The sequence below is a fragment of the Tachyglossus aculeatus genome, chromosome 21 (assembly GCF_015852505.1).
Source record: "Tachyglossus aculeatus isolate mTacAcu1 chromosome 21, mTacAcu1.pri, whole genome shotgun sequence".
Lineage (NCBI taxonomy): Eukaryota > Metazoa > Chordata > Mammalia > Monotremata > Tachyglossidae > Tachyglossus > Tachyglossus aculeatus.
The window spans coordinates 7,818,836-7,876,134 of record NC_052086.1 but is presented as its reverse complement, the minus strand read 5'-3'; the positions used below and the strand labels follow the sequence as shown (position 1 = coordinate 7,876,134).

General features: G+C 43.5%; 1 protein-coding gene across 1 annotated transcript; it reads left to right on the top strand.

Annotated features, from left to right (window-relative positions):
* The first annotated feature begins 7,992 nt into the window (after nucleotides 1-7,992).
* On the top strand, nucleotides 7,993-50,802 carry MYO1H (myosin IH). Its single transcript, XM_038763831.1, has 32 exons — nucleotides 7,993-8,027; nucleotides 10,577-10,738; nucleotides 12,728-12,843; nucleotides 14,268-14,466; nucleotides 15,835-15,915; nucleotides 18,571-18,750; nucleotides 19,446-19,544; nucleotides 19,850-19,963; nucleotides 20,346-20,417; nucleotides 20,986-21,105; nucleotides 23,742-23,809; nucleotides 24,762-24,867; nucleotides 27,659-27,739; nucleotides 29,655-29,746; nucleotides 31,987-32,081; nucleotides 33,377-33,423; nucleotides 34,421-34,501; nucleotides 36,019-36,124; nucleotides 36,860-36,977; nucleotides 38,874-38,987; nucleotides 40,687-40,763; nucleotides 41,722-41,790; nucleotides 42,033-42,117; nucleotides 42,374-42,533; nucleotides 43,216-43,299; nucleotides 43,985-44,078; nucleotides 44,786-44,841; nucleotides 45,716-45,851; nucleotides 47,324-47,391; nucleotides 47,763-47,860; nucleotides 48,859-48,958; nucleotides 50,377-50,802. Exons 2-32 carry the CDS (start codon nucleotides 10,613-10,615, stop codon nucleotides 50,398-50,400), a joined length of 3,066 nt encoding a protein of 1,021 aa, XP_038619759.1. The 5' UTR covers nucleotides 7,993-8,027; nucleotides 10,577-10,612; the 3' UTR covers nucleotides 50,401-50,802.
* Nucleotides 50,803-57,299: the final 6,497 nt, after the last annotated feature.

Below are 57,299 nucleotides of genomic sequence, written 5' to 3'. Positions count from 1 at the left end.
TCTATTGTTCCCTGTCATCTTTAAATGAGTGTCAGAGTAGGCAGGGGGGCTTTGACCGTTAACCGCACAATTTAGCCGGGCTGTTGTGTCCTGCAGGCCCCACCTCCTTGGAGTTTCTCAGCTTAGAAAAGAAGGCCCCGGTCCCTTATAAATGGGCCAACTCTTCTCCTTTGTGTGCAGACTGCCCAGTGTGAAATCTGCAGTGACGTTAAATGTTTTCTAATGAATAATTACTGAAAGGAAATGTAGGACTATATGTGTAATGGATTGTAGCGCATTAAAATGTTTTATTTTGCGCACAAAAATGTTGTCCTTCACAAGCACCATGATTGTTTCAAAAAGTCTTTTGTCCAGATCCGATTCAATGGATTATCTGCGAGCGCTTCCATTCCAAATGGAAATCAAAGGGAGCCTTTGGCAAACTAATGTTTTTCAAAATGGCAGCCATGAAACACATTTAGTATTTAAAGTTTCAGTTTTAAAGGAATGTTTGAACTCTGGAGATTTTCTCACTTTTTTCTTTCTCCCTCCCCATTGATTGGAGAAAGTGAAGCCTTTCACCCTGACCTCTGTCCTGTTCAGAAGGACGGACTGTCAGCCTTTTACAAGGCTATTGGAGACGATTCCCTAGAAACAGATATGCGATTCTGAAAATAGTTGGGACTTCCCATAGGCTCTTGATTAAATTTCCTTATTCTGGAATTTCTTAGAGAAATATTAGACTTTGATGTCTTCCTCTCTCATCCCTGTAATAATTATCACCTGTAAAAGCATTAGAGATGAGCTGGGGTCCCTGCTCCACAACTGAACCCATAATATAATGGTTGTGTTCATGTCTTTACCTGTGCATTGGACCATGTTCTACTACAAATTGCAAGAGAGAAGAATGTGTTGTGAGAAGCCTATGTGTATAATTCAGAGTTTCAAGCCTGCTACCAAAACCAATAGTAATACCGAACATATCTTATCAAAGTTGGCACTTCTAGAGGGAGGGAGTGAAATTACCAGTCATTTGATAGCAATTATCAAACGTCTTCCACCATAAATATTTGGGAGAACACAGTAGATTCTGCCCCAACAGGGAGTTTAATATCCAGTGGGACAACAGGTACTAAAATAAATGAGTGGTAGGGGGAAGCGATGAAGTATCTAAAAGATGAGCATAAACGTAAACGGTCAATGTATTGAGTGCTTACTCTGTGCTGACAAGAGACTTAATACTGTCGACCACCCCCTTCTCTCGGAAACATTATCCAAACTCAGCTTCTCTGACACTGTCCTCTCTTAGTTTTCCTTCTATCTCTCTGGCTGCTCATTCTCAGTCTCCTTCGCCGGCTCTTCCTCTGCCTCCTACCCCCTCACTGTGGATGTCCCTCAAGGTTCAATTCTGGGTCCCCTTTTCTTCTCCATCTATACCCATTCCCTTGGACTCATTCACTCCATGGCTTCAACTACTTACCCCCTTGCAGATCATTCCCAGACAACGTCTCCAGCCCTGATCTCTTTCCCTCTCTGAAGTCTCACATTTCCTCCTGCCTTGAAGATATCTCTTCTTGGATGTACCGCCAACACCTCAAACTTAACACTTCCAAATCAGAACTCCTTATCTTCCCACCCAAACCCTGTCCTCCCACTGATTTTCCCATCACTGTAGACAGTCCCTCCATCCTTCCTGTCTCACAAGCCCATAACTTGCACGTGATCCTTCACTTGTCTCTCTCATTAACCTTCACAACATTGCTAAAATCCATCCTTTCCTCTCTATCCAAACTGCTACAAATTAATCCAAGCACTTAATAATAATAATAATAATAATGATGTTGGTATTTGTTAAGTACTTACTATGTGCAAAGCACTGTTCTAAGTGCTGGGGAGGGTATAAGGTGATCAGGTTGGCCCACATAGGGCTCACAGTCTTCATCCCCATTTCACAGATGAGGGAACTGAGGCACAGAGAAGTTAAGTGGCTTGCCCAAGGTCACACAGCTGACAAGTGGCTGAGCAGGGAATGGTGTTGTCAACTGTGATGGAAAAGTTTAAGTGGAGGAGAGGATTTGGAAAGGAAGATGAGTGGTTACATACGAAGACTGAAAGCATATAGATATACATTTAATTTCATATAAATAGAGATAAAGATCTTGATGAACCTCATGCTAAGAAAGCTTGTTGTTATAATACATGTGCCTACTCTGGGCTAAATCCTGGGGCAGATACAAGATTAGCAGCTCAGACGCGATCTCCGTCTCACCCGGGGCTCACAATCTAAGTGGTCGGGGAACAGATAAGCATATGAGTAGCATTAAAATGAAACTAAGTTACAGATTAAAGCAACAATTGTAGCAGTAAATAGTTTCCGAGAAGAGGACTTCACACTGTCCTGCACAACCACCTGCAGCCCTGGGATTCTAAAAGGTCTAAAAGGCAGAGGATGGGGCTGCCGCAGCATGGTCTAGTGGATAGAGCACAGGCCTAGGACTCAGAGGGGTGGGTTCTGATCCCAGCTGGGCAAGTCACTTCACTGCTCTGTGGCTCGGTTACCTCATCTGTGAAATGGGGATTAAGACTGGCAGCCCCATGTGGGACAGGGACTGTGTCCAATCTGGTGATCTTGTATCCACCCCAGGGCTTAGTACAGTGTCTGGCACATAGTAAATGCTTAACAAATACCACAATAATTATCATTATTATTATTATCTGTGGTGGAGTAGTTGGCTGGCCTAGGCTTGGGGAGTCCTTGGCGAGAGTTCTAATTGCTTGCTACTAATGTCAGGGTGCTCAGAGAGGCTTTTTCTTTGTGGGGGTGGATAGAGAACAGATGGGATTTCTCTTGCAAATAGTCAACTTTTATTGACATGTTTCTATTACTAGCTCCCTGATCCACTGTCTGCCTCAACCATAAATTAAATGGGGGTAATTATATATGGGAAGTCTTTGAATTCAGCCTTTCTAAGAAAAAGGTGATAAGCCTCATTGTGCAAAAAAAAACAACCCAAAAACCTTTTTTACTGAAAGAGATAAGTACATAAAGAAGGGATGGGTATAAAACTTAGAGAGTTCATTCATCCCTAGTGATCGGTGACTCCCAAATATCAAATATTTTTATTTGTCCAATCGTAACCAAGACATTTAGAACTTGTGAATTAGGACACCGCAGAGTTCAGTCCACACCATAGTTAAGACTAATGTGAGGAAACTTGGGGAATTTTAAAACTCATTAGGTTATGGTGTTTATCCTTTAGGGCATGAGGGGAATTTCAGATTAGAATGTGACTTTCCTACCCCAATACCAAAGCGCTTTTCTCCAGTGGTGAAAGAGGAATTTTGGCATATAGCTCCACAGCCTAGTCTTTGCCAAAGCATCTGCTGAGAACGTAAGATGAAGTTTCGTGTCTCCTGAAAGAGTAAGATGAAGTTTCTCAGAGAGCACTTAGCTTAGGGTTACCGCTATCAGGTTGGAACACCATCTTGTACAAAAAAGATGGAGAAACTGTATGGTCTAGTGGATAGAGCACAGGCTTGGGAGTCAGAAGGACCTTGGTTCTAATCCCAGTTCCACCACTTGTCTTTTCGGTGACTTTGGGCAAGTTACTACACTTTTCTGTGCCTCAGTTACCTCATCTGTAAAATGGGGGTTAAGACTGTGAGCCCCTTATGGAAAGTGGACTGTGACCAACCTGATTAACTTGTACATGCAATGCCCAGAACATAGTAGGTGCCTAACAAATACCCTTTTAAAACCCTGTATTTGTGCATGACTGTTAGGATGCTGCAATTTTGCAACTGTTGACTGGCATAAAATTTTACCCTAAGCAATTTAGAGTGCTTTGCTTTAAAAACAAAAAAAGCACCAAACAAGTAGGGGAGTAAGGTTATTTCTGGGCACCCAGGCTGGCCATCAGATGGTCAACTCTCTGAAGGAAGCGAATAGGCCTTCCCCTTGTCTTGTGTGTCTGTTGGTACCCAGAGCCCAATGCTGAGCACCCAGTAAGCACTCAAGTATTGATGGTGGTGATGATGATGAGATCAAGTCCTAATGAATTAGGGCTAACAACTTCCTGTCATTAAATTATCGAATGGGAGAGCCACAGCATTCTCATCCATCAGTGTGGTTCATTCTGCCTGATTTGGCTTCCGGTCTGAAACTTTTCCCTAATTTCACATCCCAGACCAGCCCAGGAAAGCTGTCTTTTCTCATCCATCACCCTCTCCCACTGTCATAGAACAGAATTCCAAAGCCACTCCTCTCCATGACTTTCCCATTTCGGGGGGGTTGAATTGCTGCTGCTTGTCGGCCCAATAGGGTTTATGACCATTAATACAGACCATTTTCAAATGGAATTATTCGGTTAAAATTGCCGAAAAGCTATAGAATCCCAAGTATCTCCTAGGCTCCCTGATCATTCATTCATGTTGGTGCCCTCAGAAGCTGAGCAGAAATTGAGAATTGGAAGGGATATTTTGAGGGAATTGGAGCTCCATTAGCCGGTTACTGTGGGTGAGAGGCCATCAGTTAATCCATCCGTGGTTTTTGTGGAGCACTTTACTGTGTGCGGAACACTGAATTAAGTGTCTGGAAAGGCCAATACTCCAAGAAGCCTTCTCTGACTAAGCCCTCCTGTCTTCTTCTCCCACTCCCTTCGTGCATCACCCTGACTTGTTCCCTTCACTCATCCTCCCTCCCATCCCCACAGCACATCTGTAATTTATTTATTTATGTATATTAATGTCTGTCTCCCCCTCTAGACTGCAAGCTCATTGTGGGCAGAGAATGTGTCTGTGCTTAGTAAAGTGCTGTGCACAAAGTAAATGCTCAATAAATACGATGGAATGAATGAATGAATACAATACGATAGAGTTGGTAGACATGATCCCTTGCCTACAAGGAGCTTACAGTGTAAAGGGAGATGAGAAAAGAAATGTCATCAAAGGAAGGGAACTTGGTATTATGGGGCTAGTGGAGAGTATAAACTTGTGTAAAACTTGCAAATTTGTATGGCATTTTGTCCAGAAGTCCTAAACAAAAGAGTTTTGAGGAATTCTTATGGGAGAGAAATTGATACTCCCTTCCTCTATTAAAGAATATTGAGGCTAAAACATTGCATCTTGAATTTATAGAGCATTTTTTTTGTTAGGAACAGGAAGTATTTTTCCGTAAGTCATATCACTTTATCTGGAGATTTTACAGATAATGGCTAGTTATATTGCCAGGTTAATGTGGCAGATAGGCACTAGCAGAGCCAAGATCAGAAATCAAGTCCCCCAACTCCTTGTCTAAACCTTCCTGTCCCCACCGGATTAAGCCAACTGGGCTTAAACTTGTATTTTGAGGACATGGTGAGCATTGGGGTTTGTGGATAGTTTTGGAATCTTGAAGGATGGGGGAAGATGATATTCTTTAGAGCAATTATATGTTAGTATGTGAAATTAACAGTGCTTTAAAATAAGTTTAATGCAGTTTACTTTTAGCAGATTTCACTTGGAATCTGCCGTTTGCATGAGCATCAACTGATGCCTTTGTATTCGTCTTTTTTCTCCTTGTGTTTTTACCAAATCTTTATAATTGGGGGAAGTATTCCGTTTTGGAAAGAGGTCAAGGATAAATCTCGAGGTGAAAGTTACGGCCGAGTTCTTTTATCAGAGGCCAGCGGGCACTCCCAGCTCCGCCACTTGTCAGCTGTGTGACTTTGGGCAAGTCACTTAACTTCTCTGCACCTCAGTTACCTCATCTGTAAAATGGGGATTAAGACTGTGAGCCCCCCGTGGGACAACCTGATCACCTTGTAACCTCCTCAGCGCTTAGAACAGTGCTTTGCACATAGTAAGCGCTTAATAAATGCTATTATTATTATTATTATTATTTGCAGTTATATAGCGTCCTCTGGCGGACAAACTGGGGCAACGGCTTGGTCAAACTCCCAAAGACCCGGCCCCGCCACCGTCTCCTAAACCTCAGGCCCTCATCATATTGTTCCGTCTTCAAAATAACTTATTGGAGCAAAAATGCCCTCCATCGTGGACTCCCCTTCCCCTCTTTTCTCATGGAAACTTTTGCCTCTTGTAAGAGGAAGAGAATTGCGCTGGCCTCCAACTTCCTGGGGCTTTCCACCCTACCGTTTTCCCTTTTTTTTCCGCCTTTTTTTTTCTTTCTGGGGTATTTGTTAAGTGCTTATTTGTGTGTCAAAACCCGTTCTCAGCGCCGGGATAGATACAAGTGTATCACGTTGGACCCAGGCCCCGTGTTTAGAACGGTGCACAAAGTAAGGGTCGTAATCATTGGGATATTAGGCGCCTACTATGTGCCAGGTACTGGATTAAGCGCCGGGACGGATACAAGCAAATTCAAGCATTCATTCAATCGTATTTATTGAGCGCTTACTGTGTGCAGAGCACTGGACTAAGCGCTTGGGGGAGTACAAATCGATGGGGTTGGACACGGTCCCTGTCCCACGTGGGGCTGACAGTCTCCATCCCCATTTGACAGATGAGCGCATAGAACAGTGCTCAGCGGTTAGAACAGTGCTTGGCACATAGTAAGCGCTTAACAAGTGCCATTATTATTATCATTACTTTGAGGTCACTGAGGCCCAGAAAGGTGATAATAATAATAATAATAATGACAGCATTTATTAAGTGCTTACTATGTGCCAAGCACTGTTCTAAACGCTGGGGAGGTTACAAGGTGATCAGGTTGTCCCACGGGGGCTCAGTCTTCATCCCTATTTGCCAGATGAGGTAACTGAGGCCCAGAGAATAATAATAATATTAATGGCATTTATTAAGTGCCATTATTATTAATTTGTACATATTTATTACCCTATTTATTTTACTTGTCCATATCTATTCTATTTATTTTATTTTGTTAATATGTTTGGTTTTGTTCTCTGTCTCCCCCTTCTAGACTGTGAGCCCACTGTTGGGTAGGGACTGTCTCTATATGTTGCCAACTTGTACTTCCCAAGCGCTTAGTACAGTGCTCTGCACACAGTAAGCGCTCAATAAATACGATTGATTGATTGATTGATTAAGTGCTTACTATGTGCCAAGCACTGTTCTAAGCGCTGGGGAGGTTACAAGGTGATCAGGTTGTCCCACGGGGGGCTCACAGTCTTAACCCCCATTTTACAGATGACGTAACTGAGGCCTAGAGAATAATAATAATAATATTAATTGCATTTATTAAGTGCCATTATTATTAATTTGTACATATTTATTACCCTATTTATTTATTTATTTTACTTGTACATATCTATTCTATTTATTTTATTTTGTTAATATGTTTGGTTTTGTTCTCTGTCTCCCCCTTCTAGACTGTGAGCCCACTGTTGGGTAGGGACTATCTCTATATGTTGCCAACTTGTATTTCCCAAGCGCCTAGTACAGTGTTCTTCACGCAGTAAGCGCTCAATAAATACGATTGATTGATTGATTGATTGATTAAGTGCTTACTATGTGCCAAGCACTGTTCTAAGCGCTGGCGAGGTTACAAGGTGATCAGGTTGTCCCACGGGGGCCTCACAGTCTTAACCCCCACTTTACAGATGAGGGAACTGAGGCACAGAGAAGTGAAGTGACTTGCCCCAAGTCACACAGCTGGCAATTGGCGGAGCCGGGATTTGAACCCATGACCTCGGACTCCAAAACCCGGGCTCTTTTCCACTGAGCCACGCTGCTTCTCCAAGGCCACACAGCAGCAGGCGGAGTGGGGTTGTGCGGGGGCGGGGGGGCCTGTCCCGCGTCACCGCCCCCCACTCCGAACAAGCGCTTAGTCCAGTGCTCTGCACAGTGTAAGCGCTCAAAAAATACGATTGAATGAATGAATGAATGAATGAATGAATGAACAGCTGGATTGGCAGGCGAAGGCGGGCCTCCGGGCCAATCAGAGTCGGGCGGGGGCCGGGGGGCGGGCGGGGATTGGCTGAGCGGCCGCGGCCCACCCCCCTGGGCCCGCACCCTCCGCTGCACGCTCGGCCCCCGACCAGCCCGGAGCCCCCCGACAACGCCCCCGCCGCACCACGGGCCAACAGACCGTAAGTAGGAATCAGCATCATCATAACCATGGCATTTGGGAAGCGCTTACTCTGTGCCGAGCACTGTTCTAAGCGCTGGGGGAGATACAGAGTCGCCAGGTTGTCCCACGTGGGGCTCACAGGCTTCATCCCCATTGTAATAATAATAACAATGGCATTTATTAAGCGCTTACCATGTGCCAAGCACTGTTCTAAGCGCTAGGGAGGTTACAAGGTGATCAGGTTGTCCCACGTGGGGCTCCCAGCCCTCATCCCCATTTTACAGATGAAGGAACTGAGGCCCAGTGAAGTGACTCGCCCAGAGTCACCCAGCTGACAAGTAGCGGAGGCGGGATTTGAACCCACGACCTCTGACTCCAAAGCCCGGGCTCTTTCCACTGAGCCACGCTGCTGATGCTGCTGATGGCATTAATTAGGCGATTATTATGTGCAAAGCACTGTTCCACGCTGCTTCTCAGATGAGGTCACTGAGGCCCGGAGAAGCGAAGGACTCGCCCAGAGTCACCCAGCTGACAAGTGGCGGAGCCGGAATTAGAACCCACGACCTCGGACTCCCAAACACGGGTTCTTTACACTAAGCCACGCTGCTTCTCCCGGGGGTGGGAGGCGGCTGGTTCCTCGCCGGTGGGTAACGGAGAAGGGGGTGGTATTTTGGCGGCAGGTGATGGGGGGGCGGGAGGTCCCCATCGTCCCCGTCTCCCCACGTGCGAACCCAGCGCGCTTGAATTTCCCCTGGGAGGCCCCGTGGGGCGGGTCGCCACGCACCACGAGTATATCCCTCCCGATAGGGAAGCTCCAAAGCCATTAAATAATCCCATTCCTCCCGAAAGGGACCTTCAACTGGCCGCGTCCAAAATAATCAAGTAATTCAATTTGCCTAGCGGAATGCATTTTGTAATCGTAATAATGGTATCTGTTCAGCGCTTACCATGTGCCAAGCACTGTTCTCAGCTCTGTGGTAAGTGCAAAGTAATGAGGTCCCACGTGGGGCTCACAATCTTAATCCCCATTTTACAGATGAGGTCACTGAGACACAGAGAAGTGAAGTGATTTACCCAAAGTCACCCAGCTGACAAGTGGTGGAGCCGGGATTAGAACCCACGACCTCTGACTCCCAAGCCCGGGCTCTTGCCCCTAAACCAGGCTGCTTCTCCTCAGGCCTTTCCATCCCCAGTCTGTCTCTCATTCACCGTGCCAATTCCCAAACGGACCTGTTCTCGGGCGACAGGTGACACCCACACAGTGCCATCATTGGGTTGATTGATACATTTAAATATTTATGACTGTACCCATCTTTCCATTCTCCTTAATAGCGATCAATAAATACTTTCTACCTGAAATTAAGTGGGTTTTACCTCCTCCCTGCTAGATTAAGCACTTCTTGACGGCAGTGCCCAAGTCTTGAAAATATAATATACTCTCCCAAGGACCTAGTGCTGGATGCTGTGTTCATTAAATATTACTGAGTGATTTGTAGTACGACGTAGTGGATAGAGCAGAAGCCTTAGGACTCAGAAGGTCATGGGTTCTAAACCCGGCTCTGCCACTTGTCTGCTGGGTGGCCTCGGACACGTCACTTGTCAGTGAGAAGCAGCATGGCTCAGTGGAAAGAGCAAGGGCTTTGGAGTCAGAGGTCATGGGTTTGAATCCCGGCTCTGCCAATTGTCAGCTGTATGACTTTGGGCAAGTCACTTAATTTCTCTGTGCCTCAGTTACCTCACCTGTAAAATGGGGATCAAGACTGTGAGCCCCCTGTGGGACAACCTGATCACCTTTTAACCTCCCCAGCGCTTAGAACAGTGCTTTGCACATAGTAAGCGCTTAATAAATGCCATCATTATTGTTATTATTATTATTCTCTGTGCCTCAGTTTCCTCATCTGTAAAATGGTATTAAGACTCTGAGCCCCATATGGGACCAGGACTGTGTCCAACCCGAGTTGCTTGTCCCCACCCCAGTGCTTAGTACAGTGCCTTGCACAGAGTAAGCGCTTAATAAATACTAGAATTATTATTATTATTATTGTACCTCGAGCCAGTTCCTTTCCTGATCACAGGGTACACCATCTTTTTCTACTGCTGCTGTAAATATAGTCAAGTCCTAGATCACGCTAGCAAGGCCAGAATACCTTGGGAGTTGGAGGACCTGGTTTCTAATACTGGCTCTGCCACTCACCTGCTGTGAGACCTTGGGCAAGACACTTAGCATTTCTAGCCCTCAGTTTCTTCATCTGTGAAATGGGGGTTCAGTACCCATTCTACCTCCTGGTTAGATTGTGTGGGTCAGCGGCTGTGTCAGATTTGATCATCTTATTCTACCCCAGTGCTTAGTACAGTTCTCGGCACATAGTAAACCAAGGACTAGATTGTGAAACAGCTCGTTGTGGGCAGGGAGCATGTCTGCCAACTCTGTTGTAGTGTACTCTCCCAAGTGCTTAGTCCAGTGTTCTGCACACAGTAAGCACTCAATAAATACCTTTGAATGATTGATAGTAAGCGCTTCACAAATACCACAATAACTATTACTTCTGGGTTTTTTTGGCCCCTTAGGAGGAAGCAGTGAGACGCCGGCACATCCAGCTGCACATGGAGGGGGCCCTTACAGCCCGGGACAAGGTCGGAGTTCAAGATTTCGTGCTGTTGGACTCCTACACCAGCGAGGCTGCTTTTGTAGATAACCTCAGCAAGCGTTTTCGAGAGAACCTCATATATGTAAATCAACTCATTTCTCTACTGTTTCCTAGAAATGTCCCCTTCCCCTCCTTACCTGGCAGGCAGAAGGTGAAGTTGGTGGTTCACTCACTCAACCAGTGATATTTATTGAGCGCTTACCATGTGCAGAGCACTGGGCTAAGCACTTGGAAGAGTACAGTAATCCGTGAACACCGTCATGTTCCTAGGAAGTTGAAAAACTTTAACTGGGAAAGATTCTAGTAAACTTCAACCTGGTTTAGTCTTGCCAGCTAGCTTGAGCCGATTCAGGATTTGTCACTTAATTCTTCACAAGTACTTTTGGTTAAATGAAAAGATCGAATTCAGTTTAATGCAGGAAATGATCAGTTGACCCCCTCCAGCGTCTTGCCTACTTTGAAGAGGCTGCCCAAAAAGACTTCACATCTTCACATGAGCTTGAACCTCCTGTATTCAGAAGGACTTGTAAATTCAACTCTGTAGAGATATATGGTACAAAGATGTTATAAGCACCCAGAGGTATACACTCCACTTCAGTTGAATTTATTTACCTCTCACCAACCCATCTAAGTAAACTTAGTCTGCAAAATATGAAGAGTTCAGGTCAAACTTTGTTGGTCACGTAGGCCTCCAAAGGCAAATCAACCTAAGTACCATTAGACCCATGAGTTCTACCAAAATAATCGTAATAATTTTTTTAAATCCTAGTTGTATAGGTAGGATGAAGTCATACGGACCAGGGTGAGGCAAATTGAGAAACTGAGGACAATGTCTTAATTTGCCCAAAACATAGGAGTGATGCGTTTCATTTCGAGGAGCTTAAACATTAATCAGTCATTAAGACACAGAAAGGACATTTTCCACTTAAAGTCCCAATCTTTACTGATCATAAATTACTTGGATGATTCAGGCTTGTTAGATTTTGTTGTTGTTGTTCAGGTTAATGTTTCTGTATCCTATAAATAGATTGAGTGAATAGCAACTGCCTCACTTTTCCACTTTCCTCCTGAAGACTTGTATAGATATTATGTTCTAGAGTAATTGAAGGTTGGGACACCCCTGGCCCCTGCCAGAGCTGACCACTCTAGGATATTCTCTGGGCAAATGGTCAAGCTTTATAATGAACAAAACTGAAGCTATCTGCTTCCAGCCCAAACCCCTTCCTCTCAGGATGTTTATGCCACTTTGAAAGCCCCCTTCTGGCCCTAAACTATCCTCCCTTCCTCCCTCAGTGTTGCACAGGTAGCTTCAGTACTTCCCAAGCGCTTAGTACAGTGCTCTGCACACGGTAAGCGCTCAATAAATATGATTGATTGATTGATTCAGTGTGCCCTCTCCAGCTGTGACTTCTCCCTCCTTCCCCCTCCCTGATTAGTCACACTGTGCCTTTTATTTCTGTGGAAGGGTTGCTGTGAGCCCTCAGCGAGAGTCCAAAAAGGGGGACATGGAAACCTTAAGACACTGCTATAGAAGAATAACTGCCTTTGGAATAAGAGAGGAAATTAAAGATTCCAATCTGGCCAAACCAGGCCTTTTTATTGTAGGGGAATAGTGTTCCCACACCTCTTCAGGGAGGCCTCGGGCCAGTCCGGAGTCCACCCAGCTCTGAGCAGAGAGATGCTGAGGGGAGGAAACAGAGTTTGGCATAGAGAGAGGCAGCTTAGCCTAGTGGATAGAGCCCAGGCGTGGGAGTCAGGAGGACCTGGGTTCTAATCCCAGCTCTACGACTTGTCTGCCGTGTGACCTTGGGCAAGGCTCTTCACTTCTCTGTGCCTCAGTTCCCTCACCTGTAAAATGGGGATTAAAACTGTGAGCCGCAGGTGGGACAGGGACTGTGTCCAACCTGATTTGGTATATACCCCAGCACTTAGTCCAGTGCTTGACACATAGTAAGCACCTAACAAATACCACAATTATCATTATTATTATTCACCTGCAATTTAGTCTCTTTTAGGAGGTTGGCATTTCAATGATCCAGTTTCCGTGTGTTCCTGTTTTTTGTCTCTCCAGACCTATATTGGAACTCTCCTTGTGTCAGTGAATCCTTACAAGGAGTTGGACATCTACACAGTTAAGCAGATGGAGATTTACCAAGGGGTCAACTTCTTTGAACTGCCACCACATGTGTAAGTAGCGCATCCTTTTTGTGCGGGTGAGTGGATTTTCGCTCACATAGTGGAACTACGGCTCTATCAGAGAAGTGCATTTTAAACATAATTAGATATTAGTTTCTTGCGTCCTTGGCATTTAAAGCCTTTAGAAGGGTTTCAATCAATCAATCGTATTTATTGAGCGCTTACTGTGTGCAGAGCACTGTACTAAGCGCTTGGGAAGTACAAGTTTCCTATCATTAAAATGGACCCGTGCAGAGCAGCATGACCTAGTGGAAAGAACATGGGCCCTGGGAGTCACAGGGCATGGGTACTAATCCTGGCAGCCTGCTCTGCAATGTTGAGCAAGTCACTTAATTCATTTGTGCCTCAGTTGCCTCATCTGTGAATTGGGGATTCAGTGCCTGCTGTCCGGCTTACTTAGATTGTGAGTACCAGAGGGACTGTGCCCTGCTCAGGATTGCACCTGGTGAGTTTCCAGTACTCTACCGGTCTCGGCTATGGTAGAGTCAAGCAGAGGCATAACCCTTCCATACCTAGCATGGGCAGTGGCTAGTGAGTGGAAGGCAGTCTGCCACAAGGCAAAACTCACCTGCTCTGAGCAGCAGCGGCATAGGAGAAAGTCGAGGGTGGAGACTCAAGTGTACTGCACGGAGGGAGGCAATGGTATTTTTATCAAGAAAACTATGGTTATGCTACCGGAACGATTGCAAATGGTGGGGAGGGCGCGTTCTGAGAGAGATGTGTCCATGGAGTCACAGTGTATTGGAGACAACTCGACAACATAAGACAAGAGGGACTGTGTCCAGTCCAATTAGCTTGTGTCTGCCCCAGCGCATAGAACAGTGCCTAACCCATAGGAAGCACCTCATAAATACCATTCTTAGTAATGGCTGTTGATTGATATTTCTAGGAATATTAACTCGACACTCAATCCACCATGGTTAGTTTGGAGTGACTTGGGGGACCAAGGTCCCTAGTGACCTTTAGTTCAACTTGGTATCGGAAGTGGCCCCAAATGCCCTGTGGCTGTTTTACCACGCTAATTATTGTGAGGACTCGAGGCTGACTCTCACCCAGAGCTTAGTTCAGTGCTTGGCATGTAAAAAGTGCCGCCACTTTGATTATTTTATTTCTTAAGTGTTTCTGGTATTAAGTGCTCTACTTTGTGCCAGGCACCAGACTAAGCATTGGGGTAGATACAAGACAATTAGGTTGGACACTGTCATAGGTTTCCAAATGCTTAGAACAATGCTCTGTTAACAGTAGCCATCAGATGATCATGATGATGGTAGTATTACTGGAGTCAGGTGTAGAATGTTTTGTGTCATTTGTTGTAAGACCGTGATGGAGTACTCCGACATTGTACTACAGCAGCATTTCAGGTCTGAGGGAACTTGCGTTAAAATCTAACTTCCTTGTATCTCCTCTTTAACTAGTTATGCCGTAGCCGATAATGCCTACCGCATGATGTGTGCGGAGTTCAACAATCACTTTATCCTCATCTCCGGAGAGAGCGGAGCCGGAAAAACAGAGGCCTCCAAGAAAATTCTCCAGTATTATGCAGCGACCTGCCCCATGACAGAACCACTGCAAGTAGCCCGTGATAGACTGCTTCTCTCAAATCCAGTTTTGGAGGTAAGGAATTCCTATTCGTGCCCCATGTCTCCTGAAAAAGAGAAGGTGGTAGTAATCAGTCAGTGATATTTATTGAGTGCTTACTGTGTGCAGAGCATTGTGCTAAGCATTTGGGAAAGTACAATATAATAGAGTTGGGAGATATGACCGCTGCCTACAAGGAGATTAAGTCTACAGGGAAAGACAGACACCTAGATAAATTATTAGCATTCCATATTTGAGAGGAGATGCTTAGCTGAGGGCAGTGTCAGCAGAAGCAGTGTTGCTTAGTGGATAGAGTACGGGCCTGAGAGTCTGAAGGATCTGACTCCTAATCCTGGCTCCACCACTTGTCTTCCATGTGACCTTGGGCAAATCACTTCATTCATTCAGTCGTATTTGAGAGCTTACTGTGTGCCAAGCACTGTATTAAGCACTTGGGAGAGTACAATAAGACAATAAACAGACATGTTCCCTGTCCAAAATGAGCTTACAGTCTAGAGGAGGGTAGACAGCCATTAATATAAATAATGAGAGATATGCACATAAGTACTGTGGGGCTGGGAGGGGGGTTGGACAAAGGGAGCATAAGTCAGGGCGATGCAGAATTGAGTTGGAGAAGAGGAAAGAGGGGTTAAGTCAGGGAAGGTCTCTTGTGCTCTCAGTAGAGCTTTGAAGAGAATAATTGTAGGATTTGAGGAGGGAGGGCCTTCCAGGCCAGAGGCGGGACATGGGCGAGGGTCATCGGCAAGATAGACGAGATCGAGATACTGTGAGAAGTTTGGCATAGAGGAGCAAAGTGTGTGTACTGGGTTGGAGGAGAGAGTAGCAAAGTGAGGCAAGGTGATTGAGTGCATTAAAGCCAATGGACTGTGAGCCCACTCTTCTAGACTGTGAGCCCACTGTTGGGTAGGGACTGTCTCTATATGTTGCCAACTTGTACTTCCCAAGCGCTTAGTACAGTGCTCTGCACACAGTAAGCTCTCAATAAATACGATTGATTGATTGATTGATTGAGTTTTTGTTTGACATGGAGGTGGATGGGCAACCACTAGAGTTTCTTGAGGAGAGGGAAACCATGTCCCGAGCGTTACCTTACCTGTAAAATGGAGCTTGAGACAGGGACTGTGTCCATCCTGATTATCTTGTATCTACCCCAGCTCGTAGTACAGTGTCTAGCACCTAGTAAGTGCTTTACAAATACCACAGAATGAAATCAGAAGCCTCGCTTGCCGAGCACCGTGTTAAACTCTTAATGCAAGGTCTCACCTGACTCTTCTGAGCAGCAGTCACTACAGCTTTATATAAATTTCTTTTGGTGGGGAGGGCAGAAGCCTAAGAAATAAGTGTTTGCTGAAATGAGGGCTAAGTTCGTTTTCCATCTTTTAGGCTTTTGGAAATGCAAAGACTGCCCGGAATGACAACTCCAGTAGATTTGGAAAGTACATGGATATCCAGTTTGATTTTAAGGTAATTCAGGTTTTCTCTGGGGAGTCTTTTAAAGATAAATCTTTAGTGGTCATTTTAGTATTTTCAGGGAAAACTTATCTTTTTTTTCTTAATTTTCTACTCTTAAGTCAAATAACTATGTTGCACTTAGAAGTTTTGGCATGATTGGAATAACCACTGTGCATATAATACTTTCACTTTCTGGTTTTATAAAGAAAGTGCTGTGCCTAAAGAACATACAGCACTCATCAGTAAGGGTTGCAGTGATAATCAGGATCTTGTTTAATTTCCTCCTTGGACACCAGAAGTCTTTTTGAAAGGGCAGCTCATGTTTGGGGGTAAAGTCAAAACGATTGACCTTTCTTTGTGGCGTTTGTTAAACACTTACTATGTGTCTGGCACTGTACTAAGCGCTGGAGTAGATACAAGCTAATCGGGTTGTACACAGCCTGTGTCCCAGGTGAGGCTCACAGCCTTAATCCCCATTTTACAGATGAGGGAATTGAGTCCCAGAGAAGTGAAGTGACTTGCCCAGGGTCACACAGCAGACAAGTGGCAGAATCACGATTAGAACCCAGGACCTTCCGAATCCCGGGCCAGTGCTCTTTCCGCTTGGCCATGCCGCCTCTCTGAAGAACCTCTGCAGAACATTTCATTGAAATAAAAAGATAGAACTTATGTGCCCTCTGGTAGTTCAATGGGTAAGGAGTTAATTTTTTCAAAACACTAGAGGTTCATGTTAGTCAATATTAATTATTGTGGATTAAAATATAATATGTTTAAATATTTAGCTCAGTACTCTGCATACAGTAAGCCCTCGATAACATTGATTTATGTTGAGCACTACAAAATGTACAAAATATCAGTCAGTGCTGTTTATTGAGTGCTTCCTGTGTGCTGAGCACTGTATTAAGCGCTTGGGAGAATGCAGTAGAATCAAGTTGGTAGGCAAGTTCTCTGCCCACAGTGAGCTTACGGTCTAGAGGGGAGATGAGCCCGGAACCCCAGGGACCTGTTGCTGCCTTCCAGGGCCTGGGTAATTTTGGTCATGACTCTGGAGACCCCTGGACTGCCAACCCCCTCACCCCGAGGTGAGCCTACCTCCCCCCAAAAAGGAGAGCAGCAGCAGCAGAGAAGCAGGGTGGCATAATGGATAGAGCTCAGGCCTGGGAGTCAGAAGGACCTGACTTCTCCTGGCTTTGCCACTTGTCTGCTGTGCAACCCTAGGCAAGTCACTTCACTTCTCTGGGCTTCCGTTACCTCATCTGTAAAATGGGGATTAAGACTATGAGCCCCAAGTGGGACAGGGACCGTGTCCAACCTGATTAATTTGTATCTACCCCAGGGCCTAGCACAGTGCCTGGCACACAGTAAGTGCTTTGCAAATACTACAAACAAACAGCAAATAAGACAAAGTGAGGAAGACACTCAGTTCAGTAGCACGGATCGCCAAGCGTTGCCCCAATCTGGAAATGGCACAATGGACCTGAAAGCGTGGCCACAACCAGGAAGTGGGCAACTGCCTCGGGTGCATCAAGAGTGCCCACCTGCCCTCTCCGGTGTAAGCTAGATCAAGGGATGGCAGGCACGTTGGGCAGAAGAGCCACACAAAATGAAAGCCTTGGGCAGCTGGTGTGCAAAGAGCGATACAATTTAGGGCCCGTCTTCCCCCGTGACCGTATTACATGGTGTCGTGCCTGGCGCCATGTAGTTATGCCATTGTGCCCCACTGGTGCTGAGCAGCAGTTCATTCAGTAACTCAGCTGTGTTTATGGAGCACTTACTGTGTGCCAAGCACTATACTAGGTGCTTAGGAGAGTACAGTACAATGGTAAACAGACACATTCCCTGCCCACAACAAACTCACAGTCTAGAGGGGGAGACTGGCATTAATATAAGGATCAATAGTTGCTGCTGGCCATGGGGCTAAGATAGAAGAATGGACAGGGAGAGCCCCCTCAAGAGCCCCACGGAGCTCCAACATTTGACTCTGGAACTTTAGGTTGCTCATCCCCCAAGTAGGAGGCACTCTAGGCCCTTGACAAATTTGACGACCCTCCTAAGGGCCCACCTGATTTACAAGAAGCAGAATAATAATAATAATAATAATAGCATTTGTTAAGCACTGACTACATGCAAAGCACTGTTCCAAGCTCTGGGGAGGATACAAGGTGAAAAACCTTGGAAGGAATGGTTTCAGAGAAGTAATGTGGCTCTGTCCCGGGCCCTGGAGTCAGAAGCACCTGGGTTCTCATCCCAGCTCCGCCACTTGTCTGCTGGGTGACCTCGGGCATATCACATCACTTCTTCGTGCCTCGGTTACCTCATTTGTAAAATGAGGGTTAAGGCTGCGAGCCCCATGTGGGACAGGGACTTTATCCAATCTAATTAGCTTGTATCTATGCCAACTATTAGTACAGTGCCTGGCAGATAGTAAGCACTTAACCAAATATCATTGGAAAAAGAAAGAAAAAGGGAATCTAGAATCTATCTGAAGGGACAATACATTCTTCTGTCGTACTCTCTCAAGCACTTAGAACAGGGCTTGGCCCACAGTAAGCGTTCAATAAATACAATTGACTGACTGAGTGGGAGAAGAAATGTTTTTGCATCAAATCCTGTGAATTAGCTAGGTGAAGACAGACTTGTTTAAACCCTTCCTGTTTCTCGTTGTAGGGCACTCCGGTAGGCGGGCATGTCATCAGTTACTTGATAGAGAAATCTCGAGTCGTGTATCAAAACCTGGGAGAGCGGAATTTTCACATCTTCTATCAGCTGCTGGAGGGGGCCGAAGAGGACCTTCTATCCTCCCTGGGCCTGGAACGGAATCCGATGCAGTATACATACCTTACACAGGTGGGAAAAATAAGAATCCCAGGGTTTAGTGTCTCAGAGAAGAGCCTCTGGAACTCAAATGCATCATTATTATTTTCCTCAGTTTTACTAGCAATAAGGATAAAGATCAGTGGCATTTGAATGCTTACTGTATGCAGAGCACTGTATTAAGCACTTGGAAGAGTACACTAACAGAGTTGGTAGCCATGTTTCTTGCCCACAAGGAGCTTACAGTCTTGAGGGGGAGAAAAAACACTAATGGAAATAAATTAATTGGTTAATTATTAAAAGAATAAATTAAGGGTAGTGTTACTGGTGGCAATTGTGGTATTGGTTAAGCTTCCTATGTGCCAAGAACTGGATACTAAGTTCTGAAGTGGATACAAGATCATCAGGTCAGACACAGTCTCTGTCCCCTATGGGGTTCACAGTCTAAGGAGGAGGGCAAACAGGTATCAAATACGCATTTTGCAGATAAGGAAACTGAGGCCCAGAGGAGTACCGTGACTTGTCCGAGGTCCCACAGCAGACAAGAGGCAGAGTCAGGATTAGAACCCAGGTCCTTTTGACTCCCAGGTCCCTTCTCTGTTCACTAGACCGTGATGCTTCTCAACTTTAACAACAAAGTGTTGTGGTTCAGTATTGGGCAAATATTGTTGCCATTTCTAGGGGGCAATGATGCTGACAAGAGTTTTAATTTTGTTTTTTCTCTACAGGGTCAGTGTGCCAAAGCGACTGCTATTAATGACAAGAATGATTGGCAGACCGTTTGCAAAGCCTTCCCTGTCATTGACTTTTCGGAAGCAGATATTGAGGTAAGCGGCCAAAGGGTTCAGCTGCCAAGTTCCTCTTCAAGTTGAGAGGTGAAGAGGGAGACCCTCCATATTTAGGCGGCTTTGTGGTTTCTTAAAAGGTTTTGGAAAACAATTGGAAGGCTTAACGACAGTAGGAAAGAAACCAAGTCTAGGCAAAAAATTCACTTGGATTTAGGTCGTACTGGAGTCAGGGACAGCTGATGTTTTCAGACTGTTTTGAGTGGGTTGTATGATATTTTGAAGCATTTGCCTCCTGTCTGAACCTTTTTCTCCGCTTCCAATTCCCTATGCTTACCTATTTCCAGTATCTCTTGGAAATTATTGCCAGTGTACTACACCTGGGGAACATTGAATATGAAAAGAATGACGATGGGTTAGCCACTATCTGTGATACCCTTCACATCAAATGGATAGCAAAGGTATCTTTTTTTATTTCCCTCAAAAAATAAAATCCAATTCCTCAGTGAAGAGACTCGAAACACCGAGTGCTGTGGAAATTATTTGTATTTTCATAAAAAAATTCTCAAGTGCTTAGTACAGTGCTCTGCACACAGTAAGCGCTCAGTAAATACAATTGAATAAATGAACAAATTAATGATATTAGTCGAAGAACGTTTACCTCTCCTTTGAGACATTGACTCCAAATCTTCTAGACTGTGAGCCCACTGTTGGGTAGGGACCGTCTCTATATGTTGCCAACTTGTACTTCCCAAGCAATTAGTACAGTGCTCTGCACACAGTAAATGCTCAATAAATACGATTGAATGAATGAATTAATTAATTCTTGTTTTGCTCTTTTAGCTTCTAGGTATCCACTCCTCGGTTCTTCAAGAAGCTCTGACACATAGAAAGATTGAAGCTAGAGATGAAGAGGTAGATACTTGACTCTTAATGGAATTGTTTTTATTTCTTTTGAAGAAGCTCTCATGAGCCTTAAAAGTTTCACTCTTCTATGTCCAATTTCTCTAAGGTTATGATCAAAAGTAAAGAGAAACTTAAGAATTTTCAACTTACGAGGGTTTAATGTTATCACGTGAATATCAGTTGACAGCGTAATTGCACATATCCATATTAGAAAATAGCATTTCTGAGGGGACTTTATCAAGTGTAATTGTGATTGTTACAATCCAACCATCCCTTCGACACTGTGCAAATATATATATGCTTATATATATTTATATATTAATATATACTATATTATTATATTTATATTATATATGATTATATTATAATTTAGAATGCATTGTATTATATTATATATACTAGTATTGAATATATAAATATATATCTATATATATATCTATATATCTATATCTATCTCTCTCTCTCTCTCTCTCTCTCTCTCTCTATATATATATATATATATACACGGACACACACAGGTGTATAAAGTTTATCCTTTTCTGAACAACTAAGCGGTGAACACCTGTTTGTTTCCTAGGTTTTAAGTCCCCTGAATGTCGATTTGTCTGTCTCTGCCAGAGACGCGATGGCTAAGGCTATTTATGGACGTACCTTCACTTGGCTGGTCAACAAAATCAACACATCCTTAGCTAATAAGGTTAGTCAAATGCCACAGTAAGAGTCAAATGACTAATAAAAAGACGACAATCCCAAGAACTTTATAGCGCATGCAATTTCTCAAAGGTTTTTTTCAATCAATAATATTAATGATGTTTCTTAAGCTCTTGCTCTGTTCCATTCACTGTACTAAGCGCTGGGGTGGATACAAGCCAATCGGATTGGACACAATCCCTGTCCCATGTGGGGCTCACAATCTCAATATTTCACTCCTCCCATCCTTGTGAGGTTGGGATTTAGTGTCACTTCCTACTTGGGACATGGCAGTTCAGTTTCCTTCACTTGAACAGCTCAGCACCTCTTAACTAGCACCATTGGTTTAAACACCTTGAAGGACACATGTGGAACACAGCCTACGTAAGTCAGTTATGTGCTGAGATGCAGTGTGGTGTAATGGAAAGAGTATAGGCTTGTGAGTCAGAGGATCCTGGGTTCTAATCTTGGCTCTGCCAGTTGCCTGCTATATGACCTTGGACAAGTCACTTAACTTCTCTGTGCCTCAGTTCCCCTGTTCTCCCTCTTAGTTAGACCGTGATCCCCATGTGGGACAGGGATTGTGTCCAACCTAATTAACTTGTATTTTCACCAGTGCTTAGAATAGTGTTTGACACATAGTAAGTGCTTAAAAAATGCCATAAAAAAGATTTGGTTTTATCATGTTCTGTTATTAAAGTGAGGCTGCCTTTGAAAAAGTTTACATGATCGTTTTCTGTATTCTTCTGTTCCGAGTCATAAATATCAGCATTAGAAAGCTGAGCCTTAAATGTTTAAAAGCCCCCCGCCCCTCCATTTGAGGTAAGACATTTCCCTGACTGCCCATTTTCACTTCTTTTTGCTTTCAGCCTTCCATCAATTAATTGATAGTATTTATTGAGTACATACTGCGTACAACACACTACCAAGCACTTGGGAGAGCACAGTAGAGTCAGTAGAGACACAGTCCCTGCCCTCAAGTTTTCAGTCTATGGAGGGAAACAGACATTTAAAAAACGCACATGTAGGAAAAGTAGTGGGAAGCAGCTATCTCAGAGAGGGTAGGGGTGGGTTTCCCGAATTATTTTATCCCACAGACCCGGGGGCAAATAGTAGAAGAGTTGGGGTGGGAGGGTACTAAAGCCCCAAAAGCAATGTCATTAGTGAGCGCCTTTTGGGTACAGAGCACTGTCCTAAGCACTTGAGATAATATCTATTTATTCTTCCTAGTTCTTTCATTCATTCGTTCATACATTCAATCATATTTATTAAGCGCTTACTGTGTGCAGAGTTTAAACACTGTACTAAGTGCTTGGGAAGTACAAGTTGGCAACATATAGAGATGGTCCCTACCCAACAAGGGGCTCACAGTCTAGAAGGGGGAGACAGACAACAAAACAAAACATGTGGACAGGTGTCAAGTCATCAGAATAAATAGAAGTAAAGCTAGATGCACATCATTAACAAAATAAATAGAATAGTGAATATGTACAAGTAAAATAAATAGAGTAATAAATCTGTACAAACATATATGCAGATGCTGTGGGAAGGGGAAGGAGGTAGGGCCGGGGGGATGGGGAGGAGGAGAGGAAAAAGGGGGCTCCATCTGGGAAGACCTCCTGGAGGAGGTGAACTCTCGGGCTTTGAAGGGGGGAAGAGAGCTAGCCTGGCGGATGTGCGGAGGGAGGGCATTCCAGGCCCGGGGGTAGGATGTGGGCCGGGGGTCGAAAGCGGGACAGACGAGAATGAGGTACATCAAGGAGGTTAGCGGCTTGGGAGCGGAGGGTGCAGGCTGGGCTGGAGAAGGAGAGAAGTGAGGTGAGGTAGGAGGGGTCGAGGTGATGGACAGCCTTGAAGCCGAGAGTGAGGAGTTTTTGCTTGTTGCATAGATTGACTGGTAGCCACTGGAGATTTTTGAGGAGGGGAGTAATATGCCCAGAGCGTTTCCTCAGAGATGATCCGGGCAGCAGCGTGAAGTATAGACTGAAGTGGAGGGAGACAGGAGGATGGGAGATCACAGAGGAGGCAGATGCAGTAATCCAGTCGGGATAGGATGAGAGATTGAACCAGTTACAGAAGACATCACTCGTAGTGACGTTTACCTGTGAGTGTGGGTGTAGCTGAGAAGGCCAATGCAGGACCCACAGTCTTGGCCAAGCTATATAGAACATTGTTTAATGTTCGATGTGTTTAATGTTTGCGGTGCGTGGCGCTGTTTTTGTGGGTGTCTCTTGTTCCTTATGAAGCTTTTGCTCGAAGAGGTTACTCCTTCATCGATAACTTGAGAGAATGCACCAGAAATAAAAGATGTTTGATTTTACAGGACTAGCTTGTAGTGCTTTTAAAAGTAAAGGCAATTATCAATCATTGGTATTCATTGAGTGCGCTGTGTGCCTGGCACTGTACTAAGCGTTGGGTAGGTACCTGCTAATCAGTCTTAATCCCCATTTTACAGAAGCAATAACTGAGGCCCAGAGAAGTGAAGTGACTTGCTCAAAGTCACACAACAGACAGGTGGCGGAGCCAGGATTAGAACCCTTGTCCTCTGACTCACTGGCCCCTGCTTTATTCACTAGATTACATTACTTCTGCACTTACTTTGGGCAAAGCACTGGACTAATAGTGTTATGTTTCTTTGACTAGGACCTCACCAGAAAAACCGTGATTGGGCTGCTTGATATCTATGGGTTTGAAGTGTTTGATAAAAACGGGTGAGTACCATTATTTCTTCTTTGTTTTAAGGTCCACTGGGTAACTGAGATGGTGGTTTAGGAACTTTTCTGTTGCCCATTGAATTGATCTCCCACCCTTGGTAAATACTCAGATTATCACTTGGGTTTATCCAATAACTAAACCAAACACAAAAGTATGTCTTATTCAGACAAGAGTCACCTGAATGGAAGACAATTGTCTGCATCTCTCCACTGTTAACTATATGTGCCTGAGGTAAATTTGGTGGGGGAAAGAAAATACTGCATCAATTCTGAGCCAGCTAATGGTGGTAAAAATTGATACCGTTCCCGAAATGAAGACGCAGAATCAGGTGGAATTATCAGAAAACATGTACCTGCAGGCACCTCCTCCCCGCCTCTCCCTCCTTATCTCTGCTTTAAGGCCTCTCCTCCTGCAGTAGTAGTGAGGGGGAAGATTCCCTGGACTCTCTTCTTACTGGCTTGGGCTAGGGATATTCATTTAATCACATTTATCGAGCATTTACTGTATGCAGAGCACTGTATTAAGCGCTTGGGAGAGTACAGTAGAACAATAAGCAGACTCATTGCCTACCCACAATGAGCGTACAGTCTAGCGGGGGAGACAGACATTATTCCGCCTCTGCACGGGCCTAGCATATTTGGGTGTGAGTCAAAAATCTGAGTCCTTCTGGATCTCAAGGTTTCCTGCTTTTGCTGTCTTAGCAAGGTGTTGTCTTCTCCCGTAGCATTAAGCTGTGCTTAATAATGGGCATTTCCCCATGCAGATTTGGCCAAAATAATGAAGTTTCCTAAAGAAAATTACGTTCAAAAAATATGATTGGCTGAGGCAGGCATGACCAGATTGCTTATTGACCAACAAGAATTTTTCCCAACTGGAAACTATTTTCAGGTTGAACAAGGGAGTAAGACAATGTTAATGTTAATGCAATTTAACCTTTTTGTTATTTAGTTTTGAACAGTTCTGTATAAATTACTGCAATGAAAAACTCCAGCAGCTATTAATAGAGATGACTCTAAAGGCAGAGCAGGAAGAATATGAGATGGAAGGCATAGAGGTAAGAGGATCTTTATAGTTTTTCTTCATTTTGATTTGGAATTATTATTACTAGTAATAATATTAATTGGGGTATTTGTTAAGCGTTTATTATGTGCCAGGCACCAAACTAAGTGCTGGGAAGGATACAAGCAGATCAGGTTGGACACAGTCCCTTGTCCCACGTGGGGCTCACAATCTCAATCCCCATTTTACAGATGAAGTAACTGAGGCACAGAGAAGTTAAGTGACTTGTCCAAGAGCACACAGCAGACAAGTGGTGGAGTGGGATTAGAACCCATGACCTTCTGTACATACTATTCTATTTATTTTATTTTGTTAATATGTTTTGTTGTCTGTCTCCCCCTTCTAGACTGTGAGCCTGCTGTTGGGTAGGGACTGTCTCTATATGTTGCCAACTTCTACCTCCCAAGCGCTTAGTACAGTGCTCTGCACACAGTAAGCGCTCAATAAATACGATTGATTGATTGTGACTCCCAGACCCGTGTTCTATCCACTATGCCATGCGCTTCTCATAATAGCAACATATTCATGTGTTTGGCCCATACTAAGTGCTTAACAAATGCTACAATAATGATAATTAAGCACTTACTTTGTGCTAAGCACTGAGGTAGCTGTAAAGATACAGTCCCTCTCTTACCAGAGTTCCTGATCTAAGAGATAAGAGGAGCAGATTGCTGTCTGAACCATCAGCTCCTTCTGGGCGGGGAAAGTGTCTACCAACTCTGTTGTATCCTGTAGTGATCTGCACAAAGTAATTGCTCAATAAATACCACTGATGGATCGCACAGCTTGGGAAACTGAGACACAGAAAGGGAGAATGACCTGCCCTAGGTCACACAACAGACAAGTGAAAAAGTTGTGTCTTCTGTGCTCTCTCCACCAAGCAATATTACCTTCCTAATTAACAATAATTAGGAAAGAGCCCGGGCTTGGGAGCCTGAGGTCGTGGGTTCGAATCCCTGCTCCGCCACTTGTCAGCCGTGTGACCTTGGGCAAGTCACGTAACTTCTCTGGGCCTCAGTTCCCTCATCTGTAAAATGGGGATTAAGATTGTGAGCCTCACGTGGGACAACCTGATCACCTTTTATCCCCCACAGTGCTTAGAACAGTGCTTCGCACGTAGTAAGCGCTTAACAAATACCATCGTTATTATTATTATTATTATTATAAACACCTGGCAAAAAATGATAGAACCTGCTCCTAGGTGCTTTTATTACACTTTCATAATTGTGGATAAATATGGTACATAATAATGATGGCATTTGTTCAGCACTTACTACATGCAAAGCACTGTTCTAAGCACTGGGTACATGGCAGTGAACATGAGGTACCACAGAAAGACTGCAGGAGGAGGTAGTATTTGTTACTCTCAATCATAGGGAGCTTTGTGGTGTCCCAGCTTTGGATGCGTGTCTTGTTGTTCAGAAGCTCTGTGCAATCCAACACACATGGACCTCTGGTTCCGTGTCTCTCTTTCTCTCTCCTCCATTAGTTCATTCCTTTCCTTTATTATTAATAATAATTACAGTAATAATTGTAGTACTTGTTAAGTGCTTACTATGTGTCAAGTACTTTACTAAGTGCTAGGGTAGATAGAAGATAATCAGGCTCCACAAGGCGCTCACAGTCTAAATAGGAGGGAGAACCGGTTTGGAATTCCCACTTTGCAGATGAGGGAACTGAGGCACAAAAAAGTTAAATGACATCACAGCAGAAAAGTGGCAGGGTCCGGATTAGAACCCAGGTCCTCTATATCCCACGCCCAGTACTCGTTCCACTAGGCTACGTGTTTCTCACTGTCAGCTACCCAGTGGAGGTGGTGGTAAGGGAGAAGTTTCCAGGATCCCGGACCCCGGAGAAGCAGGTTTTTTTGGTAGTGGTATTTGTTAAGCACTTATTCTGTGCCAGACACTGTTTTAAACGCTAGAGTAGATACAAGATACTGAGGTTGGGCACAGTGTTTGTCACACTTAAGGCTCACAGTCTTAATCCCCATTTTACAGTTTTATATATTTCTAGTTATCTATTTTGATGGTATTGATGCCCGTCTACTTGTTTTGTTTTTGTTGTCTGTCTCCCCTTTCTAGACTGTGAGCCCGTTGTTGGGTAGGGACTGTCTCTATCTGTTGCCGAATTGTACTTCCCAAGCGCTTAGTACAGTGCTCTGCACACAGTAAGCGCTCAATAAATACGATTGAATGAATGAATGCAATTGAGGTAAGTGGGGCAAAGAGAAGTTAATTCACTCCCCCAAGGTCCCACTGTAGACAAGTGAAGGAGCTGGGCTTAGAATCCGGGTCCTTCTGACTCCCGGGCCGGACTCTACCCACTAGGCCATGTTGCTTTGGAGGAAGAAGAGCATTTTGAGTAATGTCAAAGCCACAATGGAACACCAGAGTTATGGAAGAAGAGGTGATCATAAATCAGTGGTACTGAGCACTTAACTCTGTACAGAGTATGGTCCAGTGCTTAGAAGAGTGCATTGCACATAGTAAGCGTTTAATAAATGCCATCATTATTATTATTATACTAAGTGGTTGAGGGAGTATAGTACAATAGAGTTGGGAGGCACAATTTCTTCCCACATGCAGCTTACAATCTAGAGGAGTTACTCTATATCTGGAAAGAATACCAACTATAAGTCAGTGACCAGTCAGTTGAAGACTGAGGTTGCATGTTCTTTGAATCAAGCGTACAAGTAGAATGCACTATCAGCATAATATTTAAAATGTGTTTGGGTGATGAATTTTTTTTAAAATGAAAATGTATCATCTCCTTTATCATTTCAGTGGGAACCAGTGCAATATTTCAACAATAAGATCATCTGTGATTTGGTGGAAGAAAAACACAAAGGGATCATTTCCATATTGGTGAGAACTAATGTTAATTCGGTGCTCCGATATTTTGAACACGGATGAGTAGCAATCATCCCTTTACAAGTCTCGTTTTAAAGTTAAGCAATTGTACCATTGTGCACTCTAGCTCTCAAGACCACTACTTTACCCTAAACTACTGTAATCGGTAAAGTGGGCAGGGAACGTGTCTACCAACTCTGCGATACTGTACATTCCCAAGCACTTAGTACAGTTCCCTTCACATAGTAAGTGCTCAATAAATACAATTATTTGATTGAATAGTCATTCAAAGTAGGTTTAGGCCCGGGCTCTCTCTCGAGTAGCCCAACCCCGCTAAGAACTCCGAGAGGGCTGAGAAATCAGGGCCAGGGAAGGCGGAACGATCGACCTCCAATCAGTATCTTTCTCCTACCTCACAAAAGGCTCAGGGGAATGGGAAATCTGGTGATGCAAATCTAATTTGGAGGTTGGGGGTCTGGGGTTTGGGATGTTTTTTGTGTCCCACTTAGAAGTACGCAACGTGTCTTTCCCTTTTGACTCTGAGGACAATCTTTAAGAAGAGAACAATTAGTCATCTGTTCTGGCTGGTTTACTTATTTATCTGCCTGGAGGCAATGGGCTGGTCCAGATGACCACTTAAAATTCCGAAATTCAATAATTGACCGATCCCAAGCTATTTTCAGTTCTCCAACAGACCTTGGCCTGGTTGACCACTCACGAGGTAATAGTACCAGGGCTTAGGTCACTTGCTGATCCTCAGGGTCTTTCTTGGATCCTGTGACTAAAGGAGATTACACATCAAGAAGAGATCAGATTATTAATAGTTCACCCCAATGGGTTCCTTCAAACGAGAGGATCATCTCTTCTTTTACCCCTCGATATTTCTGGGTCAAGAATTACTAAATATTCCTTGCAACCATAACTATCCCTAGTTGGGATCTAGAGCCACTGCCCGGAGGGTCAACCTGTGCTGACCCTCTCCTCCTATACACTGTAAGCTCGTGAGCAGGGGATGTGTCAGCTTACTGTTATATTGTACTCTCCCAAGCACTTAGTACAGTGCTCTGCACACAGTACACACTCAGTGAATGTGATTGATTGACTGAGTGAAAGAACTCCTAATATTTTCCAAGTGTCAGAGGGGAACAGTAGTACCTGTGGTCCATCCATTGACCCCGTGCTTTAGCGACGTCACCTGGACACCGCACTCTTAGAATGTCCTCTCGGTGGTTGGAACCCTGGAAAGGGATCCAAGCCCTGAAAGCCTATCAAATTGGGGACGGAAACTAGGTGTTTTCCCGGTAGCAAAAAAGAGGAAATTGTCTTTCAGTTCAGCATGGGGCATTTAAGGTAAACATAAGAAAAAACTTCCTTGTCATCCCTGGCAGTTCAACATGAAAATTTGCTCAAACCTGGAGGGTGGTTTGCAGAATGCCCTTCTGCAGAAGCCTTTGTAGCAGGTCAGAGTCTCCCATCATAGATGGTTCAGATGAGAGCCTTCCGCAAGTCCAGGGGAGGATGATGGGCGAGAGGAAATTACCCAATTTAAAAACTTGAATCCAGTGTTAGTTTACAGTCATTATCTACTAAGCGCTGACACTGTGATAAATGCCGGAGTACCTGCAAGACGATCAGATCAGACTCAGTCTCGAGTCTTCAACAGGCTCTCGATTATAGAGCTGGGTGCGCTTGGTGGTTTCTCCCCCATTTTACAGATGAGAAAACAGAGGCTCAGAGACACAAAATTCCTCAGCCAGTCGGTAGCGGAGCAGGGATTGGCACCCACGTCTCCTGGTCCTGATGCCCATGCCCTTTCCTCCGGGCCCTGCTGCCCCTTACAGTTGGACTGGGCTCAATTCCCTTGGTTTGCAGCAAATTTGGATTTGTGTTCATGTAGCAATGTGAATCGTCTTTCTGGTTTCAAATTAAGGATGAAGAATGTGTACGACCTGGAGAAGCCACCGATTTGAGTTTCCTGGAAAAGTTGGAAGAGAAAGTGGGAAAGCATGCTCACTTCCTGACGTAAGCAGTTTGCTTTAACATTGCTAGGTGGAGGAAATTTTGCCCCATGTGTTTTTTTTTTTCTTCACGGTATTTAGTAATAATTATGGTATTTATTAAGCACTTACTATGTGCCAAGCACTGTACAAAGTGATGGGATGGGGACAAGCAAATTGGCTTGGACACGGTCTCCGTCCCACATTGGGCTCACAGTTTCAATTCACATTTTACAGATGAGGAAACTGAGGCACAGAGAAGTGAAGTGACTTGCCCAAAGTCACAAAGCAGACAAGTGGCATAGCCAGGATTAGAAACCATGACCTTTTGACTCTTAGATCCATGCTCTATCCACTACACCACGCTGCTTCTCTATTTCTTAAGTGCATACTATATACCAGGAACTTTATTAAGCGCTGGGTTTGATAGACGATATCCATGTTGGAAACAGCCCATGTCCCACCTGGCGCGCACAGCCATAATCTCCATTTTACAGACGAGAGACCTGAAGCACAGAGAAGTGAAATGACTTGTCCAAAGTCACACAGCAGACAAGTGGTGGAGCCAGAATTAGAACCCTTTTGACTCCCAGGCCTGTGCTTTTTCCACTAAGACAAGCTGCTCCACTAAAAAACATTCTGTTTCAGTGTCAAACAGCCCCGTTTGGAATTGCCTTGAGAGCTATTTGTGCCCTTAATATGATCTACTATAGATAAACTTCTATCCCACTATTATTTTTCTGTGACTCAGTTTCCCCCGAGGGCATTTTGTGAATTAACCAGAGTTATAGAAAATGATGGAAGGCCCAAGGGCCACAAGTCAGTCAACCAATTAAAAGCCCAAAGCGGCCTGTTTATCAGCTGCTTTTGAAGCACGTCAGTGCGGAAAGACTTCAGCTCTCCACCTCCCGACGCCTATGCTGTTTTGGTTGGAGATTAGTCCAAATAAAGAGGAACAGTATGTTAAGAGCTTCAGGACTTCCTAGATGAAGCCCCCATGAAGGTGCAACCTGTGGGGAGAAGACCTCATGTAATGGGAAGGCTGGGGCACTAATGTAGGCTACTGGGACTTCTAGGGGTAATACAGGATAATAATAATAATAATGAATAATGATAAAAATTATGATATATGTTAAGAGCTTACTATGTGCCAAGCACTGAACTGAGCGCCAGTGATGAGGTCGGACACAGTCCCTGCTCACAGTCAAAGTAGGAGGAAGAACAGGTATTAAATCCCCATTTTACAGATGAGGAAACTGGGGCACAGGGACGTGAAGTGACTTCCCCAAAGTCGCACAGCAGGCAAATGGCAGAGCCGGGATTAGAACCCATGTCCCTGGACCCCCAGGCCCTTCAAGGATGCAGTCAAGCCCCCAGACACCAGTTGATAGCAGGGCACCAGGAGAAGCAGCATCAGTCCCTGGACCTCTCACCGCGTTGCTTCCTACTTAGTTTTGACCAGAGGGACGCTTCAGAGACTTAGGCTGCTCTCCCGCCGGCCACCCAGGCATCTCCTACTAAGCTCTCCTGCCCTTGTCCGAGGGAGTGAGGACCCCATGCGTCACACCTGCTGAGCAACTGCGTGCCTGTGGCTTTGTGTAACTTGGTCTGGTTCTAATCCCAGCTCCGCCACTTGTCTGCTGTGTGGCCTTGGGCAAGTCGCTTCACTTCTGGGCCTTAGTTACCTCATCTGCAAAATGAGGATGAAGACTGCGATCCCCATGTGGGACAGGGACTGATCTAACCTGATCAGCTTTTATCCACGCCAGCGCTTAGAACAGTGCCTGGTACATAGTAAACGCTTAACAAATACCATAAAAAACCCAGAATATCTTGGGCAGCTCCCTGTTACTCAGAGCTTCTGTATAGCTGAGAACCCAATTTCTCCAGATTGAGCCTGGCTGGCACAAGCCATCTGGAGAATCTAGGACCTACTGTGCGAGTGTACTTTTTGAAATGATAAACTCACCTCTCAATTCTTCCCCATTCACACGTCAGAAGGATTCTAATTCCAAAAAACAATTAGGACCTCGTGAGTTGTCATGGGGCATCATTACATGTCACGATTTCCTCAAGGCCTCAGAAGTAAAATTTGTTTTCCCCAAGAGAGTGTTCAGACTTCAGGGGGTGGAATTTGGATGAACTGCTTAGGTAATGCTCCCGTTTGATGAACCTCAGTGGAACAAGTGAATCTGACCCGTTGGTCGTTTGGTGCAGTCAAGTCCACTTACTGTCACGTTTGCTTTTCGTCTTCCGTTTTGATAGCCGCAAGCTGGCAGACCCAAAGGCCAGAAAAAGAATTGATTGGATGGAATTCAGACTCCTCCACTATGCAGGAGACGTCACTTACTCCGTTCTGGGTGAGTACAGAAACAGTCTCAAGTGCGTAGTACAGTGCTCTGCACACAGTATGTGTTCAGTAAATACACTTGACTAAATGAAGGAGTATCTGCCGTCATGCTTTCTCCATTCTGATGTATATTCCTTTTATGCATGTTAAAGTATTTCACTGGAAAGGTCTCCTTTTCCCCTTTCCATCTCAAGGGGAATTCAGACTCTCTTGGAAATTTCCATGCGAGGCCGTTGTAGTGGAATTTAACTTAACCTGTATGGTGGGTGGAAAGAGGAGCAGTTGAAAGAACAGTGGAATGAGAAGCAGGGTGCCTTGGTGGAAAGAGCATGGGCCTGGGAGTTAGAAGGACCTGGGTTCTAATCCCAGCTCTGCCACTTGTCTGCTGTGTAAACTTGGGCAGGTCACTTAACTTCTCTGTGTCTCAGTTTCCTCATGGGTAAAATGGGGATTAAATCCTTCTCCCTCCTACTTAGACTTGAGCCCCATGCGAGACAGGAATTGTGTCGAACCAGGTAGCCTGATACCTAGCCCAGGGCTTAGAACAGTGCTTCACACATAGTAAGCACTTAACAAATACCATTTTTAAAAAATGGAAAATCCAAAATAGAAGTTTTGAAAAAATAGCAGAATTTAAAAGGAAACAACCTCTTTGGGTTAGAGACCTGACCGTCTTCTAAAACAAACAGCTGGCCTGAGCCCTTAGAAAAGCAAAAGCAACATTCTCTTATCTAAAAGGGTTTTGGCCAAGAATCATATAATGTACTACTATTGGTATGGGTGTGATTATTTAATTTAGCTATTAAGCTATTTAGCACTGCTTCTCCATATTCGTGAGTAGACCAGAATGTGGATTATCCAGATGGCAGCCATCTGACTGACCAGTTACTCTACTCAAATCTAATTTGAATAACCAACCTAAATTAGCTCCTTAAGTACCCAATAATGAAAGTGGAAGAAAGTATAAATTCAGCTGATTTGGTTCTCCAGATTCCTTTTGATTCAGTCAGTGATATTTATTGAATGCTTACTGTGTGCAGAACACTGTACTAAGCCCTTGGAAGAGTACAATACAACAATAAACAGACACATTCCCTGGTCACAACAAGCTTAGATGTATTTAGAGAGCTTACTCCAAACTAGTTTGAAGGTTAGGTGTTTTAGGTTCATGCTATCCCCACTGGCCCACTCTCCCTAACTAACGTATAATATACATAAAAGTTTTCCTTATGCAGATGATTTACATGTTTAGCTGAGCATTTTTAGTTCTGTGCTTTTCTTTTTTACTGTTGCCTTTTTTTGCAGGATTTTTGGACAAAAACAATGACCTCCTCTTCAGAAATCTGAAGGAGGTAAGCTGTGTGACAGGAAAAAAAATAAAGTAATTGTTTTTCTGGAGTGAAACAAAGGTTGAGTCCTTTTGAAGTGCATCGAACAAGGTGCATAATATTTGAAAGAGCTTTTTTTCCCCAAGGGAAAAAGTATGTAGGTACTGTCATTGAGTGGGGCTTCAAAATAGTACTTTTTTTTTTTCTTGAACCCTCGGAAGGCTAGTAAAGTAGGGGCAGAGCAAATACTCTTGATCTGGGGGAAGGACTGTTGTTGATTAACTGTTGTAGTGTCCTCTCCCGACCACTTAGTACAGTGCTTTGCACATAGTAAGCATTCAGTAAATACCATTGAGTGATTAATTGACTAGCTCTCCTGAGCAAAGGACAAGCACCCAGCCTGATACTCATTCTTTATTTGGCTAAGACTTAGTTAGATTCAATTGGACTCCTAGGGAAGATGGGGGCAGAAATCATCCATGGCAATGTTGCACATGAATGTTTGCCCCTGGGAGTTTCCAGGACTTGAAGGTCTCAGCAGGTGCAACACAGATTTCCTCTCAGGTAAGAAAATCACTCCTGTGAGAAAGCACAGTGACAACCCGGCCACCTAGCCTGAGGAGGGTCACTCTTCACCCCAGCCCTGGAGGCCCAAATCTGTTGCACCCTGCCAAGCACTTAGTACAGAGCTCTGCGCACAGTAGGCCCTCAATAAATACCACTGATGAATTGATTGGGGGTGCAAGCCATGCAAACACTCCATGTTTGTCCAAGATCCAACCTGCCTCAAAGACCAGCCGGTCCAAGGTCCGTAAAGCACTTGAGCACAATCCGCTCTGGTGATCTGTGAATTAACTTTTACCACCTTTGTGAAAAAGCGGTTGTTCTCCCTTGTGCTATTCCAGATTCTATGACGGGTGTTCGAAGGGCCTTTTCTCTCGTTCGGTCCTCCTCAGAGATTGGGTTAGACTTGTGATTTCTGTGTCAGATTGACCAGTTTGGCTCTTCTCTTCTGTTCCAGGTGCTGTGTAGCTCAAAAAACGGCATTGTGAAAGAGTGCTTTCTTACATCAGAGCTAGAAAACAGAAAGAGACCCAACACTGTGAGTAAAATTACTGGCCTGCAAAGCCATAAGGGGAAAAAGGTCTACAAAGGCACAGCTTGGCCTAGTGGAAAGAGCCCCAGCCTGGGAGTCGGGCAACTTGGTTCGAATCGCTTCTCCGCCCCTTGCCTGCTGCATGACTTTCGGCAAGACACTTGACTTCTCTAAACCTCAGTTTCCTCATCTGTAAAACGGGGATTCAATACCTATTCTCCCTCCTATTTAGACTGTGTCTAACCTGATTAACTTGTATCTACTCCAGCACTAAGAACAATGCTTGACCCATAGTAAGTGCTTATCAATAGCTTAATTAACATTATTACTTCTAAGCGTTCCCATCCCTTTCCTTGTCCTTGGGTTGCTCCCTTTCACAAAATCTCACCCTTCCCTAAAGTGGAGCTCAATCCCAGGTGATCCTCAGTGCCTCATTTTGATTCTCCTGTTACCTGCTACGTCAGGAAACCTGAAGTCAGTCAGTCGTATTTATGGAGCACTTACAGTACACAGAGCACTGTACTAAGCGCTTGGGAGAGTACATTACAATAATAAACAGACACATTACTTGCCCACAACAAGCTTACAGTCTAGAGGGGAGACAGACATTATTATAAATAAAGCATCATTTTAGTACGAAAATCTCATTTGGCTCAAACTTCTAAGGCTTTCATTAAAAGGGACAAGAGAATCATGACCAAACCGGAATCTTTTACGTGGATTGCTAACCGAACATACTTCTCCTTTTTATCCCTTTCTTTAAGAAATGTTTCCCCTTTGGCTTTTTTTTTCTATTACTCCTTCCTTTCTCAGTTGTCCATACCCATGTGCTCATTAGAAATGTTTATCAATGGTATTGATTGAGTGCTTACTATGTAAGCACGTGGGAGAGTACCCTACAACAGAGTAGGTAGACATGTTTCCTGCTCACAATGAGCATACAATCTAGAGTTCACCCTCCCACATTTTACTATCTGTGGGTGGCGAGGGTCTTGAAGGACTTGAAGCTCTCAGCATGGTGAGAGAGTCAGAGAGAGGACAGTTTTGGTGGGAAGATATGGAGTTCTGTTTTGGGCACACTGGGCAAGTCACTTCACTACTTTGGGCCTCAGTTCCCTCATCTGTAAAATGGGGATTAAGTCTGTGAGCCCCACGTGGGACAACCTGATTACCTTGTGTCTACCCCAGCACTTAGAAGAGTGCTTGGCACATAGTAAGCACTTAACAAATACCATAATTATTATTATTACTGACTCCTCTTCATCTTCCTCCTCTTCGCCACATCCTGGCCTGCGCCCCGGCTCTGAACCCTTCTCATACCTCAACCCTCCTAGCCTGTTGATACCTGGGAGCAGTTTCTGAGGCTGTTGAAACACCTGGAGGTGGCATCCCAGACCCGCTTCTGCTCATCCTTATCCTCCCCATATCCATTCCACCCGCTCCGGCCCCCAGCTGAATTCTTCCCCTTGGGGAAAATCTTTCCACTTCTGACTTCTAACGCTTCACCGGAACTCTGCCTGCAGGTCGGGACGCAGTTCAAGAATAGCCTGGCTAGTCTGATGGACATCCTAATGTCCAAGGAGCCGTCGTACATTCGCTGCATCAAACCAAATGAGGGAAAGGAGCCCGGTAAGGAACCGAGTGGCGGAATCAAGGAGATGGGAAAGAGGAGGGAGTCGGGCCTCAGGCCCTCTGTCATTTGCCCCTTTAGCAAAGAACCAGTGGCTGTTAGTCCCTTTTAGGGCCTCTGGTGGCCCCCGAGGTCGCTCCTTTGAGTCATAAATAGGCCCAGTTGCGGCTGAGAAGTCAGGCTGGGAATCGTTCCTTCCTGTCTCCATGTGGAATCTTTTACAACGTAAGACTTGGTGGAGTATTTTAGGGCGGTTGGTGCAGCGGTACTCCTCCCGGGACATTGGGATCTGTCCTCAAGACGGGAGGACCCAGTCAACGGTCTCAGAACCAACCTCCGCCCTTGCAGTTTGGGCCATTTCTGGACCTCTTTTCTTCAACCCTTCTAGACTGTGAGCCCACTGTTGGGTAGGGACTGTCTCTATGTGTTGCCAATTTGTACTTCCCAAGCGCTTAGTACAGTGCTCTGCACATAGTAAGCGCTCAATAAATACGATTGATTGATTGATTGATTGTTGGGTAGGGACCGTCTCTATATGTTGCCAACTTGTACTTCCCAAGTGCTTAGTACAGTGCTCTGCACACAGTAAGTGCTCAATAAATACAATTGAATGAATGAATGAATGAACCCGGAGGCTCTGGCGCATGGAAATCTGGCAGCTGGGCCTCGGAGTTCAAATTAAACCATGCTGTGCTGTTTGTTCTGTTTCTCCCATTTTAATCCGTCCCCCGAAGGCAAGTTTGATGACTTCCTCATAAGACATCAGGTGAAGTACCTAGGCCTGATGGAGCATCTGCGAGTGAGACGGGCTGGGTTTGCCTACCGGCGGAAGTATGAGCATTTCTTGCAAAGGTAAAGCTTTGGAGAGCTTCCAAAGATGTTTTTATTTTGGTGCCAAATGCCATATGTTTAAATTTCCATTCAGGAGAGATACGGAAGTCCACATAACACCCTGCCAATTCAATCCATCGGTGGTATCTATCAAGTGCTTACTGTGTGCAGAGCACCGTACTAATGGGTTGGGAGAGTACAATACAACTGAGTCAGAGTAATAGTTCATTGATTCAGTCCTATTTATTGAGCACTTATCGTGTGCAGGGCACTGTGGTAAGCGCTTGTGAGAGTACAATACAATAAACAGACACATTCCCTACCCAGAAGGAGCTTTCAGTGTAGAGTGAGGGAGACCGATATTAGTATATATAAAAAAATGACAGATATGTACATAAGTGCCTTGGGGCCGGGGCAGGGGGGATGAACAAAGGGAGCAAGTCAGGGTGATGCAGAAGGGAGTGGGAGAAAAGGAAAAGGGGTGTTTAGTCAGGGAAGGCCTCTTGGAGGAGATGGGCCTTCAATAAGACTTTTAAGGCGGTGAGAGTAATTGTTGGATTTGAAGAGGGAGGGCGTTCCAGGTCAGAGAGAGGACATGGGCGAGGGGTCAGTGGTGAGATAGACGAGGTAAACATCAGTACACATCAAGCCCTTCTGCCTCACTCTGACTTGCTCCCTCTGCTCTTGTCCCCCCTCTCCCCGCCACACAGCACTTATGTGTAGATCTGTCATTTTATTATATTGTTGTCTGTTTATTTGTGTATTTGATGTCTGCCTCTCCCCCTCTAGACTATGAGCTCGTTGTGGGCAGGGATTGTCTCTCTTTCTTGCTGTATTGTACTTCCCCAAGTGCTCAGTACAGTGCTCTGCACACAGTAAGCAGTCAATAAATATGACTGACTGAATGAATGAATGAACTAATGAATGACTGTGAACCCCCCACATGGGATAATCTGATTACCTTGTATCTACCCCAGGGCTTAGAACATTGCTTGAACATAGTAAGTGCTTAACAAGTACCATTACTTTTCTTTTGGAAACATATACACCAGTACTTGTTTAAATCCCTCCCCACTGCCTCTCCTCACCAGGTGGGTGAGAGGTGCAGAGGGGGATGTTTAGAGGTTGGTGGGCCTGAACAGTTATCTGGCCTTATTTCCATGGCTAGTGCAAATGACTGTACCAAGCTAATCCTGAAATTCTACTTTATCACCGCTTAGATCACAAGTCCCAGTTGGGCAGGGTGGGGACCGCCTAGAGCCTGACCTTCTCGTGTCTACCCCGTCACTTAGAATGGTGCCTGATACCCAGTAAACACTTAATAAATGCCATTATTGTTGTTATTACTCTTTAGCAGGCAAGGAGTCTTATGCTGCACCTGAGCCAGTTATTATCTGGAGTTTCTTTTCTTTGAGTAACCGTAATGGCCTGTCTAACATTAGCAATTTTGTATGTGCTTTTATTTTGAGACTTTAAAAAAAGATCTCTCATTCCCTCCTACAGTTGTGTTTTTGGGGTGGGCAAATAACAATTTAATGCATCACATAGTAGATAGAGCAGGGGCCTGGGAGTGAGAAGGTCATGGGTTCTAATCTCGGCTCCACCTTGGGCAGGTCATTTCGCATCTCCGGGCCACTGTTACCTCATCTGTAAACTGGGGATTGAGACTGTGAGCCCCACATGGTACAGGGACTGGGTCCCACCCGATTTGCTCGTATCCACTCCAGCGCTTAGTACAGAGCCCGGCACATAGTAAGCACTTAACAAATACCACAGTTATTATCGCTATTATTATTATAAAGGGATATATTCTTTTGTCTTCCTGATCCCCACCTCCTCGTCTGAGATTCTTACTCCCCAGAATTGTTCGGGGAACGTATAAATGTGCAGTCTAATAGTGGCCCTCTCTCCTTCTAGGTACAAATCCTTATGCCCTGATACCTGGCCTAATTGGCATGGTCCGGCAGTAGAAGGTGTGGAGAGATTAATAAAGTATGTTGGTTATAAACCTGAAGAGTACAAGCTGGGGAAGTAAGTACCCCTGGGCTCTCTTCTCTGATTGAGCTCAGTTCATTCTGTTTTTGTGAATAAAGGTGACTACTCTGTTTTCCAAAAGAGGAAACTCACCTTGGAAGGGCATTTCACATCTCTCTTCCTCATTCAGGGGCAGAAATAAAACTCTTCCCCAGACCTCCTGACCCCAGCCCCCCAATCCCTTTCCCACTGAACCCTAGCCCTGTGCATAGACTCAGAAATGATACAGTAGTCCTTTGTGAAATGGGAGTAAGAATAATGCTAACCTTAGATTTCCTCACAAGAATGTTGAAAGGATAAATGAGGTAACAATTCAAAGTGTTCTGAGGTTTTAGAAGAGGTGATAATTGAGAGTTGACTTTCTATATATGTATAGATTTCCTCACAAGAATGTTGAAAGGATAAATGAGGTAACAATCGAAAGTGTTCTGAGGTTTTAGAAGAGGTGATAATTGAGAGTTGACTCTCTCCATATGTATATATAGATATGTAGTTATATATAGAGTCAACTTTCAATTATCACTTCTGAAACCTCAGAACACTTTCTTTATAGATACAGATACATCATACAGTCATATTTATTGAGCATTTACTGTATGCAGAGCACTGTATGTACTAAGCACTTGGGAGAGTGTTTACTTGGGAGAGTAAACAGAAACATTCCCTACCCACAATGAGCGTACAATCTGTGTGGGAGACAGACAATAAAAATAAACAAACTGTAGATATGTACATAAGTGCTGTGGAGCTGGGAGTGGGGGATGAACAAAGGGAGCAAGTCAGAGCAACGCAGAAGGGAATGGAAAAAGAGGAAAGGGGGGGCTTAGTCAGGGAAGGCCTCTTGGGGGAGAGTAATTATCTGTCAGATTTGAGGAGGGAGGCTGTTCCAGGCCAGAGGCAGGATGTGGGTGAAGGCTTGGCAAGATAGAAGAGATTGAGGCACAGTGGGAAGAATAGCATTCGAGAAGCGAAGTGTGCGGGCTGGGTTGTAGTAGGAGAGTAGTGAGGTGAGATAGGAGGAGGAAAGGTGATTGCTTTAAAGCCAATGGTGAGAGTTTTTGTTTGATGGAGAGGTGGATAGGAAACCACTGGTGTTTTTTGAGGAGTGGGGAAACGTCCTGAATGTTTGTATGTACATATATATTTATATTGACACATTTAGGGAGAACGAGGGTTAACTTTCAGTTATCCCTAGTACTGAAGGGATTTGGTGAAGAACAGGAGAGGTAGCTGAACAGAGACAGCCCCAGGCCTCATTTGGACAACAGGGAAGATGGACCAGGACCAGTGGAGGCTGAAGTCATCGTCACAGGCTGCGGGAAGGGGTCTGAGGAAAAAAAAAATGCTTGCAGCCGGCTGGAGCTTGAAACTCTGCCCCAGGTCATCGACTCACTTATAGTTGGTCGTGACTCTGACGTATAATTATTTGGTTTATCTGCTTCAAGTCTCCGGGAATTTGGATTCTGGGCTAGATTAATGGCGCCAAAAGCTATGATAGAGGAAAAACATCGAGTTTTTATTCACCCACTTGATTTGGGGTGGCTAATACTGTGTTCTAAATTGGACCTGATTCCTTTCGGGTTCCAAGCCCAGGGACGAGAACTTGTTTGGTTTGAAACATCACATCCCTCCTTATGGGTCAGAAGGATGACTAATTATTAATAATTGAAAGGCTGTGTTTTCTTTTACCTTCCAGGACCAAAATATTTATCCGTTTTCCCCGGACCCTGTTTGCCACTGAAGATGCATTTGAATTCAGCAAGCATCAACTCGGTATAGTTGTTTTCTTCCTTCAATTTCCCAATAGTAGTTTAAGCAGGACTCAGGAAAGCCCATTTTTCTTTAAGCCATCCCAAGAGCGAGCTAGGGTTGAATAGCAAAATACTCGCTTTTAATGGAAAACCACACCCCTATCAGGGAGAGAATACCCTCTAGATCTTGGAGTTGGTGTAAGCCACTCTGGAAATTTTAAGGTTTAAATCTGCAGTAACTCATGGGAAGGGTTAATATGTATCTGTTGTATTTGAAGTAGAATTTAGAATTGAGGAAATCAGAGAACTGCGGCATCATAGCCCGTTGTTGGGTAGGGGCCGTCTGTCTGTGTTGCCGATTTGTACTTCCCAAGCGCTTAGTACAGTGCTCTGCACTCAGTAAGCGCTCAATAAACAGATTGAATGAATGAATCATAAGCTTTTCGAGCCTTATGCCATAGTCCATTTTTTATTTTATTATTATTATAATACTTCTTAAGCACTTACAGCTGAAGTAACTGAGGACCGTAAATTAAGTGACTTGCCCAAGGTCACACAGCAGACATGCAGGTATTAAGAGTGTCGTGGCACCAGATCTGAAAGACTCTACTAACTTAAAAGCCCTTAAATGATGGGAAAATAGTTCCTTTAATCCCAGCTGTATTGTACTGAAAAGCAGTGTGCCCTAGAAGGTAGAGCACAGGCCTGGTAGACAGTAGGAACTGGGTTCTAATCCTGGTGGCTCTGCTTCTCGTCTGCTGTGAGATCTCAGGCATGTCACTTAGCTTCTCTGTGCTTCATTTACCTGAGCTGTAAAATGGAGATTAAGACTGTGAGCCCTATGTGGGACAGGGACTGTGCCCAACACAATTATCTTGTGTCTACCCCAGCACTTAGTACAGTACTTGGTACATAGTAAGTGCTCAACTAACACAATAAAATAAAAATATTTACCTGCAAAATACTTCTTTTATTTTAAGTGGCAAGAATTCAAGCCAGATACAAAGGCTGTTTGGGAAAAAGAGAATACAAGAAACAGAAGCAAGCAGGTAAGAGGTAGAAGCAGACCACTTCCAGTTACAAAATGGAAGACCTGCATGAAGCAACTTACATCCCTACTGTGTTCCGGAAGTTGTGTTTTCGTACCTTAGTTGGGTATGGGTTTTGGTGGTTTTCTGCCTCTGGCCTGGGAAATGCCTATCTTCAGTTATCTGGTCTTATAAATCAAGTGGGGCTTGGTTACTTTAGAGAAACAGAGAGTCTTCTAATGCCGGCCAATTGAACATTTCAGTCATCAAACTGGAAGCCTGCTGGAGAGGGGCCCTGGCTCGTAAGGAAGCCAAAAGAAGAAAATGGGCTGTGGAGACTGTCAAAAAGTAGGTGTCCGCGGAGGAGGATGTGCAGAGGAGCGGGGATGGTGACAGGGAGAGGGAGGTTCTCATTGACCTAACACGAGCGTTAAATGGCTAGCCCAGCCAAATGATCGAAAATGCACAGTTTGGAGGGAGACCCAGCCAAGGATCAGAGAGGCTAACCCACCTTTAGACCGGAGTGGATTACGACATGAATCAGCTAGCCCTTAGACAATCTAGAAGCAAGCCTGAATCAGTAACCAAATGATTTCTTGTTTAGGTTCATCAAAGGATTCATCAATCGAAACAACCCTCTCTCCCTCGAAGATGGGGAATTCTTGAGCTTTGTCAGGAAGAGCTACCTCTTGAAGCTTAGGAATCACGTTCCAAAGAATGTCTTGGATAAGAACTGGCTCCAGCCTCCAGCCATCTTGGAGAATGTGAGAACCGAAACTGACAATGGCTGGTGGGGATTTTTCTAGAGCTGAGCCCTCAGACAATCTAGTGTTTTCCTCTTTTGGGTATTTGTTAACCGTTTACTGTGTGCCAGGCACTGTACTAAGCGTTGGCATAGATACAAGCTAATCAGTTTGGACACAGTCCCTGTCCCACATGGGGCTCACATTTTTAATCTCCATTTTACAGATGAGGTAATTGAAGCACAGAGAAGGTCACACAGCAGACAAGTGGCGGAGCTGGGATTAAAACCCTGGTCCTTTTTTACTCCCAGGCCTGTGCTCTATCCACTAGGCCATACTGCTTCATTTGGAGTGGAGGGCCTGGTTGTGGTGAGGCAAGGATACAGCATGGGGAGTTTCTCTCTAAATGATGTGTGCTCGACAAATTGAAGGGTCCTTTCCCCCTCCCCCTTTTACCGGGAGACTCCGAGTTGTTTTAAATAACATATTTCTCAGGGTAGGTGAAGTGCAAGGAGTCAGGAGTAGATCCATTGAGAGAGATTCTCCAATTGGCTTTGGGGGTTACTATCATCACAGGAAAGGCCAAAATATTTCTCTTGAACTGTTAAACGTGAACTTTTGAATTAGAATTTTTTCAAAATGCAGGAAGTGTTGTGGAGCGTTTGTTGGAGGGGGGGATAAACAAATTCCTTATTTCATCCAGACTTCCGAGATGCTGAAGAAAATCTGCCTAAGGAACCTGGTGCGTCAGTATTGCCGAGGAATTCCAGCCGAAAGGAAAGCACAGGTACCTTAGTGACTTGCTATAATGATAATAATAATAATAATAGAATTCAAAGTTTACTACGTGCAGAGCACTGGGGTAGATTTAGATAATCAGATTTAACACAGTCCCCAGGGCTCACATTCCAAGAAGAGGTTAGAGGAAGCAAGTATCTTGTCATCATTTTACAGATGAGGAACCTGAGGCCCAGAGAGATGTAATGACGCGCCCAGGGTCACTTGGGCTAGCAGCAGAGCTAGGACAAGAACCCAGCTCTTCTGACTCTGAGGCCCAGGTTCTTTCCACTAGGCCATACCATCTCCAAATTGATGGATAATAAATAATTGTGGTATTTGTTAAGTGCTTACTTTGTGCCAGGCACTGTACTAAGCTCTGGGGTAGATACAAGCAAATAGTAGGTATTGAACCCCTCCCGGGTGCTGAGCACTGTTCTAAGCACTTGAATTGAATGTTTAGGTTAAGAGGGCCATGGTCTCCCCAGGACACATTAACAAAGCTCACATCCATGAGTTATTTTTCCCGTGAGAACTGCAGAAATGCTGCCCCTCATTTCAGATGGTTCATTTATGTGAACCTCTTCCAATAGAAGAGGTCCGGCCCTAAAAACTGCTTCACGGAGATAGAGTGCTCTTGAATCAGTTTGGATGTCAATAGGTTGTTGGTATGTGTCTCAATTGTGTATTCCTAGATGCAGCAGAAAGTAGTTACAAGTGAAATATTCAAAGGCAAGAAGGTTGGCTACCCACAAAGCATAAGCAAACCCTTTGCAAATAGCCGAATAGGTAAGTACCAAACCTCAGCCCCTTTGTCTTTGGATATTCAGTTCTCTCTCTCTCTCTCTCTTCCTCTCTCTGTCTCTCTCCTCTGTCTCCCCCACTAATAGAGTGGAATGCTACAGGCTAAGAATAGCTTTTCTAGCCTATCAGTGTCAGTGTAAGTACCAAACCTCAGCACATCTGTCTTTAGATATTCAGTTTTCTCTCTGTCTCTCTCTTTCTCCCTCTAACGAGGTGGAATGCTAGTAGCCGAATAGGTAAGTACCAAACCGCAGCCCCTTTGTCTTTGGATATTCAGTTCTCTCTCTGCCTCTCTCTTTCTCCCTCTAACAAGGTGGAATGCTACACATGAGGAATAGCTTTTCTAGCCTATCAGTGTCAGTGTAGTCTTCCGAGCTAAAAACTGGTTCTTGAAGAATTCAAGATGGCTAATGATAGTGGTACAATGGTGTGAACCCTTTTTTGCCTTTTTGACTTCAGGAAGTAGTGACAGTATAATGAAGCACTGGGATAACTAGACGATACCAAAATCAGACCAGTTTCGTAGAACCAGATGGTAGAAGCAGAACCTTCAGAGTGTTTCCCATTTTAAAAGCTAGAGAAGCTGTCACCAGAAAGTAGAAGACGATGTAAAACGAATGAGCGGTGTGACTCTCAGCGACAGTCCCCGAAGCTGGTGCTGTTTTTGATATGCTTTGTGATTTGCATTTCAGATGAAAGTGACATTAACCCCAAGGTGCTACTGCTCATTTCCAGTGAGAGAATCCAGGTGAGGAGGAATAACCTGAATCAATTCTAAGCTCCCAGGTCAAGCCAGGCCACCCAGAGTCTGTTTTCAGTACACCAAGGTTTGGAATCGGCCCTTCCCTGGAAGCATCGCATCCTCAGAAGCCTAATTGGGCACCACTTCTCCAAGGGGAACAGGGAGATGCGTGCAACTTGAGATGGATAGGAAGTGAAAACGAGACACAGGATAGGCAATGAGAACTAAAATGGGTAATCCCAGATGTTTCGTATGAATGTCTGTCTCCCCCTCTAGACCGTAAGCTCATTAAGGGCAGATAATTTTCTGCTAATTCTGTTGGATGGGACTTTCCTAAGTGGTTCGTACAAGTGCCCTGCATGGAGTAAGCACTCAAATACAATTGATTGATTACTTCTGTTTAGCTTATGACTTCCAGTTTGTCCTCTATCAGTAATATTTACTGATTGTCTCCCTTGTGCAGTGCACTGTACTGAGCGATTGGGAGGGTACGGTAGTTGAGAGACCCACATGCGCTCTTTGGCTGTCTTCTGAATCTGTAAGCCAGGACTGAGCCCAAAAACCTCAGGCGTTCCTTTGTGGAGTTATTTCCTTGGTGAAACCCCAGTTGACTGACAACTGACTTACCGTGCTTGGCTGTTTAAATAGTACTACCTGGTTTGGTTTTTTGTTCTGATGCCATCACGTAAGTACTGGCATCTTTGCGGAAAGGCAGAGTAGCATTGTTCTTATTTCTCAGATGCCAAGATGTTGCCTGGCTCTGCTGGATAAGCAGGCATTAATATTTTAGGAAAACCAAGTTTCTTTTCTAATGAACTCCTAGAGCCACATGGGAATTTTTTCCTAAGTGCTTCTTACAGATATGATCATCTCTTTTCAGTATGGGGTACCGGTGGTTAAATACGACAGGAACGGATTTAAACCGCGGCAGCGACAACTCATTCTCACTCAGAGAGCAGCCTATGTGGTGGAGCTGGCAAAAATCAAGCAGAAAATCGAGTTTTCCACACTCAAAGGTAACATTGGGGGTTAACATTGGGGAATCATTTTGCGCAGATAAAAGAACAATGCCAGAGTCATTTTGAAGTGTGAGTCAGGGATGGGGCATAACTTTATAAGTATTGATTTTTAATTGGAATTTGAGGAACCACTGTTTTGGGGGGAGATTTTTAACGATCGAACGCTGCATCTCCAATAGAAGGTCGGCTAGTCATGGACTCACACCCCACCTTTCCATGAATCGATATTTTTTTGGTAATTCTACTAGAAAAAGTGCAGTGCAGCCCTGTGGAAAGGGCATTGAACTGGGAATGAAACCCGGGTTCTTTTCCCAGCCCTGCCAGTGACCGTCTGAACTGATTATTGTGGGTCAACTCTGCCACTTAGCATGATGCTTTGACCCAAAGTAGGCAATTACTAAATACAATAATAAAGTGCCCTAGCACTTTACTGATGTGCACATACAAGTGAAATCAATCTATGTGCTTCCATCACACGTGTCTTCACCGTGTGTTTTAATAATAATAATAATAATAATGATGGCATTTATTAAGCGCTTACTGTGTGCAAAACACTCTTCTAAGCGCTGGGTAGGTTACAAGGTGATCATGTTGACCCATGGGGGGCTCACAGTCTCTTAATCGCCATTTTACAGATGAGGTAACTGAGGCATAGAGAAGTTAAGTTTTGGAGAGAATGTTGTGGGCAGGAGAAGTAGCATGGCATAGTGGATGAAGCGTGGGCCTGGGAATCAGAACGCGGGTTATAATCATGGCTCCGCCTCTCATTTGCCATGTGACATTGGGCTAGTTGGTTCACTTCTCTGTGGGGATTGAAACTGTGAGTCCCATGCGGGACGGGGGCCGTGTCCAACCCAATTTGCTTGTATTGCAGTGCTACACCAGTGCTTAGTACAGTGCCTGATATAGTAAGCACTTGACCAATACCAAAATTACCATTGCGAGTTAGAACATTGCTCCTAAAAGGTGCATCTGTCTGGATAGAGCATGACTCTCATGTCTTGAAGAAGCACGGCTCGAGGACTGAAGTTTTCCCCAATGCGGGATCCATCAAGGACACGGTCCCTGAGTGTCCCGGGGTGGACTCAGACCTGAGAGGTGCCCAGGCTTGATTGCCGGCCGGGCACAGCGTAGCTCAGTGGAAAGAGCACGGGCTTTGGAGTCAGAGGTTATGGGTTTGAATCCCGGATCTGCTACGTCTGCTGTGTGACCTTGGGCAAGTCACTTAACTTCTCTGAGCCTGTTACCTCATCTGTAAAATGAGGATTAAGACTGTGAGCCCCACGTGGGACAACCTGATCACCTTGTATCTCCCCCCAGCATTTAGAACAGTGCTTTGTACATAGTAAGTGCTTAACAAATGCCATCATTATTATTATTATTATTATTGCAGCACTTCAGCGATTTGCGCAAGGGCCTCGGCTTTAGGTGAACCAATTCCTAACATTTCACTTTTGGTTTGCATTAAGGTATTTCCACTAGTAACCTGAATGATGGACTCTTTGTCCTTCACGTTCCTTCAGATGACAAGCAAAAGGTAAGGAATTGCCAACCCCCTCTCGTAGGGGAGGAAAATGATATCTGAATTTATTGAGACTGCAGTCTATCGTCGACTTTGGTTATTGAGAGAATAAAATGAATGTCACCCAAGGTCACATGACATTTTTGTGAGTCCATTTTCCCCAGTCATGGCTAACATGGCAACTCTGACCATTTTCACAAAATCCTTCCCTAAGCCTAGCAGTTAGTTGTTCACTGTCAGCTTCATGGGAGATACTGCAGGATTTCTTGACTATTTCCATGTTAACTCTTTTTGGAAAACTGTTTACAGAAATGGAAAGTGATCGCCAAACATCCCGTCGTATGCTTTCATTTAAAAAAACTCAAAACACTTCTGTTGTCTTTCAGGGAGATGTGATCCTACAGTGCGAATACGTCTTTGAAGCAATTACTAAACTCTGCATTCTCATGAAGAAAGAAAGCATCGTGAAAGTCGTTCAAGGAAGGTATGCATTCAGTCTATTTTGTGTTGTATGCTCATTCAAAATGTCTGTCCTCCAAATCGAGTCCATTCATCATCAATCAGCCGTCATCAATCGTATTTATTGAGCGCTTACTATGTGCAGAGCACTGTACTAAGCGCTTGGGAAGTACAAATTGGCAACATATAGAGACAGTCCCTACCCAACAGTGGGCTCACAGTCTAAAAGGGGGAGACAGAGAACAAAACCAAACATACTAACAAAATAAAATAAATAGAATAGATATGTACAAGTAAAATAGAGTAATAAATATGTACAAACATATATACATATATACAGTTCATACTACCATACACCCAAAGTGAGCAGTGAACTTGTGAAATGATTTGTATTTCTGGGAATCAAACTGTATTTATTGAGCGCTTCTAGTGTGCTAGAGCAATGTACTAAGCACTTGGAAGACTGCAGGGAGACAGAGTTGGTAGACACATTTCCTGCCCGTAGCAACCTTACAGTCAAGAGAGGGATAGAGATATTAATATAAATAAATGTAGGATGGGTATATACATAAGTGCTTTGGGGCTGAGGGAGGTAAATCCAAGTGCAAAGCTGATACGGAAGGAAGTGGGAGAAGAGGAAGTGAGAGCTTAGTCGAGGAAGGGCTTCTGGAGGAGATGGGCTTTGAAGGTGGGGAGAGTGATTTTCTGTTAGATATGGATTGGGAAGGCATTCCAGGCCAGAGGCTGGATGTGGGTGAGAGATAGATTAGATAAAAATACAGTGAGTAGGTTGGCATTAGAGAGACAAAGTGTGAGGGCTGGGTTATAATAGGAAATCAGGGAGGTAAGTTAGGAGGGGGCAAGGTGATCGAGTGCTTTGAAACTGATGGTATGGAGTTCTCTGAATTTTTTAAAGGTAGTCGATAGGTCTTTCAAAAATAAACTACAGGATTTTCATGCTTCATACAGCCACCGTAGGGAAACAATCCTAATTCCAATTAACCCGCCACTTTGTGTCCGCAGTTTACACTTTCGTGTCGGCCCCGGAAAAGAAGGCACCGTATTTTTCAGCGAAGGGCGGGAAGCCCAGGTCTACAGAGCCAAAAATGGACAGCTAACAGTGGTAAGTGACGGGGCCTGGGAGAGGAGAAGGAGAAGGTCACGGTATCTAGGTGGGAGCATGTTTGAGGCTAAATTTCAGAGTAAAGTCCAGCCACTTCAGCATCGCCCCCCAACCCCAATGCCTCAGTCTCCATATTAACACTTCCCCCTTCACTCTGTCTCTGGAAAATTGAACACTGTCTTGAATAATTCAAGGTTGGATGAAAGGAACCAAGGCTATATATATATATATATATAGATAGATAGATAGATAGATAGATATAGATATGTGTGTGTGTGTGTGTGTGTGTGTGTGTGTGTGTGTGTGTGTGTGAGACACCAAGGCCTGATGTGTGTGTGTGTACACATATACACACGTATATGTGTGTGTGACCAAGGCCTGTGTGTGTGTGTGTGTATATAATAATAATAATAATAATAATAATAATAATGGCATTTGTTAAGCACTTACTAGGTGCAAAGCACTGTTCTAAGCACTGGGTATATGTGTATATATGTATATGTATATATGTCAGGACTTGGTTCCTTTCATCCAACCCTGAATTATTCAAGACAGTGGTCAATTATAGATCCTATATATAGATGCTATATATCTATATATACTATATAGCTGTAGTCCTGACCTATATATATACCATACTATATAGTATGTGTGTGTGTATATCTATATATATATATGTCAAGACTACAGCTATATAGTCCTGACCTGTCTATAGATCTATTTCTCTATCATCCTGAGTACATATATGTGTATATATATATATATATTCATTCATTCAATTGTATTTATTGAGCGCTTACTGTGTGCAGAGCACTGTACTAAGCGCTTGTAAATATATATGGAGAGAGAGTTCTGATCTATCTATTGTCCTGACCTATCAAAGTATGTGTGTGTGTATATATATATATATATGTGTGTGTATATATATATGTATATGTATATGTATATATATGTGTATATATATATACGTATATACGTGTGTGTGTATATATACACACACATATAGATATATATAGATATATAGATATATATAGATATATATATAGATATACACACGTCAGGACTTGGTTCCAAAACCGGATGTCTTTTTGCTCCTCTTAACCCTGACCAAATTAAGACCTCAGTAGACTCAGGAAACATCAGCTGAGAAGCCCAGATTCAAAAAGAAGATACAGCATAAGAGCTGGTGATTTGCAGTGAAGACAGAAAGAGGGTGTCAACTATGCCTGTATTCATTTCCGAGGGAAGGGTGCACATTTTGATTTGTCTCACATAGCTCCTTAACCCGCCCCCGCTGTAGAGATTAACTGGAGCCATTTTTTAGATAGGTAGATGACCGTAACGGTCATTCAGTCGCATTTATTAAGTGCTTACTTTGAGAAGAGCCTGGTGTAAACTAAGAATGAAATTTCTCCCAGGTGGCGGTCCCAATGAAATCCTGATGGATAAACCTGCTCTCCACTGGCCTTCCCCTGGATGGATGTTGGAACAGGATCAGTTCCACTGCTGCGCTTCAAGTACGAAGCTTTCTGCGGCCGTAAGTGTTTGTCACGGGCAAAGAACTCACCCGCCCCTTAGGAGGGCAGAAAAAAGCACTTGGCCGTACACACTGTTTGGTTTATGTTCATGTCGGTTTTGGTTTCTCTCCCCTTAGACTCAGAACTAGAGATTTTGTATTAACAAAAGCTAATGTCAAACCAAATTGAGCGTCCCCATTTTCTTAGTGTGTGCCGACTGGGTAGTTTCCCCTTCAAATACTGTGGGGCAGAAATCTCCCCAACAACTCTAGTTTGACCGCGTGCCGCATCTCGTCCTTGGTCGGTCCGGGGAGTGTTCTCTGACCTGGCTGGCCCTTTTCACGAAGGAGGGAATGGACCCATTAGAGGCAGCTGAGGGGAGGGTGGGTGACAGCTTACTCAGGCTAGGGCAGAGATAGATGGATAACTAGCCTTGGCTGGCAAGCGGTCCCAGCGTGATGAATTCCTGTCCCCCGCGAGGGGCCAGACCAAGTCTCCCAGATTAAATAAAGCAGGAAAAACAGACTAATGTGCTTTTAAGTGAATGCAGATTAGAAAAAAATCAAGGAATCACCGCAACATCTTCCCGCCACAACCCTGGACACTCCCTCTTCTACCGAAGATCCTTTGAAGGGTGCCAGTCTGTCAGGCTAACGACAATCGACATCTTCTACTCTGCGAACACGGTAACCTTTTGCACTGGCATTAAGCATCTGTACGGCCCAAAACATATCTGGCGGCTTGGGGTCACCCGCCCTCCCTGGGGACCCTTCCTGAGCACCCAGGAACGGAACCGCCAGCAGCTCAGCCCGTGCCTACCCACTTGGGACAGCCGGGATCATTTAATTGCATCCCACTGAGGTCAGGGGTGGTGCCTTTCTCCCTTTCTGTTTGGTAGGTAATACATGCTTTGGCAATGGATACGCTGTCCACTAAGGCCCAGCAAAGTGGTCCATGCCGGAACCCAGCCTTTCCCGTCCCCTGTCCCGCATTCGGCCCTGAGGTGCTTAGGTGCAAGTTTCTGGGGGCAGCCCCGGCCTCTTCCCTCCCCCTGAGACTCCAGGGGAGGAGGCGGTCTCAGTCACTGGGAGCCGTGGCTCCTGGAGGCAGAGGCCATGAGCCCAACCCACGAGCAGCTGAGCTTCCACGCTTTCCCTGGGGGAAGCCGATGCCTGGTGGCACAGCCCCAGAGCCTGGCTCTGGCTCTGTGGGAGGAAGAGGAGAAGGACCGTGTTACGTTCGTGCTGGCGAGGGAGCAGTTTCTCAAGCAAGAAAGGCGGGCGCACCTGTGGAAAGGAAAGCCGGAGCAGCCGTTGTGGCATCTAATCGCTTGATCCATCAGCCACAGGTAGGGAACGCTTCACTAACCCTGGGGATGATCCAGAGAGTAGCCTTAATTCATGTAGGGCACAATGCCAGGGAGAAGGGAGGGAAAAAGAAGGAAAGGAAGGAAGATAAAAGGAAAGAAAGGAGAAAGAAAAAAAGGAAGAAAGAAAAAGAGAAAAGAAAGAAAAAAGAAACAGAAAAAGAAAGGAGAAAGAAAGAAAGGGAGAAAAAGAAGAAAGGGAGAAAGAAAGGAAGGAAAAGAAAAGAAAGAAAGGAGAAAGAAAGAAAGGAGAAAGGGAGAAAGAAAGGAGAAAGGAAAGAGAAAAGAAAGGAAAAGAAAAGGAAAGAAAAAAGAGAAAGAAAGAAAAAGAAAGGAAGAGAAAAGAAAAGGAAGGAAGGAAGGAGAGAAAAGAAAAAAGAAAGGAACAAGAAAGAAAGAAAGGAGAAAAAAGAAAGAGAAAAGAAAGGAAAAGATAAAGAAAGGAAGAGAAAAGAAAAGAAAGAGAAAGAGAAAGGCAGAGGAAAGAAAAGAGAAAGGGAGAAAGGAGAAAGGGAGAGAAAGAAAGAAAGGAGAAAGAGAGAGAAAGGAGAAAAAGGAAGAAAGGAAGAAAGAAAGAAGAAAGGGAGAAAAAGAAAGAGAAAAGAAAAAGGAAAAGAAAAGGAAAGAAAAAAGAAAAAGAGAAAGAAAGAACGAAAGGAAGGAGAAAGGAGAAAGGAAAAGAAAAAGAAAGGAAGGAAGAGAAAAAGAAAGAAAGAATGGAGAAAGAAAGGAGAAAAAGAAAGAAAAGAAAAGGAAGAAAGAAAAAGAAAGAAAAAAGGAAAAGAAAGGAAGGAAGAGGAAAGAAAAAAGAGAAAGGGAGAAAGGAGAAAAAGAAAGAAAGAAGAAAGGAGTAAGGAAAGAAAGGAGAAACAAAGAAAGAAAGAAAGAGGGAGAAAAAGTGAGAAAGAAAGAAAGGAGAAAGAGAGAAAGGAGAAAAAGAAAGAGAAAATAAAATGAAAGAAAGTGAAAGAAAGAAGAAAGGAAAAGAAAAAGAAAGGAAAAGATAAACAGAGGAAGGAAGAGAAAAGAAAGAAAGGAGAAAGAAAGAGAAAAGGAAAAGAAAGGAAGGAAGAGGAAAGGAAAGAGAAAGGGAGAAAGGAAAAAGGGAGAAAGAAAGGGAGAAAGGAGAAAAGGAAGGAAGGAGAAAGAAAGAAACAAAAAGAGAATAGAAAATAAAGGAAAGGAAAGGAAGAGAAAAGAAAGAAAGGAAAGGAAGGAGAGAAAGAAAGAAAGGAGAAAGGGAGAAAGAAAAGCAAAGAAAAAAGAAAGAGAAAGAAAGAAGAAAGGAAAAGAAAGAAAGGAAGAGAAAAGAAATGAGAAAGAAAGAAAGGAGAGAAAGAAAAAGAAAAGAAAAGAAAGGAAAGGAAAAGAAAAGGAAAGAAAAAGAAAGGAAGAGAAAAGAAAAGAAAGGAAGGAGAAAGAAAGGAAGGGAGAAAGGAAGGAGAAAGAAAGGAAGAAAAGTAAAAGAAAGGATGGATAAAGAAAGGAGAAAGAAAGAAAGGAAGGGAGAAAGGGAGAAAGGAAGGAGAAAAAAAGAGAAAGAAAGAAAGAAAAGAAAAGAAAGAAAGGAGAAAGAAAGAGAAAAGGAAAGGAAGAGAAAAGAAAAGAAAGAAAGGAGAAAGGGAGAAAGAAAAAGGAGAAAAAGAAAGAGTAAAGAAAAGGAAAGAAAAAAAAGAAAGGGAGACAGGAGAAAGGGAGAAAAAGAAAGAAAGAAAGGAGAAATGGAGAAAGAAAGAAAAAGGAGAAAGGGAGGAAGGGAGAAAGAAAGAAAGAAAGAGAAAAGAAAATAAAGGAAAAGAAAAGGAAAGAAAAAAGGAAAAGAAAGAAAGAAAAAGAAAAGAAGAGAAAAGAAAAGAAAGAAAGGAAGGAGAAAAAATGAAAGAAAGGAGAAAGGAAAAGAAAAAGAAAGGATGGAAAAGAAAAGAAAGAAAGGAGAAAGGGAGAAAGAAAGAAAGGAGAAAAAGAAAGATAAAAGAAAAGGAAGAAAGGAAAAGAAAGAAAGGAGAAAGAAAGTGAAAAGGAAAAGAAAGGAAGAGGAAAGAAAAGAGAAAGGGAGACAGGAGAAAGGGAGAAAAAGAAAGAAAGAAAGGAGAAAAAGGGAGCAAGAAAGGGAGAAAGGAGAAAAAGGGAGAAAGAGAAAGGAGAAAGGGAGAATGAAAGGAGAAAAAGAAAGAAAAGAAAAGAAAGGAAAGGAAGAGAAAAGAAAAAGAAAGGAGAAAGGGAGAAAGAAAGCGAGGAAGAAAGCATGAAAGAAAGGGAGAAAGGGAGAAAGAAAGAAAGGAGAAAAAGAAAAGGAAAGAAAGAAAGGAATAGATAAAGAAAGGAAGGAAGAGGAAAGAAAAGAGAAAGGGAGAGAAAAAGAAAGAAAGGAGAAAGGAAGGGAGAAAGAAAGAAAGCGAGGAAGAAAGCAAGAAAGAAAGGGAGAAAAAGGAGAAAAAGAAAAGGAAAAGGAAAGAAAGAAAGAAGAAAGAAAGGAAAAGACAAAGGAAAAGATAAAGAAAGGAAGAGGAAAGGAAAGAGAAAGGGAGAAAAGAGAAAGGGAGAGAAAGAAAGGAGAAAGAAAGGGAGAAAGGGAGAGAAAGAAAGAAAGAAAGGGAGAAAGGAGAAAAAGGGAGAAAGAAGAGACGAAAGGGAGAAAGAAAAAAAAGAAAGAAGGGAGAAAGAAAGGAAGGAGAAAGAAAGAAACAAAGAAAAAGAATAGAAAAAAGGAAAAGAAAGGAAGAGAAAAGAAAGAAAGGAGAAAGAAAAAAAGAAAAAGAAAGAAAGGAAAAGAAGACAGAAAGACAGAAAGAAAGGAGAAAAAGAAAGAAAAGAAAAGAAAGAAAAAGGAAAATAAAGAAAGGAAGGAAGAGGAAAGAAAAGAGAAAGGGAGAAATAGAGGGAGAAAGGAGAAAAGGGGAGAAAGGGAGAAAGAAAGAAAGAAACAAAGAACGAGAAAAGAAAGGGAAAGAAAGAAAAAGGAAGGAAGAGAAAAGAAAGAGAAAGGAAGAGAAAAGAAAAGAAAGAAAAAGAAAGAAAGAAAAAGGAAAAGAAAGAAAGCGAGGAAGAAAGCATGAAAGAAAGGGAGAAAGGGAGAAAGAAAGAAAGGAGAAAAAGAAAAGGAAAGAAAGAAAGGAATAGATAAAGAAAGGAAGGAAGAGGAAAGAAAAGAGAAAGGAAGAGAAAAAGAAAGAAAGGCGAAAGGAAGGGAGAAAGAAAGAAAGCGAGGAAGAAAGCAAGAAAGAAAGGGAGAAAGAAAGAAAGGAGAAAAAGAAAAAGAAAAGGAAAGAAAGAAAGAAGAAAGAAAGGAAAAGACAAAGGAAAAGATAAAGAAAGGAAGAGAAAGGAAGGAAGAGGAAAGGAAAGAGAAAGGGAGAAAAGAGAAAGGGAGAGAAAGAAAGGAGAAAGAAAGGGAGAAAGGGAGAGAAAGAAAGAAAGAAAGGGAGAAAGGAGAAAAAGGGAGAAAGAAGAGACGAAAGGGAGAAAGAAAAAAAAGAAAGAAGGGAGAAAGAAAGGAAGGAGAAAGAAACAAAGAAAAAGAATAGAAAAAAGGAAAAGAAAGGAAGAGAAAAGAAAGAAAGGAGAAAGAAAAATAGAAAAAGAAAGAAAGGAAAAGAAGACAGAAAGAAAGGAGAAGGAGAAAGAAAGGAGAAAAAGAAAGAAAAGAAAAGAAAGAAAAAGGAAAATAAAGAAAGGAAGGAAGAGGAAAGAAAAGAGAAAGGGAGAAATAGAGGGAGAAAGGAGAAAAAGGGAGAAAGGGAGAAAGAAAGAAACAAAGAACGAGAAAAGAAAGGGAAAGAAAGAAAAAGGAAGGAAGAGAAAAGAAAGAAAGGAAGAGAAAAGAAAAGAAAGAAAAAGAAAGAAAGAAAAAGGAAAAGAAAGAAAGGAAGGAGAAAAAGGGAGAAAAAGGGAGAAAGAAAAAGAAAGGAGAAAGGGAGAAAAAAGAAAAAGAAAGAAAGGAGCAAGGGAGAAAAAGAAAAAAGAAAAGGAAAGAAAAAAGGAAAAAAGAAAGGAAAAGAAAAAGAAAGGAAGAGAAAAGAGGAAAAGAAAGGAGAAGGAAAGGAAAGGAGAAAGAAAGAGAAAAGCAAAAGAAAGGAAGGAAGAGAAAAGGAAAAGAAAGGAAGGAAGGAAGAGGAAAGAAAAAGGAAGGAAGGAAGAGGAAAGAAAAAGAAAGGAAGGAGAAAGAAGAAAGGAGAACGGGAGAAAGGATGAAAGAAAGGGAGACAGGGAGAAAGGAGAAAGAAAGAGAAAGAGAGAAAGAAGGAAAGGAAGAGAAAAGAAACGAAAGAAAGAAAAAGAAAGGAAGAAAGAAAGAAAGAAAAAAGAAAGAAAGAAAAGGAAAGGAAGAAGGAGAAAGAAAGAAAGGAGAAAGGGGGAAAGGAAAAGAAAAGAAAGGAAGGAAAAGGAAAAGAAAAAGAAAGAAAGAAAAAAGAAGGAAAGAAAGTAGAGAAGGAGAGAGAGAAAGAAAGAAAAAAGAGAAGGAAAGAAAGAATGGAGAAAGAAAAGAGAAAAGGAAAAGAAAGGAAAAGAAAAAGAAAGGAAGGAAGAGAAAAGTAAAGAAAAGAAAGAAAAAGAAAAAGAAAGGAAGAAAGAAAAAGAAAGTAAGAAAAAAGAAAGGAGAAAGAGAAAGAGAAAGAAAGAGAAAGAAAGAAAGAAAGGAAGAAAGAAAAAGGAAAGGAGAAGAAAGATAGAGAAAAGAAAAAAGAAAGAAAGGAATAGAAAAAGAAAGAAAGAAGGAGAAAAAGGGAGAAAGGGAGAAAGAGAGAGAGAAAAAGAAAGAAAGAGAGAAAGAGAAAGGGAGAAAGAGAAAGAGAGAGAGAGAAAGAAAGAAAGAAAGAAGAAGGAGAAAGGGAGAAAAAGAAAAGAAAGAAAAAAGAAAGAAAAAGAAAGGAGAAAGAAAAAGAAAGGAGAAAGATGAAAAAGAAAGGAAGAGGAAAGAGAAGAAAGGAAAAGAAAAGGAAAGAAAGAAAAAGGAAGAAAGGGAGAAAGAAAGAAAGGAGAAAGGGAGAAAAAGGAGAAAGTGAGAAAGAAAGAAAGAAGAAAAGAAAATGAAAGCAAAAGAAAAAAGAAAAGAAAAGGAAAGAAAGAAAGAAAGAAAGAAAGGAGAAAGGGAGAAAAAGGATAAAGGGAGAAAGGGAGAAAGAAAGGAGAAAGGGAGAAAGAAAGGAGAAAGGGAGAAAGAAAGAAAAAGGAAAAAGGAAAGAAAAGAAAAGAAGGAAAAGAAAAAGAAAGTAGAAAAGGAGAAAGCAAAAGAAAGAAAGAGAAAGAAAGAAAGGAGAAAGGGAGAAAAAGAAAGAGAGAAAGAGAAAGACAGAAAGAGAAAAGAAAGAAAGGAGAAAGAAAGAAAAGGAAAGGAAGGAAAAGGAAAAGAAAGGAAAAGAAAAAGAAAGGAAGGAAGAGAAAAGAAAAGAAAAGAAAGAAAAAGAAAGAAAAAGAAAGGAAGGAGAAAGAGAGAAAAAGAAAGGAAAAGGAAAGGAAA

Excerpts from the sequence above, each read along its gene's own strand:
- MYO1H (XM_038763831.1), top strand. The coding sequence starts at position 10,613 with ATGGAGGGGGCCCTTACAGCCCGGGACAAGGTCGGAGTTCAAGATTTC. Across the intron at positions 42,118-42,373 it reads GCTGTGGAGACTGTCAAAAA|GTTCATCAAAGGATTCATCA; the intron begins GTAGGTGTCCGC and ends TTTCTTGTTTAG. Across the intron at positions 42,534-43,215 it reads CTCCAGCCATCTTGGAGAAT|ACTTCCGAGATGCTGAAGAA; the intron begins GTGAGAACCGAA and ends TATTTCATCCAG.